Source organism: Rutidosis leptorrhynchoides, chromosome 10 (genome assembly GCF_046630445.1).
Source record: "Rutidosis leptorrhynchoides isolate AG116_Rl617_1_P2 chromosome 10, CSIRO_AGI_Rlap_v1, whole genome shotgun sequence".
NCBI classification, from domain to species: Eukaryota; Viridiplantae; Streptophyta; class Magnoliopsida; order Asterales; family Asteraceae; genus Rutidosis; species Rutidosis leptorrhynchoides.
Genome location: NC_092342.1, coordinates 71,450,094 through 71,522,182, shown reverse-complemented (window position 1 = coordinate 71,522,182; position 72,089 = coordinate 71,450,094). Strand labels below are relative to the sequence as shown.

At 32.8% G+C, this 72,089-nt stretch overlaps 1 protein-coding gene across 1 annotated transcript; it reads left to right on the top strand.

Moving 5' to 3' along the window:
* The first annotated feature begins 27,798 nt into the window (after window positions 1–27,798).
* On the top strand, window positions 27,799–59,434 carry LOC139870366 (uncharacterized). Its single transcript, XM_071858176.1, has 2 exons — window positions 27,799–28,034; window positions 58,492–59,434. Exons 1-2 carry the CDS (start codon window positions 27,799–27,801, stop codon window positions 59,432–59,434), a joined length of 1,179 nt encoding a protein of 392 aa, XP_071714277.1.
* Window positions 59,435–72,089: the final 12,655 nt, after the last annotated feature.

The following is a 72,089-nucleotide window of genomic DNA, read 5'->3' as shown; positions in this document are numbered from 1 at the left end:
TTACACAAAGGGGTAAAAACAAAGAAAAGGTAAATGAACAAGATTTGTTTTACCATATGTGTATTCGAGACCCACAGAGCGCTGTAAGTATACCATATTGTGTGGGTTATTATTTATCAGCTATGGTTCGGGGGATGCGACCACATAGCATAATAGGAGGTGGTATTTTTATTACTTTGATTGGTGAATATCTCGGTGTGGATATAAGTCGGGGGGGATTATTACTAGAAGAGCCGGAACCCCGCGACACTATAGGTTTAAATGTATACCATGGTGCGAAAGTTTTGAAGCGGCGAAATAACGCCGCAGTACGATACCATGGTAGACATCCACAGGTGGAGAGAAACCAGGAACAAGGTAATGTAGGAGGGGGGAATGAGATGCAAGAAATGCATAGGTTTATAGCTTCTCAGGAATACGAAAATGCTAGACAGAGAGCATTTGAAGATTGGCAAGTTCATCAGAACCAGATCATAGCGCATTGCCAACATATAGGTAGAAACTATATTCCTACACCGAAACCCGTCTTCCCTCCTTGGTCGATAGAGATGCAGCCACCATATCCTACGTATGATCCTGCCGAAGCATTCTATAGCACGTATGGTTATGCCTGGAACCCCTATTGGTACCAATATCATCCTTAGTTTACTTATTATTATTTTTTATTATTTTGTAATTTGTAATTATTGATACATTTAATATTTTTGTTAATATTGTAATCATTTTTATAATTATCTAACTTTTATTCTTAGATTTTAATAATTTTTGAATGTGGGGTAATAAACCAAACTTCAAAAATATGTATATATGTTTGCAGTTTATCTTATGTACACAACAGGGTAAAACAACGCATTTTCAAAGACTGGCATTAAGTTCAGCAAAAGCAACTAATTTTGACGACAAGATGCAAAATATATGTGAAATAACAACAAGACGGAATGAACAAATGATGTGCACCATTTATCATTCAGCAAACAAACGCCAATATATTTGGAAACTTTGGTAAAAATTTAATCATTTTCACACAAATCACCCTCAATAATTTAAATTGTTACTGATTTCTTGCAAATGAGGGCATTGCAAGATCTTAAGTGTGGGAAGGGGTTAAATTCTTTCGGATTTTAAAATTTTTTACTTTATACACTTGGTTACCATTAAAAATACTAGTAAAGCAGTAGTTGTATTAGAATCTAGTGCTCTCTGATAAAAAAGAACAGCCCTAGTCTTATATACTGACTACCCAATTCTAGTAAAATTTTTCAATTAAATGAATTCAAATCATGTTTATACATATTTATGAACGATAAAACTAGGTTTTAACACCGAAATTATTGTTACCTCGGAAAGGACATAAATTGAGAAACAAACTAAAATGTTAAAATTCATTTAAAATGGAATAGAGGACGATAAAAAGGAAAATAAAAGCCAAGTGTGGGAAAATTTACCAAGTTATTTTAAACATATGTCACATATATCTGTAACCAATAACTGAAAATACTTTTGCTTTGAACTAAACTAAACTGTTTTACCCAATGAAAGAAAAGAAAAGATGGATCTACACGATGAATCAATTCCATCATTAAAAGGAAGTAAAGTCTTCCGAAAAAGACACGCGCTTCTTGATTTAGGTCATGAAGTTGTCGTCCAGACCAGCTGTAGGTTGACGAAAAATCTAGAAAAGTCATCACTAAAATCAGCAGGAAATCCACGGACCTCAGCATTAAACAGGGTCGCCAAGTGGTCAGATTTATCCTAACCATGAGAAGGATTTATCTCGTACAATGGGGGGGCACCATGCAAATTAGCTGGATAAGACTAATGAATCAGATCCCCAGAAAGGATAATCTCCTTAAAGATTAAAAATCAGCTTTTAAGACTGATATTACTCAATCCTAGAGATTGACCTTAAAGATTGAGAATTCAAACTCATGGAATTCAATGATATCTAAACTCGAGCTTAAACGAGAAAATATTTTGATCAAAACTACAAACCGATTTGTTTTCTGAAAACCCTATTTTCAATGCGTTCATTACCATTGAACGTAAAATCCTAGGAATTCACCTGGAATTCATTAGGTCACCTGAACTAAATCGGGTGTCAACCGTAAGAACGGTGGTTGCATAACATGGTCAAAGACAGGACTTTGTGCCAAACCGACAAATTATAAGGGTGAGCTTTACTATTGAGCCTACCAAGGATAGTAATTGCGTCCGACACGTTATAGACCATAATCAAAAGCATGTCACGGGACATTGCCTTAACAGTTGCTTGTTCAACGCTTTCCTTTACAACCGGACGGTAGTTTGCCGAAAGGTAATACACGGAACAAGTAAACTGGACGTGTTGCTTTCCAAATACAAGGTTAGCAAGTGGGTGACACAAAATCGCAAGTTTTGAGCTAAAATTTTCAAATCTGAAACCCACCAAACCCACAAAAATATTTTTGCAAACACCGGTAAAGGGTTATTCCGGAAAACTTATCTAGGGTAAAAAACTAGATTTAATTTTCAAAAGATCAAATGTTTTCATAAAGATCCAATTTCCTTAATGGATCTAAATTTTTATAGTCATGTGGGACTGTAAACCATATCGTTACTACCATTGTTTATACCGCCGTATAGAAATCACTGATGTACAAAGTGTGAAGAATAAAGAAGTGATTCTAGTATTTCAAGACAATATTGCTTGAGGACAAGCAACGCTCAAGTGTGGGAATATTTGATAATGCTAAAAACGAACATATATTTCATAACATTATTCCTCAAGAAAGACAAGCTTTTAGTTGCAAATGTTCTATTTACAAGTGATATTCGTTTAAATAATAAAAGGTGAAGACAAAAGACAGATTCGACGATTTGAAGACGCAAACGACCAAAAAGCTCAAAAGTACAAAAGACAATCAAAAAGGTTCCAATTATTGATAAGAAACGTCTCGAAATTACAAGAGTACAAGATTCAAAATGCAAAGTACAAAATATAAAATTGTACGCAAGGACGTTCGAAAATCCGGAACCGGGACCAGAGTCAACTCTTAACGCTCGACGCAACGGACTAAAAATTACAAGTTAACTATGTATATAAATATAATATAATATATAATTAATTATATTAATTATATATATATTATATTTATATATATAAAACCGTCGGCAGAGAAACTCCAAGGGTGTGAGCTGTAAATACATCCTCCGCGACTCGCGGAGTTTGAAGGGGTTTTTGCCGCGAGTCGCGGAGCCCCAATTTTCAACTCTGGCTATAAAGCCAACCGAATTCTGATCAAATTTCATCATCTTTTTCTTCCTCTTCATACGTAAAATTTATATTTATATTTATAATTTATATTTTAATTTTAATTATAATTCTAATAATAAGGGTATGTTAGCGAATGTTGTAAGGGTGTAAGTCGAAATTCTGTCCGTGTAACGCTACGCTATTTTTAATCATTGTAAGTTATGTTCAACCTTTTTACATTAATGTCTCGTAGCTAAGTTATTATTATGCTTATTTAAAACGAAGTAATCATGATGTTGGGCTAATTACTAAAATTGGGTAATTGGGCTTTGTACCATAATTGGGTTTGGACAAAAGAACGACATTTTTGGAAATTAGACTATGGGCTATTAATGGGCTTTATATTTGTTTAACTAAATGAAAGTTTGTTAATGTTAATATAAAGATTTACAATTGGGCGTCCCTATAAATTACCATATACACTCGATCGGACACGATGGGCGGGGTATTTATATGTACGAATAATCGTTCATTTAACCGGACACGGGAATGGATTAATAGCCACTAGAATAATTAAAACAGGGGTGAAATTACATTCAAGGGTAATTGGTGTAATGGTTAACAAAGTAGTAAAACCTTGGTTTACACGCAGTCGATAACCTGGTGTATTCATTAAACAAAGTATTAAAACCTTGTTACAATTCGAATCCCCAATTAGTTGGAATATTTATCTTCGGGTATAATAATAATTTGACAAGGACACTTGCAATTTATATTTATGACTGATGGACTGTTATGGACAAAAACCAGACGGACATATTAAATAATCCAGGACAAAGGACAATTAACCCATGGGCATAAAACTAAAATCAACACGTCAAACATCATGATTACGGAAGTTTAAATAAGCATAATTCTTTTATTTCATATTTAATTTCCTTTATTTTATATTTAATTGCACTTCTAATTATCGCACTTTTATTTATTTTATTTTATCGCACTTTTAATTATCGTACTTTTTAATTATCGCAAGTTTATTTTATCGCACTTTTATTATTCGCAATTTCATTATCATTATTTACTTTACGCTTTAATTTAAGTCTTGTATTTATTTTATATTTTACATTAGGTTTTAACTGCGACTAAAGTCTTAAAATCGACAAACCGGTCATTAAACGGTAAAAACCCCCCTTTATAATAATAATATTACTTATATATATATTTGTATTTTTATAAAAGTAAACTAATATAGCGTTGAGCTTTGTTTAAAGATTTCCCTGTGGAACGAACCGGACTTACTAAAAACTACACTACTGTACGATTAGGTACACTGCCTATAAGTGTTGTAGCAAAGTTTAAGTATATCCATTCTATAAATAAATAAATATCTTGTGTAAAATTGTATCGTATTTAATAGTATTTCCTGCAAAAATTTAATAGTATTTTATACCCCTCTGCTTTGACATCAAGTATCGTCAACATCGAACTTTAACCCATACCCCACAATCAAATAAATCATATACATGCATATATAATTATTCCCCTCACCTTGTCACAAGGATGATGATCTAGTACTTCCGAGCTTCAACGCAATGTACCTAAATCATTAAGTGCACATTCAATTCCACAACTAGTGGGATTAACCACAATACTCCCACTTGAGCATTTAATGACCCAAATTGCATTAAATGACTCAACTACTCACAACCACCCATACATGGCCAAGACTCGACTTTAATCACTAAGACTAGTGAATTAAAGTCTATTAACTTCAATTAACACAAAACTTAGGGTAATCCCTACCCATTTCATCCCATTAGGTCAACTAGTACATTTTGACCCATTTTATCTCACTTAAACTCACAATAAAGTCAAACTTACCCAATAACCCTTCTTTCATAAATCTTAAAGTGCATTAGTGACTAACAACACCAATTGACACTTACAACCTCAAATCACAAGGCCAAAACCCTAGATTATGGCTATTAGGGTTTAATTACAACAACATAACCCAACCTCACCCATTTTACCCTCAAATGGGTCATACAAATCTCTAGTAACCCAAACCCTAGCTATTAACCAATTAAAACTCAAACTTAGAGTTAGAACTTACCGAGACTATCAACGCGTAGCTAGAGACACAAGGAACAACTTTAAATCTCTCTCCTAGGTTTGATTCACAAATCTCCAACTTCAAATCTCAAGATCAAGCTAGGTGGGTTTTGTGTTTTGGTAGAGAAATAGGAAAGAAAATGGAAATGAAAATGAAATAAATGGATGTGTGGTGGAGAGTTAATGCTCCCACCAGATTTACATGTCAAATTACCATTTTGTCCCTCAAAGTCATTTAATTTAAGCTAAAACCGGAATCAGAACTGCAGGACTGTCGCGGCGCGACCTTAATCGTCTCGGCGCGACACATAAAGGGAAAATATACCCTTCTTAAGCCAACTTCTGATCCCAATTTGCTTGTTATGCCGTGGCGCAGACCCAATTGTCGCGGCGCGGGCTAAGGCTAGAACTGGACAGCTCGGCCAACTTATACACTTTTCTATTTTATTTATCTTCACAATCCAAACCCGCTTCCTATGTTCACCTAGCCTTCCACAAGAGTCTCACAAGACTTAACGCTAACCAAACCCATGATTAAACTTATACATGCACACATTATCAAGTGCACATATAAGTATATGTATATATATATATATATATATATATATATATATATATATATATTCATACATTTATGCATAAGCTAACGAGTTATAAACGTACAAATGATTAAGTAGGTACCTTTCGATACGTACGGGAAAAACGGGATGTTACACCATATCATTAATAAGAATCTCTGGGATTCTTATAAGCGCGTCTACTAACATCTTCAATTTTATTTGTTCATAGATCACGATTGTTTCTGAATAATTAATATCATATCTATCTTTGAGCTTTTTCCACAATACCCTTGAATTTTTAATCATATATGTATGATTAAGAAGTTTGGTTTGATTATAATAATTTTCTAAAATATACAAGTAGCTTGCTAGCTTGTAATTGTTGATTACTAGTTTATATTTTATATATAAAATAATCGTACGTGGATTGATTAAAGTTAGTACTGGGAGCTAGTGCTTTAATTAGTTTAATACTTTATTTGGGAAATGTCTATATGAAGTTGTTATTCTATAAAATATGTTTTAATCTAGTAGAAATCATTACTAAAAGCTTTTATAAACAAATCAACTTCAAGTAGTACTACTCATTGATATTAAGTGAGGCGTTGAAATTGAAAGTTAAATAGAAAACTCTGCGCAATATGCTTCTTACAAACTCACCTCTTTTACATAAAATGAACATTGTTATTTTCATTCAGGGTTTCTAAAATACTGATTGATTCGAGATGTTTTTCTACATTCATAACCCATGTTAAGTAGTTGTTCCCACTTGATTCTAAAGGAGCAAATTTAAGCTTTTTTAAATTCAACATTTTCTATTATCAAAAAGATGAACAACATAAATCATTATCATAATCAACTTCTATTCATAGACAAATAATAAAATGAAATTAGAATAATTTTAAATTCATAAGTAGCAAACAACAGAATAATGGCATGATTACAAATGATAAAACCACAAGAGCAGGATAGAATATAGGTTCATCCGGTGGTATATTAGCAACAATGATGATAGTTAGTATGACCAATACAATAGGAAAAATCATCCTTGTGTGAATCATCTTTACAAAAAAACTTTTTGAGAGTGGTAATATGAGAAAATGAAGATTGATTTGTAAAAATGTGAAAACGGAGATGTTTATTTTATATTTGAAAAACATAGTCGTTGTAACGTCGTCAGTTGACGTTAACAACCGTTATGTATATATGACTGTTGTAACATCGTTAGTTGACGTTAACGACTGTTATGTACTCGTTGTATTGATAATAATTTTAATAAAAGAATTTTATTAGTACAAATACGATTACTATAAATACATTTAGTATAAATACGTTTAGTATAAATACGAAGATTAAGAGAATAAACATATTATGCATAAATAATAAATTTTAAGAATAAACAATAGTATGCTTGAAATAAATAATGATTAACTACACAAGTAATCATAAATGTTAGATAGCATAAATATAAATGTTAGTGAAGTTAATAAGAGTTAGATTAAAGAAATATAATCCAGGCGGTATAACCGACCATATATAACTTAAATAACATAAAATAAATGTTAGTGAAGTTAATAAAAGTTAGATTACATAAATATAATTCAGGCGATATAACCGACCATATATAACTTAAATAACATAAATATAAATGTTAGTGAAGTTAATAAAAGTTAGATTACATAAATATAATTCAGGCGGTATAACCGACCATATATAACTTAAATAACATAAATATAAATGTTAGTGAAGTTAATAAAAGTTAGATTACAAAAATATAATTTTACTTATGATGATAATAATATTTACCTTACTAATAAATAATAGAAGATATCGTTAAAGAATTTCTTACCATGATTAGTGACTTGTGCTTGCTTAGATAAACCTTGATTATACGGAGCACTTCGTGCTGATAACGTGTTGTAATTTAGTTGTTTATAACAACATTGGTAGCCTAAACTTACTACAAAATTCTAGTAATGAAGGAGTAGAATACTAATGAGAGAAATGATTCTTGTAAGTATAATGGAGGGTGCAAGTTTTTTAGCTTGCATACATGGGTATTTATAGTACAAAAAAATACTATACAAGAGGTATCCAATATTAACTATGATTTGTACAAAATTGACTATCCATTAAAGCCTAATATTATAACACAACTCATCTTTTTTTATAATAAAAAATAAGGTTAATCAATCTGGTGTCCTTGAGGGTAAGCAGCAATGGATTGGACCATTGAAGCAAAAGAAATTTACATTTAATAAAATCATAAATAAATAAATTATATACGCCATAAAAACGCGGATTTGTTTAAAGCACGCTAATAATTCTCCGGAGCCTGGAACCCATGACCAAAATGTAATCATGTGACGAATAATGCATTATTCATTTGTTATGAATAATGCAACGTTGGTCTTCCCAATTCCCATTCACACCTAGGGAGCAAAGACAAACGCCTAAAAATCGGATGTAATGGAATATTTGTGTAAAATTTTGATGGTGGCATTGGTTCTTCTGAACAGATGGAAAAGATGATGGTGGTGGTGACTTGGCATGCTCTGATTGGCTAGCTAAAATAGCCGTTGAAGAAAAATCTGTTGGCTTTTCCTTTATTAATTTTTATTTTTTTCCTATATAAACGCATTACATTATGTATATTTTCACACTTCATTCTCATAAATCATTCTCACAACCTATAACCAAATGGATTTCTTAGCTCAAAAGTTATTTTGTTTGAACTACTTTGTCTGATGAAGAAAACCCGGAGATGGGCGAAATGTCAATATGACATGTGCAACGAAATCCACGACTTCATATTAATAGAGATCGTGAAACTGCGGGTGTTGCATTATGGAACGACTATTTTTCACCAACACCCTGACATATCCACCACACATATTTAAGAGACGATTTCGTATGCGTATTCTGTTATTTCACCGTATCTCACAAGGTATTCTTAATTACTCCAACTCTAGTGATTCTGTTCCAAAACATTTGACTTTTTTCCAACAACGACCGGATGCACTACGCCGTCTTGGGTTTACCACATTTCAAAAGTGTACATCCGCGATGCACAAGTTGGCTTACGGAACAACCGCGTATATGTTTGATTAATATTTAAGAATGGGTGAGAAAATGAGATATGTTTGTTTAAATAATTTTTTTAAGTGTATAATTGACTTATATGGGCGACAATATTTGAGAAAGCCGGCGGTAAATGAAATTGCTCAGTTGTATTCGATGCATGAGGAGAAACACAGTTTTAAAAGAATGTTGGGTAGTATTGACTGTATGCATTGGGAATGAAAAAATTGTCTCGTTGGATGGAAATGTCAATATACTAGAGGAGATCACAGTCACCCGACGATCATGCTTGAAGTGGTTGATTCATACGATATATGGATATGCCCTTTTTTCGGGATGATTGGTTCTAACAAAGATATAAATATGTTGAATCATTCTTTGTTGTTTGATTCACTTATTAAAGATACAGCTCTACCAACACCGTTTGAAGTAAACGAACACCATTATCCTTTTGGTTACTATTTGGCAGATGGTATATATCTTAATTGGACAACATTAATGAATGGATATTCGACTCCTATTCAGAAAGGATGTGGAGCGTACATTTGGTGTTTTACAAGGGATGTTTGTTATTTTAAAAAACTTCAGCACGAGATACGACCGTCAACAAGATAAGAATGATAATGTATTCTTGTATTGTTTTGATCAACATGATACAAGAAGATAATGAGTTTGCATTATTTTCATGAGAAGAAGAATGGCTCAAGCAGGAAGAAAATATGTATCGTCGGAATATTAGGAGAAGAGTCAGGGATCGTCGCTTAAGAGAAAAGGAAATCTGTAACGACCCGGAAATTTCCGATCAAATTTAAACTTAATCTTTATATGATTTCGATACGATAAGCAAAGTCTGTAATCTTGAGTCTTAAAATTTTTGAACTATTTAGATGGATTCATTTGACCTTTGATTACTTCTCGATGATTCACGAACTTTTTGTTTGTAAATAAATATGTAATTAAAAATATATACAAATTATGGATATATAATAATTGAAAATAATAAAATATAATTTAAACATTTGAATTAAAAATGTAAGATAGGTTACAAATTAATTATATTGTAATCTAAAAGGAATCCATATATAAATATGATTTCTATGTGTAAAGATTATTGTTATATATATATTGAATAAATATTCAAATATATATTATATATTTAGTAATTATGAAATAATTGATAAATTATGATATTAAAATATTAAATGTAATTACAAGTTAAAAATATAAGTGTTATATGAATAATATTATTATTATATCAGTATTATTAATATTATTAATTTCAATATATGACATATAGACATGAAGTGTGATAAAGAATAAAGTGTTATAGTTACTAATAGTATTATTACCGTTAATAATATTAGTATTAGTATTAATATCATTATTATTAATATAAATCTTATAGTTATTATTATTAGCAATAATATTATTATTATTACTATTATATTATTATAAATTTGTATTATTATATTATTATAGTTATGAACTTTATTGTTTACGATAAACCTATGAACTCACCAACCTTTTGGTTGACACTTGAAAGCATGTTTATTCTCAGGTATGAAAGAAATCTTCCGATGTGCATTTGCTCATTTTAGAGATATTACTTGGAGTCATTCATGACATATTTCAAAAGATGTTGCATTTGAGTCGTTGAGTTCATCAAGATTATTATTAAATCAATTATAGTTAGATGTATTATGAAATGGTATGCATGCCGTCAACTTTCGATATAAAGAAAGTTTGTCTTTTAAAAACGAATGCAATGTTTGTAAAATGTATTATATAGAGGTCAAGTACCTCGCGATGTAACCAAATGTATTGTATTCGTCCAGATGGATTAGGACGGGTCCTTTCAGTTAGTATCATAGCGGTGGTCTTAGCGAACCAGGTCTGCATTAGTGTGTCTAACTGATAAGTCGTTAGGATGCATTAGTGAGTCTGGACTTCGACCGTGTCTGCATGTCAAAAGTTTTGCTTATCATTTTTGTCGAAAATTGCCTGCTTATCATTCTTAGTCTAGACACATCTTACTGCAATGATTGCATGAATAGTGTATAGACAAAATTCATATCTTAGCGTATCTGTTACTGTAGATTTTATCTGACATGTTTCCTTAATTCCCTCCGTAATCTACGGGATCTTCTGTAGTATGTATAGGCATTCTATATAATTAGAATATCATCCGATATCCGAAAATCATTTCCTATCGAAAAATTCTTTACTCAATCGTACGAAATGGAACTTGTCACTAGTTCAAGTTCTTCGGCACCCGACAACTATTCCAACATGGATGTTCACCTAAGCTCCGAAAGTAGCATCACCAGAATGAATCAGCCTATCAGCCATTCCCAATTCATCTGATGGGTTCATAGTCTACTTAATCAATGGAGACGCGAAGAAGGCGATCCCTTCCACCAACCGAATTCACCTCTTGGTGAAGAAACTGAAGCACTTACCGGCGAACCAGTTCGAAACACCATCTTCACTTTCATTTCCAGAGTATCTCGCCATGACTATATCATATCTACAATTCTAAACCTTATTCATCCACTCGTTTCGACCGACAATCATCCTGGAGTAATAAAGTCAACGAACTTCGTGTCCGAGTTGTAGCCTTGGAAAATATGGTGCAAAACATACCAGCTTCGGCAACATCACCGGCACCAACAGTACCATCTGTAACAGCACCCGTACCATCAACAATCCATGCCTCAACATCTCATTCTGTACCTCGAGTATAATCATCGTTCTACATGATGTTCTACATCATTTATCTTCGTTTGACATGGAGATTATGTAATCTCTAATATTTTAGAGATTATATATTCTTGTTCTAACGGTAAACCAAATGAGATTAATATCATATTAACTCATTAAATCTATATTACATCTGAAGAAAATATATATGTATATATGTTTTCATAAAGATTGTAATTAAAAATTCTTTTGTACAAACTGTTAATAGTGAAAACATTTTAACGGGTAGGTAATACCTGAGAAATATTTAAATTTCACATTAATAAGTTACACAGTACATTCTTCCAATCTGATTCAACAGTCATTTACTATCCTACTTACATCCACAGATATACGTATCCGTTCACCGCAGAATAATCATATTTCATTCAATTTTATATTTGGATTTTGACCTATCAGAATTCAACAAGTGGCATAATGAAGAAAACATTGGACAAAATAAAATTTGTTAGAAATAAACAAATTAACTATGAAAAATTTTGTTAAGAATCCACACTAACGGTTCCTAGCTAACTGTTCCTAGCTAACTGATTACATTTTTATTTATCGCAATTTAATTATCGCAATTTATATTCTCGCAATTTTATTTATCGTCATTTAATTTCTGTTATTTATTTTACGCACTTTAAATATCGGGACACGTATACAAGGTTTTGACATATCATATCGACGCATCTATATATATTATTTGGAATAACCATAGACACTCTATATGTAGTAATGATCGAGTTAGCTATACAAAGTTGAGGTTAATTCTATAATAATATATATACTTTGAGTTGTGATCGAGTCTGAGACATGTACACGGGTCACGATACGTATTAATTAATTCGAATATTATATATTAAGCTATATATGAATTATTGGACTGTTAACTGTGGACTATCAACTGTGGACTACTAACATTGGACAATTAAAATGAATTAAAATATTGATTATAACATATGAAACTAAATATTTCTTCAAGTTTGCCACTTGATTTCATCTTAAACCTCATTTGTATCTTGATGATTACAATCCGCGTTCAAACCTTTCATGATTCTTGAAAACACCTCAACCGAGAGTATGAACCAACCGCACTTCATCTACGGAAGAAAAGATTGATGCATATAGTTATGCACCTGAAAACACTCGGAACTTGAGTAAACGTTTAACCCGTATCTGTGCTAGTTCCTTTGGCGTTGTTATTACCGAAAAATAACTTTGAAAATCCCTTTCAAAGTAGTAAATTTTGTCACAACTCCAGCAAGACAACTTTGACTATTCGTTCGAAGCAACCTTATTATAACCTTGATTTATAAGCATGCTCTTTTATTGTTACCGAAGAAGCGTTTATATCCCACCACATTAGCAGTAAACTTACCAACAACTTCTTTGATTTTTGATTTTCCAAAAAATAATTATATTATCAAAACCCCATAATATACTCATCCGCATCTAGTAATGAGAATTGCCATACCAATTACTGAGAATTAGCAATCAGTCTTTTGAACCTCGCAGCGTTTCTACATCAACAGTTATATGTATACATATAACATTTATCTCTTAGAATTATGATTTTCCATTCTGAAACTCTGAAAAGCACCCAGTTCACGAATCAAAACTCTAAATTTTGAAAATTGCTGATGAAGCAGCAAAAATTGAAAATGACCTTAACCATCAGAAGTTTGATGATAAAGAATAGTATGTTGGAAAAACTCAGAAAAGTTGATACTTGAAAATGAATTGAGCAAACCATGAAGGAAACCATGGACAAATCACAAAGAATAAACCTGCCTTCAAAGAATCCAAATGATTCAGTATCTCTCGAAGTCATTAGCAAATACCTTGCTCTGTAATTGTTCTAAATCATTGTGAATGAATTTCTTCATCACATTTTGATTGTAGAATTATAAGATATTACCGTGTCTTTCATTATAAATATCCTCAATATTTCTGAAGATATCTTCATAAATATTCTCGTCCAATATTAATTATCTCTCCGCGCTCTCTGTGTTATTTCATAAAAGGAAACTGTTTAGTTTCTATATTCTGTAAATCTTCGAATTCAAAATATGAATGTTTTGAAGTAGTGTTGGAAATTGATGCATGAATTAGTATAATATAATGACACTTAATCAACGTGAATATATTACAGTAAGTCATGCTGAGTTTCTAATGGAACGTTATGATTCACAGAATCATAACATCATCATGTACCATTCTACACTACTCTTACATTCTACCTAATCTCCAAACATATCAAGAACATATTTTCTTGATAGTTCTATCCTTTCTCTTGAATATTGGTAATTTAACTGATCAAGATCATGCCATTACAATTTCTCTCTTAGAACATTAGCCATGTTCATTCGAAACTCCATACCTACGAATTCTGGACCATTATTCGCTTGACTTAAAGACGGGAAGAGAAAACCAAAGTATGGATCTCCAAAATTTAAAGAAAATGAAGAGGGTGAATTTATAGTGAAATATCAAACAAAGCAATCAAGACAGATCATCGCATTTAATCAAAGAGGATCCTAATTTCCTTAATTACCGAAGAATCAAATCTTATCACGAAGATTTTCTCCAAATCCCTTGAACTCCGGAAATCAACCATATCTACGCCAAAGGATATGACGAAATATTATTTTCTGATTTCACTCTTTTGTGATAGCTTCACTTATACTCTTCGCGTAAATGAATTGTTTTATCTATATTACTCAATGATGATAAAACTCTAATTTATAGCTCGTATGTGTCATGAAAACATACTTATTGTCAGCCATGACCATCCCAATCAAATTTCGGGACGAAATTTCTTTAACGGGTAGGTACTGTGACGACCCAAAAATTTCTGATCAAATTTAAACATAATCTTTATATGATTTCGATACGATAAGCAAAGTCTGTAATGTTGAGTCTTAAAATTTTTGAACTATTTAGATGGATTCATTTGACCTTTGACTACTTCTCGATGATTCACGAATAATTTGTTTGTAAATAAATATGTAATTAAAAATATATATAAATTATGGATATATAATAATTGGAAATATTAAAATTAATATAATTTAAACATTTGAATTAAAAATGTAAGACATGTTACAAATTAATTATATTGTAATCTAAAAGGAATCCATATATAAATATGATTTCTATGTGTAAAAATTATTGTTATATATATATTAAATAAATATTCAAATATATATTATATATTTAGTAATTATGAAATAATTGATAAATTATGATATTAAAATATTAAATGTAATTACAAGTTAAAAATATAAGTGTTATATGAATAATTTTATTATTATATCAGTATTATTAATATTATTAATTTCAATATATGACATATAGACATGAAGTGTGATAAAGAATAAAGAGTTATACTTACTAATAGTATTATTACCGTTAATAATATTAGTATTATTATTAATATCATTATTATTAATATAAATCTTATAGTTATTATTATTAGCAATAATATTATTATTATTACTATTATATTATTATAACTTTGTATTTTTATTATTATTATTAAGAGTATTGAAATTATAGTTATATTTTTGAGAATTATTATAACCTATGAATAAATATATATGAATATAAAAGATATACAAACATAAATATAAATAGAGATATACAGATATATATATGCCGTTATATACAGATACATGTTAGGAAATCAGTATTAATATTATAAAGATAATTATTGATAGTATTATTATTACTAATATTATTATATATCAATAATACAAATTATTAATATTATTATTAACAATACCATTAAGAACATTATTATAACTATTAGTATTATTATTCTAAAATTATTATTGTTACGATAATTGTTATTAATATTATTATTATGTTATTATTATTAATAATAATCTGTATTTTTATTACTTAATAATAATAGAACTATTTTTATTAAAATTAAGTTTTATAAATAAATTTTTTTTATTTAAACTGGAAATCAAGATCCGATGCAAGTTCCTTTCAATCCATATTTAATTTTTTGTTTTTGTATGATTTTGTCAATAATCAGTAACAGTTAATTGTACGATTCAGTTAGAAGTCCTTATCCAATTTTATTTTCTTTGTCCTTGATAATATTCTGTCGACCTTTTTATTTTATAAAATCAATCCGATTGATTTCTGTTAAGGGGACTTAAACCATTCGATGAATATATCTATTATTATCAATAAATAGCTAAAACTACAAATACTTGAAGAATTTGACAGGAATTTTTAAAAATAACTCTTATAACCTCTGTTCTTGTTCTATTTTTCAAAAAGCTCGAATTCGTTTTGTTTTTCAAAATCTGTAAATGTGGTTTTGTTAGGAATCGTATAGGTAATCTTTCTGCAAAGTCTCGAGTTCCAATTCCTCAAAACCATTTCGAATTTTTGAGTCAAACTTTGTAATTCAAAAGTCAAACAAATTGTTCATTGTAAAATTCGAGTTCCTTGTTATATTTTAAGTTAAATTGAGAATGGAGAAAGTTTTTAGGAGTGAATTGAAACTTGTTTCGTATTGTAACCTTGAGCTATAACGTTCTCGTTTTCAAAATCAATGAATATTTTTTTTAACTCGTCGCTACAGCAACATCAGGCTGTTTAGATTATATATATATATATATATATATATATATATATATATATATATATATATATATATATATATATATATATATATATATATATATATATATATATATATATATATATATATATATATATATATATATATATATATATATATATATTTTTTTTTTCTTTTCAGTTGATACAAACCTTAAACGTTTTTTTTTTAGATTTCAAATACAAGTTTAAATCAAGCAAACAAATTAGTTACTAGGTTGTTTTGATTATATCAAACCTGGGTCGACTGTTTTGATGAGGAAGAAAGGAAAGACAGAAAACGAGTATAAATATATATTGGCTATATATTAAATAGAAAAACAGATTAGGCTGGATGGTTTAGGAGTGTTGTGTGTGAGCGGGAGGTTGCGGGTTCGAGTCCCGCCGTGGGCAGCTATTTTTTTTTAAAACTCTTTGTGAGGTAGTTTCCTTTTTCTTTTATTATTATTATTATTATTATTATTATTATTATTATTATTATTATTATTATTATTATTATTATTATGATTATTATTATTATTATTATTATTATTATTATTATTATTATGAATTATGAATATTAATATTAATGTTATTATTAGAAGTATAATTATTATTATTATTATTATCACTTTCATTATTATTATTATTATTATTATTATTATTATTATTATTATTATTATTATTATTATTATTATTATTATTATTATTGTTATTATTATTATTGTTATTGTTATTATTATTATTCGTAATATTACTAAGTATCAGAATTATAAAAATTATTAGTATTATTATTATTAAGTATTACGAACATTAGTTATTACTATTATTAGTATTACTAATACAAATATTAGTACCCTTTGTTATTATTATCACCATAACCCTAGTTACAATTATGAATATTATTATTATTATTATTATTATTATTATTATTATTATTATTATTATTAATATCCTTATTATTAGTATAAGTATTACAATTATGATTATGATTATTATTAATGTTGTTACTAGTGTTATTATCAATAAAAGTATTATTATTATTAAGTAATATGATTATTAATATTATCATTCTTAATAAGATTGCTATTATTATAAGTATCAGTATTAAAATAAATATCATCCTTAACAATATTATTATTATTATTAGTGTTAATATTATCACTATTATCATTAGTAATAAAATTATTATAGTTATTATTATTATCAGTATTAGTATTATTATTATTACCATTATTACTAAAAGTAACATTATTTTCAAACCTGACATTTTTTTAAAAAAAAACTAATATTATCATTAAAAGTAACATTTTTACTATTATTATTATTATTATTATTATTATTATTATTATTATTATTATTATTATTATTATTATTATTATTATTATTATTATTATTATTACTACTACTACTACTATTAGTAGTATTATCAACATCATTATTAATAATTATTATTAAAAATTATTATGATTATAAAATAAAGGTTTTAAAGATATTGTTAAAGTTATAAGTATAAAAATAAAGATTACATATACAAAAATATATTTAAATTACATAACTTAATTATATTAATATTTCTATATATAAAAATGAAAATATATAAATAAATAATGAAACTTATAAATTATTAAATATAACCAATATATCATTAATAATAATATATAGAATTACTCGATTACAAGAATATGTTTTAATATATAAATGAATGATATAGGTTCGTGAATCCGATGTAAACCCTACATTGTTCAATTGTTCAATGCCGTCATATGTATTTTTACTACAAAATACAGTATGGTGAGTTTCATTTGCTCCCTTTTTAAATGCTTTTGCAATATATATTTTTGGGACTGAGAATACATTCACTGCTTTTATAAATGTTTTACGAAATAGACATAAGTAATCGAAAACTACATTATATGGTTGGATTATTAAATCGAATATCGCCCCTTCAAGTCTAGTAACCTAAGAATTAGGGAAATGGCCCCTAATTGACGCGAATCCTAAAGATAGATCTATCGGGCCCAAAGAGCCCCATCCAGGGTATGGATGATTTAGTACTTCGAGGTATTATTTAGTATATTAGCTGCGCGCTGTATACTGGGGGATATTCTATATGCATCTTGTTAAGGTAGGTTACCAGGTGTTCAATCCATATGAATGATTTTTATCTCTATGCAGTTTGCGAAATGCCTGATACGAGATGTGTATTTATGCGAAATGAAAATCTTGTGGTCTATTAAAATGATGAATTTTATTGTTTACGATAAACCTATGAACTCACCAACATTTTGGTTGACACTTGAAAACATGTTTATTCTCAGGTATGAAAGAAATCTTCCGCTGTGCATTTGCTCATTTTATAGATATTACTTGGAGTCATTCATGACATATTTCAAAAGATGTTGCATTCGAGTCGTTGAGTTCATCAAGATTATTATTAAATCAATTATAGTTGGATGTATTATGAAATGGTATGCATGCCGTCAACTTTCGATGTAAAGAAAGTTTGTCTTTTAAAATCGAATGCAATGTTTGTAAAATGTATCATATAGAGGTCAAGTACCTCGCGATGTAACCAAATGTATTGTATTCGTCCAGATGGATTAGGACGGGTCCTTTCAAAATCCATGATAAAGACGTACATGATCAACTATGTGACGATCTAACAGAGCATATTTGGAGGCTTCCAATAAACTTTCGTACTACAAACTAGCCGTAATCTAATGTTTTTTAATTAATGTAATTTTTTAGTTTTAGGACATTTATGTTATTGTAATTTTTAATTTTTTTTACGCTATCTAAATTGTTGTAATGTTATTATTTATGAATTTTTAATTAAATTTATGTTAAGTTTTAATTATTTATAAACGAATATTTTAACTAAATTTAAGTCTTGTATTTAAAACGAAAAATTAAAATTAAGTGTCACGTCAGTGTTATCCTTTCTTACAAACGCCCTCTTTAGAACATTTGTATCGCTAGACAACCAATGACGTTGGTTCCTACGTGGCTGGTCGGCAACGACTTGCTTCGTCGTATCAAGGTGTTGCTTGACAGTGTTTGGCCGGCGTTTGTTGGATGCAACGGAGAAGGCAACGCAGTTGCTTTTAAATGTATTAATTTTTTATTAATTTAAAAATATTATTTTTATCACTTTTTAATACTTACCCAATTATATTTTAACACATCATCACAATACGCCTAACTCACACTAAAAACCAACACCACCAATACTTTACACCAAAAACCAACAACATCCTAGACAGCAAAAAAGTGCAAAAAGCAACCAACACGAGTAACTAACACGAGTCACCACTACAAGTGGTCTTAAAACTCCCCTCATCCCCATCATTGCCATGTCAGTGTGAAAACTCAAAAAGTACACCTTATCCACTTCACGTCACAGTTACCATTATCCGTGGTATAAACATTGAAAGAAATATGTTTAAAATAAAAAAAATGTTTGGTTCGGATCTGAAGTTGTTTATATATAGTGTTTCCGAACCAATATCAACTAATACGAACTTAAACCTGGTCTCAAGCTAAATCCTTAATTGAATAAATATATAATATATATATATATATATATATATATATATATATATATATATATATATATATATATATATATATATATATATATATATATATATATATATATATATATATGATTTAGCTTAAGACCAGGTTTAAGTTCGTATTAGTTGATATTGGTTCAGATACGCAATTTATAAACAACTCAAGATCCGAACCAAACATTTTTTGTATTTTAAACATATTTCTTTCAATGTTTACACCATGGATAATGGTAACTGTGACGTGGAGTGGATAAGGAGTAGTTTTTGAGTTTTCACACTGACATGACAATGATGGGGATGAGGGGAGTTGTAAGACCACTTGTAGTGGTGGCTCGTATTAGTTACTCATGTTGGTTAATTTTTGCACTTTTTTGCTGACTATGATGTGCTGATTTTTAGTGTGGAGTATTGGTGGTGTTAGTTTTTAGTGTGAGTTAGGAGTATTGTAATGATGTGTTAAAATATAATTAAGTACTAAAAAAGGATAAAAATAATATTTTTTTAAATTAATAAAATCTTTGTTGCCTTCTCCGTTGCGTTCCAACAAACGCCGGCCAAATGCCGCCAAGCAACGCCTTGATTGAGTCAATCTGCACCACAGATTGAGTATGGTCTGTGAGTTTTTTGAGTTCTCTCTGGAGATATATATATATATATATATATATATATATATATATATATATATATATATATATATATATATATATATATATGCCGTGTATTTACACATAACTATACAACAGGATTTATATAAAATACAACAGATAATCTCCAATCTTATCGCTAATAAATCTCTTTTGATTTCGTTTAGTCTTTTACTTACCGTGGTGTCCTACTGTTCATACTAGTATTACTCCTTATACTATTTGCAAAACTGCCTAATGCTCGTAGAGGAGTTACTGTTACCATTGTCCTTTGATGTCTTTTGACATCATTTTCCCCCTTTTTTTACTTCATCAACCAATCAAGATTCATTGTAATTAACTACTCCGTATTATTATCATGACAAAATTACGCTCGTCGTCCCTTAACTTGTATCCAGCCTTCTTAGGTCATCCTTTTTCTTTTCTTTTTTTATGTCGTCGTCCCTATTCTTATAGTTAATATTGTCGACCATCCTTCTGTTTAGCTTCCGTTAACCTCAAGCATGTGAGAATCATATGAGGGTGTTTAAGTCTTTTAACTTCTTCAGGGACGACGAGTGTAACTTGTTCCCATTTAAATAGAACTCAAGTTGTCCCTTTTATCCCTTTTCGTTCAATGAAAACCAAATTGTAAACCCTAATTTCATATTCAGAGCAATGGCGAATAAGATCTACCGAATTCGTGAAGCAGATGTTCGTTACGATATTGATCAGCTTTATGGTAAGTATTACTCCATTATTCGTCTGTTATTTCTTACACAATTTATGTTTTTAACCAAAATTGACACCAAAATTCTATGTTTTGCAGAACATACTAGTACTTTATTTTCTATAAAGCTGCATCATGGTGGGCATTTTATTGACAATCCTGGAAGGAAATACTTGAATGGAAAGGTAACCTACATCGATGCGATTGACATAGATTACTTTTCATATCACGAACTAGGTGAAATTATTCAAGATTTAGGTTACAATGGTCATGGTGTCATAATTTTTCACTTTTTAATTATTCAAGATTTAGGTTACAATGGTCAAGGTGTCATAATTTTTCACTTTTTAAAACCTGGTTATGATTTGGATTCTGGTTTAGAACCTTTTGGTAGTTATGAAGATGTTATGAACTTGAGTAAGTTTATAATGGAAATGAAGGTAATTAGTATCTTCACTGAACATGGTATGGAACTTAAAGTAAACTCATTTAAGAGTCGAAGCTCTAAAGTTTAATTAATTTTAGAAGAAATTGTAGAGGAAGAACATGGGATGGGGACTACAAAGAAAGATGTTGAACAAGTGGACAAAAATAAAGATAGAATCAATGCTTTTCAAGATGTGGTCCAAAAATAAAGATAGGCAAAAAGTAAGTTTATTTATAGTCTAAAACACTAAATTTATATATGTGTTACTAAAATATGTTGATGTTACATTTGTTAAACAGTGACAGGGATTGATTGCTGCAGTTTCACATGTGTTTCCAGTGGCTAAACATCCTTATTGGGTAAGGCACATTCATCAGAACATGAAGAAAACATGGAATGAAAAAGTATACACACAACATTTATGGAAATGTGCTATGGAAACTACTGTGCCAGAGTTTGAAAAGGAAATGAAGTCCCTAAAAGACTTCAATGTTGACTGCCATAAATACTTAGCAGATATCCCACCTAGACATTGGGCTAGAAGCCATTTCTCAGGTTTGTAATTTTGTTATTCCACTAAGATTGTTAAATAATTCAAGTATATGATATTGATACTATAAAACTGTTAAATTCCATGTTGTTAAGTAGAGCAGTTTCAGATGTTTTGTTAAACAACATGTGTGAGGTGTTAAACCGATGGTTGGTTGATGCAAGGGATAAACCCATCATTTATGCATTAGAATATGTTAGAGAGTATTTGATGAAGCGGATTGTTAATGTGATGGTTAGTGCAAACCATAAGGATGCAAGTAATCAGATTTTAACCCCCAATGGAACCAAACTATTTGAAGCAAACAAGAAAGAAGCAATTAAGTTCACAGTGTTGTGGAGTGGTAGTCAGAAATACCAAGTTAATGGGCTTAAAGATGAACATCTTGTAGTGGATTTAGGTACTAAAGAGTGTGCATGTAGGAGGTGGGAAAAAACAGGTATGCCCTGCAAGCATGCCATTGCTGCACTTTACAACACAACTGCTAATGATGATGAAGTTAATCCACCAGAACAGTGGGTTCACCCAGTTTATATAATGAAAACATGGCGAAACACTTATGCATTTACTATCAATCCTGTAAATTGGAGAGCTTTGTGGCATAAGTCTGCTATTCCTTTTACCTTAAACCTACCAAAGATAATAGAAACTGCAGGTAGGCAAAAGAAAAATAGAAGGAAAGGTTTAGAAGAGAAAGACAACATTTACCAAGGATGGCAAGTTGTCTAAGAAGGGTAAAAGCATTCAATGTTCAAAATGCAAAGAATTTGGTCATAATATAAGAGGATTCAAGACTGAAGGAGCAAGTTATAAAAGGAAATATGATGCCTCAGGAAGTGGAACTAAGAAGAAGAAATCAAGAAGTGGAACAAGTTAAAGAAGTTTGTGCAACTATGTTGTCTTTTGTTTGTGCTAGTATCTTGTCTTTTGTTTAACTATGTTATTCATCTTTTGTGGTTTGTAGTGCATTTTGAAACAGAAACTTGTGGCTTGTATGTTACACTTGATGTTTGGTTTGTAATGTATTTACAGCTTGTGGCTTGTAATTTGACCTTGCAGTTTGTAATGCATTTTGAAACAGAAAATTATGGCTTGTAATTTGAACTTGCAGTTTGTATCTTGTCTTTTGTTACACTCTTTTGTTAGACTTGATGTAAGATACATTGAATACAACAAAACATAAACCAAATTACCCATTCATTAATTGCATTGATTACAGCAGGTGTACAAACTTAAATGAAATATAACAAAATAGCAGGTCTACAATATCAAAAGAAAGATTACAAAATGAAATTACTTAAACCAAAAAATAAAAAAACATTAAGCAAATTAACCAGCTACAAATTATCCACATCTTCAACCTTCTTGATATTCTTTGTTCAGCATTCAAAAGCTCTTCAACTAATTCATTCGCTCTCACTTCAGCAGTTGGTGGATCCATCCAAACGAAAAACCTGCAATTAGAGTACTACACAAGAAATCATGGAAATTATGTCAACAATATAACATTAATTCGTGTATTTAAACTATAAAATTGGGGTTTTTTGTTTACCTTAGTTGGACATGAATAGTATCGTCTATTTGGATTCTTCAACGTCGATGAAATACGAATAACAGCTGGCCGGCCACAATTGCAAATCACCATTATTATAATTGAAAATTAGGGTTAGGGTTACAAGTTATGAAAGGGGGAAAAGTGAGACAAAAGGGACGACTTGAGGTGAAAAAAAATGGGAACAAGCTACACTCGTTGTCCCTGAAGAAGTTAAAAGACTTAAACACCCTCACATGACTCGCACATGTATGAGGTTAAAAGAAGATGTTGATGAAAGGTAAATAGAAGGACGACCGGCAATATTAACTATAAGAATAGGGACAACGACAGGAAAAAAAAAAGAACAACCTGAGAAGGCTGGATACAAGTTAAGGGACGACAAGCGTAATTGTGTCTATTATCATCTCTATCACCCATTACTTCTACAAGTACTATTGTTATCGTTGTTCAGATAATCAATTTTGATAAGAATAGTTTACATTTATAAATAACTTGACTAGTCATATTATATTACAAATATTTATAAGAGAATTAATAAGGTCTACCATGTGATAATGTACCCAATATCTTGAATAAATTCCATAAGGTATAAAACATTTACCCGAAGGTAATTTACAACGAAGACATCCTAGGTACCAGCACCAAAGGGCTGTCATTACATCACATGACTACATAGAACAAAGAGATATGGAAAATATTCTCTACAAACAGTATTCGGCGCCACCAAGGTAAAAGAGGAAGGCATCTATAAGACTTTCCTTGAGCACTGTAGTGCTGTCACCCATTTATAGTAAGTTCACCAACATATCCAAAGTCACCTTGGAGACCGGCCAAGACTTCGAAATAAGGGACCAGCTCCCCAATGACACTATAAAATGAGATGTTAATCCCAGCATAAGGGCACCTCATCAACAATTCATGCATCTAAACTCATAAACTCAATACTATGGTAGAAAATACCTTCAAGGCGTAAAGTGAGATGTTAATCCCACTACATTCGGGAAAATGCCACTAAATAACCAAACACCACCCTCACCCTTAATCATAGCTAAGTCACACCTTAATTCACCATTAACCTGTAAGTCAACCAAATCCTAATCGACATTAGGATTACGCCAAAAAAGTGTACAAACAATTGGCGCCATCCGTGGGACCCAACGTCTTTTACAAACTCAAAACTTTGTTTAAACACTAAACCATCATGGTTGACCCAGAATCTCCCCCAGGGTTCTGTTTACCCCAATCCAACGTGCAAGTTGAGGAGGGTGCTAGAACCCCCATTACTCTAGTAATGCCCATAACCACGGACCAAGATAACTCAGGTCCACCGCCCTTGTTAGATAAAATGTTTATCCTCAAAAATTATGACAGCATCAAAGAAGTTATCAAGAAGCTTCGCGTTGAAGGCCGCCTCAAGAGCAAAAGAGTTCTCACGTATGATAGTGACGAATACGATGAAGAATTCGAAATGGAACCTCCACCTAAGCGAAACTCTTTGCCCATTGATCCAGACGATTATATCAACGTATTCGAAGGGGCCGCAGAATGGCTAAGTGGGACATGGCAGTGGCCTGTCATGCCTTCTCGTATATGCTCAAAAGTGACGCCAGAATATGGTTCGAGTCTTTAGCTAGAGACTCGATATCAAGCTTCGATGAGCTAAAGCGACAATTCAAATCCAAGTTCAGTCAGCAGAAGCATCATAAGAAAAACCATGCTGCCGCACATAGTATTCGATAGAAGGAGCATGAAGCAACTCGAGCTTTCCTCAGTCGATACACCGATGAAACTCAACAAATAGATGGCCTACCGGAGACACAAAGAATCTCGGGCCTAATGTATGGCTGCAGGACCCGATCCCTGGTAGAACACCTTACTCGGGACCTCCCAGACAGTTACGAGAAACTTCTCGACAGAGCCTATGTTTGGATAGATGCGAAAGAAACCGATGGAACTTTCACATACGAAGATCAAACCAATTCGAAGCGGAAGGAAAAGTCCAGCAGTCGAGAAGAAAGGCATGGGAAAAGAGAGGATAAGGGACGCTATGCCCCCTACAAAAGGGAAAATAACACCAGAATCTTAGGAACTCTCATAAAAACTCCGAAAGAAATCCTTTCCACAGAAAAGGCAGCACAAGCCTTCAAAGTACCACCAAAGTTGGTCATGAAACAGACGAATGCATTCAGCTAAAGCTTGTAATCGAAGACGCGGTGAGATCAAGGATACTTTCACATTTAGTGAAAGGCATCCAAAAAACAACGAAGGTTTTCGAGCCTGTTGCTGAAGACAAAAAGCCTAACGTGGGTAAAGCGATCCTAGCCATAGAAAGTTGTTTCGCAGTCGAATCCTGAAGGCATTTCAAAAGAAGCAGGTCACCCTAAGTCATCGATTGGGAGGAAATCTCCTTCCCTGCGCTATATACAATTACTCCCTCTGATCAGCCAGTCACTATCAGCGGCATGATATTCGATAGGAATGTCCACTGAATCTACCTCGACAGCGGTAGCTCATGCGATGTGATGTACGAACACTGCTTCCAGCAGCTCAGCCTAGCAATTAAGGCACGATTGATGCCACCACGAGTACCCCTGGTTGGTTTCTCAGGGGAAAGGTGCTGTCCAATAGGTGAAATAGACCTTGATTTCACCATCGCAGAGCCACCTATGACACGAACGGAGACATTAGATTTCGTCATTGTTCGAGCGAATTCACAACACAACATCCTGCTAGGAAGGATGGCAATGATGAGAATGGGAATCGTGGTATCCACTGTGCACCAGTTAGTCAAGTTTCACACAAACCATGGGATAGCAACCCTCCCATCAAGCTATGACCAAGCCAAGGTAATCAAGGCTATCAAGGAAACTGCGGCGAATCCTGGAAAAACCATCCTAGAAACCAAGGAAGAAAATTCACATGAAGAAAAGGTATCCATCAACCCTTTCTTCCCAGAGCAGCAAGTTACCATCGAAAGGCAATTGCCTTCGGATTTGAAGATGGGACTCCGCAAGTTACCTCAGTCCAATATGGATATCTTTGCCTAGGAATACAGAGATATGACGGGGATCCATCGAACTCTAAATATACAAGGCAAAGAAATGATAACGGAACACAGGCTTAACGAATACATGCATTTAGAGCTTGTCCACCGGAAGAAGAGGAATTTAGCCTCGGAAAGGGACAAAGCTGCATGTGAGGAAGTAGAAGAGTTACTTAAGGCAGGAATCATACGTGAGGCAAAATATCCTACTTGGGTAGCCAACCCTGTAATGGTCAAAAAATCAGACGGAGGTTGGAGAATGTGCATCGATTTCACTAATATTAATAAAGCTTGCCCGAAAGATTGCTACCCCCTGCCCGAAATAGATTGGAAGGTGGATTCACTCAAAGGATACAAATTCAAATGTTTCCTAGATGCCTACAAAGGGTACCACCAAATTCAGATGGCTAGGGAAGACGAAGAAAAGACTTCTTTCTATACCAGCAAAGGCATATTCTGCTACCAGAAAATGCCATTCGGGTTAAAGAATGTCAGAGCCACCAATCAGAGGTTAGTAGACAAAGCTTTTCATAAGCAGCTAGGCAGAAACTTGGAGGCTTATGTCGACGACATGGTGAATAGAAGCATCGGGGAAGCTAACCTTTTGACCGATATAGAAGAAATGTTTCAAACCCTAAGGTCGATTAACATGAAGTTAAACCCGAAGAAATGCTCTTTCGGGGTTGAAGAAGGAAGGTTCCTTGGTTACTACATAACAAAGAAAGGAATTGAAGCCAATCCAGATAAAGTCGACCGAATCAAAGATCTCAAAGTCCCGAGTGCCCTGAAGGAAATCCAAAGCCTGAACGGAATGTTGCTTCGCTCAGTCGTTTTCTATCAAGAGGAGCTGAGAAACAGCTACCTTTTTTCAAAATCCTCAAAGATTGCTTGGGCAAAAAGAAGATTACTTGGACCACCGAGGCAGACCAAGCTTTCAAGGAAATGAAGGCATACATCTCGAATCTACCAGTGTTGACCTCTCCAGACAAAGGGGAAACCCTGTATGTCTACTTAGCAGCATCCAAGGAAAGTATCAGTGCTGTACTCACTGCAGAAAGGGCACGAAGCCAAATCCCAATATACTTCGTCAGCAGAACACTCCAAGGGGCAGAAGTCAATTACCTCGAGCTAGAAAAGTTGACACTGGCACTAGTACATACTGCACGAAAGTTACCAAGGTATTTCGAAGCTCACCCAATCGTTGTCCTAACCAACAAACCAATCCAACAAGTGCTCATGAAACCCGAGAAATCTGGAAGGATGGCCAAATGGGCCATCGAATTAGGCGAACATGACATAGAGTTCTGAAAATGCTAAAAACGAACATATATTTCATAGCATTATCCCTCAAGAAAGACAAGCTTTTAGTTGCAATTGTTCGATTTACAAGTGATATTCGTTTAAATAATAAAAGGTGAAGACAAAAGACAGATTCAACGAATTGAAGACGTAAATGACTAAAACGTTAAAAAGTACAAAGTACAATCCAAGAGGTTCAAATTATTGATGAGAAACGTCTAAAAATTACAAGAATACAAGCCGTGAAATGCAAAGTACAAGATATTAAATCGTACGAAAGGACGTTCGGAACCGGGACATGAACCGAGCATCAACGCACGAGTCAACGGAGCTAAAATTACAAGTCAACGGAGCACAAGAATATATTATAATATATATATAATTATATAAAATTATATATATTATATTATATAATATTTAAATATCGAGCAGCCCACGTTTTGGATTCATATGTGACCAGGAATAGGCGGCCATGCGATCGCATGGCCAGCATGAGTAAAACTCATGCGATCGCATGAGCCCAACAGTGTGGCCAGGTTCTATAAATAGCGACGAGTTTCAGCGAATTATGTACACCTTTTTCTTTTCCTTTCTATAATTCTCAATCTATATATATATATATATTTATATTTATATTTATAATTTTAATTTTAATTAAAGATTAATAACAATAATGTTATGTTAGCGAATATTTTAAGTTTGTAAGTCGAAACTCTGTCCGTGTAACGCTACGCTATTAATACTCATTGTAAGTTATGTTCAACCTTTTTAAATTAATGTCTCGTAGCTAAATTATTATTATGCTTATTTAAGCCGAAGTAATCGTGATGTTGGGCTAAATATTAAAGACGAGGTTATTGGACTTTGTACCATAATTGGGGTTTGAATAAAAGACCGACACTTGTGAACATTGGTCTATGAGCTATTAATGGGCTTTATATTTTTTTATCTGAATGATAGTTCGTTAATTTAATATAGAGATTTACAATTTGACGTATCTATAAATAACCATATACACTCGGTCAGACACGATGGGCGAGATATTTATAAATACTAATAATCGTTAATTTAACCGGACACGGGAATGGATTAATAGTCAATGGACTCATTAAAACAGGGTGGATTACGTACAAGGACACTTGGCGTAATTGTTAACAAAGTATTAAAACCTTGGGTTACACGCAGTCGATATCCTGGTGTAATTATTAAAAAAAGTATTAAGACCTTGTTACAGTTTAAGTCCCAAATTAGTTGGAATATTTGACTTTGGGTATAAGGATAATTTGACAAGGACACTCGCACTTTATATTTATGACTGATGGACTGTTATGAACAAAAACCAGATGGACATATCGAATAATCCAAGACAAAGGACAATTAATCCATGGTAATAAATTAAAATCAACACGTCAAACATCATGATTACGGAAGTTTAAATAAGTATAATTCCTTTATTTTATATCTCATCGCACTTTTATTTATTGTCATTTTATTTATTGCACTTTTAATTATCGTACTTTTAATTATCGCACTTTTATTTATCGTCATTTACTTTACGCTTTAAATTAAGTTGTATTTATATTTAATATTTTACATTAGGTTTTAATTGTGACTTAAGACATAAAATCGACAAACCGATCATTAAACGTTAAAAACCCCCTTTTATAATAATAATAATACTACTTATATATATATATATTTATACAAATATAGTTTAAAATATATATAGCATTAAATTTAGTTGTATCCCTGTGGAACGAACCGGACTTACTAAAAATTACACTACTCTACGATTAAGTACACTGCCTATAAGTGTTGTAGCAAGGTTTAGGTATATCCCATTCTATAAATAAAAAAATAACTTGCGTAAAATTGTAGCATATTTAATAGTATTTTGCAATAAAAATATAACTATTTCGTATACACCTCGCATAACATCAAGTATTTTTGGCGCCGCTGCCGGGGAACTCAACAACGCCGAAGAGAAACGCTATATAAAAAAAAGATTTTTATTAAAGTCTTAATTTGCTTTTGTAAAAATACGTTTTAAATATTAAAAATACAAAAACACAAAAAGAAAATAATAATATATATCTATTTAAGTGTTTAAAAAAAATATATATATCTTTTATAAAAAGTATAAAAGTATATTTTTTTATTTAGTTCTTAAAAATATAATTTATATAATTATTTTGTAAAATTAAAAATAAAATTATAAATTAAAAACATAAAAAAAAATTATAAAAGTAATCGGGCCGACACTGTAGCAGCCCAAACATTTGAACTGGATACGCAGGTCATACGACCGCATGACAATATAACAAACACTCAATGTGATCTCATGGATTGGAAAGACTGGTCTGAAACCTTTGACCATCGAATTAGGGTTACAGAGTATTATTAATTATTATTATTAATTAGCCCTAATTAGGTTTAAATTAATTAATTAATTTTTAATATTAGTTTTAGTTTTATTTTTTAATTTGTAATATTAAGTTTTATTTAGTTTTATTAACTTATAAAATTAATACTTTTATAAAATAATAATATAAAAATAATATATTTATAAAAATTGTATTTTTATAACTTTAAGTTTTATTTTTAACTTTTGTATCTTTTTATTAGTTTAATTGGTAATTTGTATTTTTATCGTTCATAATTAGTTCGTAACTTAGTATTTTGTCGTAGTTATTTTATATCTTTAGATTCTTAAGATTTGCCGTAAAATCCCTTAAGTGCTTTTTCTTTAGACTAAGACTTAGACGCTTTAGAATTTTACAACGTCGTTTATCGCTTTAGTTTTAAATAAGTTGTAGTGTCCTTTTAATTTATTGCCGTTTTAGATATAGAATTCCTTTAAGCTTTAATATCTTTAGACGCAAGTTTTAATATTTAAATTTTTAGACTTTTAAGTTTCGACGCGCTACTTTCTTACTATTATTTTTCGACCTTTTATTTTTCGACGTTTTTCGACGCACTCTTTTTCTTTCTTATTTTTCGACGCTCTAGTTTTTAGAACATAGAATTTTCTTTATTTTCTTTAAATTTCGACGAAAAATTATTTTAAGTGGTTAAATTGATAGATATCTAAAATTTTCTGGTTCGTAGTAATAGTTGGATTTGTTAGTGGCGAGTTATGGGCTTCCGATTTAAAGGGTCCTGGCTACCTGCTGCATCTATTGGCTATTCGAAACGTGGGCAAAATCAGAAAAGTCTATTAATTTGATAACTTATATAATTTTTATCTTTTATAACTAATAGGATATTCAGTGAATGCACCGAGCAAAACGTTCACCACCTTTCATACATTCACCACCTGTAACTCGATCAAGACATCTAGCCAACATTGTCGCCGTTGATTTTTCTTTAGAATCGTCATCTAGTCAACCAAGTACTCCAATTCAAATTTCCAATAATCCATTTTTTGAACCCGACCTCACAATTGAGAATCCGGAGGATATTCAGGGACAATTCAGAGATCCTGAAACACTAATCATTCCTCCTGAACCACAAATCACTCATCCAGAGATTGTCGAGGAAGAAATTATTAAATCAGAATCCTCTAGTGATTCAGATTCAACAATTTCAATCATGGAAAATCTGGAACCTCTAAGTATGGAAGACCGAATGAGGGCTAAACGCACTGGCCAAGGTCACGCAATTACTCAACTAGACATTAACGCACCAGATTATGAAATCAAAGGACAAATCCTACACATGGTAACTGATCAATGCCAATTTGGTGGTGCGCCGAAGGAAGATCCAAACAAACATCTTCGAACCTTTAATAGGATCTGTACTCTATTTAAAATTCGAGAAGTGGAGGATGAACAGATATATCTCATGTTATTTCCCTGGACTTTAAAGGGAGAAGCCAAAGATTGGTTAGAATCGTTACCTGAAGGGGCGATTGATACATGGGATGTCTTAGTTGAAAATTTTCTTAAACAATTCTTTCCGGCATCTAAAGCCGTGAGACTTCAAGGAGAAATTGTTACGTTCACACAAAAGCTAAATGAAACTCTATATGAGGCGTGGACAAGATTTGGAAAGTTATTGAGAGGGTGTCCTCAACATGGTTTAGACACTTATCAAATAGTACAAATATTCTACCAAGGATGCGACATTACTACACGAAAAGACATCGACATAGCAGCTGGTGGTTCCATTATGAAGAAAACCGCAACTGAAGCTTACAAAATTATTGATAACACAGCTTCCCACTCACATGAGTGGCATCAAGAAAAGGATATCATTAGATCATCTAAAGCGGCTAGAGCCAATTCTAGTCATGACTTTGATTCCATTTCCACAAAGTTAGATGCTTTCGAGAGACGAATCGAAAAGATGATTAAAGATATTCACGCAATACGAATTAGTTGTGAGCAGTGTGGAGGACCACATTTGACAAAAGATTATCTCAGTATTGAACAAACAATGGAACAAAGAGAGAATGTTTCATACATGAACCAAAGGCCTGGAAATAATTATCAGAATAATTATCAATTGCCAAGACCAATCTACAATCAAAATTAGAATTATAACCGAAATGTTCCATACAGTAACCAACAAGGTCCTAGCAATCAACAAGTATCTAATAATACTTACAACCATCAAAGACCTATTTTTCCAAATAAACCACCACAAACCGATGATAAAAAGCCAAATTTAGAAGACACGATGTCGAAGCTAGTTGAATCTCAAACGCAGTTTTTCACATCTCAGAAACAAACTAATGAACAAAATGCTCAAGCATTTAGAAATCAACAAGCTTCTATTCAAAATCTGGAACAAGAAGTAAGTAACCTAGCAACGTTGATAGGTGAAAGAAAACCAGGAAGTCTACCCAGCGATACAAATGCTAACCCCCGGAATGAAACAGCTAAAGCCATTACCACGAGAAGTGGTATTACACTTAAACCACCTGAAATACCTGTAATTTCTGATGACTCTACTCCTATTACACATGCACCACAGCCTGAGCAAGATAAGGAAACAGAACCGGTAGTTGAAATGGTTAATGAAGATAACAAAGTTAAGGCTAAGCCTTATGTTAAACCATACCAACCACCGCTTCCTTACCCAAGTAAAATGAGAAAAGAAAGACTTGAAGCCGAGCAATCCAAATTCTTGAATATGTTTAAACAAATAAATGTAAAGCTTCATTTCATTGATGTGATTTCAGGAATGCCAAGATATGCTAAATTCCTGAAAGATCTAATCACAAATAGAAAGAAAATGGAAGAACTCTCAGCTGTTACAATGAATGCTAATTGTTCTGCAGTACTGTTGAATAAGATACCAGAAAAACTCTCAGATCCAGGAAGTTTCACAATTCCATGTTTTCTGGGTAGTCTTAGTTCAATAGAAGCATTGGAAGACTTAGGTGCTAGTATAAATTTAATGCCATATTCATTATACACTAAACTAGACCTTGGAGAATTGAAACCAACACGAATAAGCATACAACTAGCCGATCGATCAGTAAAATATCCTAGAGGGATAATGGAGAACATGCTAGTTAAAGTTAGTACTTTAGTATTTACAGTAGATTTTGTTATTCCGGACATGGAAGAAGATTCTCGAGTTCCTCTCATATTAGGAAGACCATTCTTAAACACGGCTAAAGCAATAATAGACGTGTTCGTTAAGAAACTGACCCTAAGTATAGAGGACGAGAGTGTTACCTTTCCTGTTGATAGAGCCATGCAATAACCGCAATCTGCAGATGATACATGTTATTATATTCAAACTATAGATTCACATACAGAATTGTTAGAAGAATTTCCAGAATTACAAGGAACAGGAGAATGTTCTTTAGGAGAAGGAACTGAACCAATTGATGAAGCTGAAATGTTAGCTACACTTATGGCTAATGAATATGAACCAATAACAGAAGAACTTCAAATGCTAAAAGAGGAAGACAGATATCGATACAAATCATCGATAGAAGAACCACCGACATTAGAGTTAAAGCCACTTCCAAACAATTTGGAATACGCTTATTTACATGGTGAATCTGAATTACCTGTAATAATATCATCTTCTCTTACAGAAAATGAAAAATCTCAACTCATTTCTGTGCTAAAAGCTCATAAACCAGCTATTGCATGGAAGATTCATGACATTAAAGGAATAAGTCCTTCGTATTGCACACATAAAATCCTTATGGAAGAAGGTCATAAAACATATGTGCAACGCCAACGAAGACTAAATCCTAATATGAAAGATGTTGTTAAGAAAGAAATTATTAAACTGCTAGATGCAGGTTTAATTTATCCAATCTCTGATAGTCCATGGGTAAGCCCAGTTCAATGTGTACCTAAGAAGGGTGGCATGACTGTAATCACAAATGAAAAAAATGAGCTTATTCCTACTAGGACTGTAACGGGATGGCGTGTTTGTATTGATTATAGAAAATTAAATGACGCCACCAGAAAAGATCACTTTTCCTTACCTTTCATTGATCAAATGTTGGAAAGGTTAGCTGGGAACAGTTACTATTGTTTTCTTGACGGTTTCTCCGAATATTTTCAAATTCCAATAGCACCCGAGGACCAAGAGAAAACCACGTTCACATGCCCTTATGGTACTTTTGCTTACAAACGCATGCCATTTGGACTATGCAACGCCCCTGCAACCTTTTAAAGGTGCATGATGGTGATTTTTCATGACATGATAGAAGAATGCATGGAAGTTTTCATGGATGACTTTTCAGTCTTCGGTGATACTTTTGAAACATGTCTAGTTAATCTTGAACGAATGCTTATTAGATGCGAACAATTAAATCTAGTACTTAATTGGGAGAAATGCCATTTCATGGTTAAAGAAGGCATCGTTCTTGGTTATAAAATTTTAAAGGAAGGAATTGAAGTGGATAGAGCTAAAGTAGAGGTAATTGCTAAACTTCCACATCCCACCAATGTTAAAAGAGTTAGGAGTTTTCTAGGGCATGCCGATTTTTACCGACGTTTCATAAAAGATTTTTCTAAAATTGCCACTCCTATGAATAAACTCCTAGAAAAGGATGCTCCATTCATCTTTTCAGATGAATGCATCAAATCTTTTAATATTCTTAAAGAAAAACTCACTAATGCGCTGATCATGATAACTCCAAATTGGAATCTACCATTTGAACTCATGTGCGATGCAAGTGATTTTGCAATGGGAGCCGTTTTAGGACAAAGGATTGAAAAACGATTTCAACCTATCTATTACGCTAGTAAGACGTTACAAGGAGCACAAACGAATTACACAACTACTGAAAAAGAACTCCTTGCTATTGCCTTTGCTTTTGACAAATTTTGTTCATATCTCGTTCTCACAAAAACGGTGGTTTATACCAATCATTCTGCTCTTAGATACCTATTTTCGAAACAAGATGCCAAACCACGATTAATCTGTTGGATCTTACTCTTACAAGAGTTCGATATTGAAATCCGAGACAAAAAGGGAGCAAAAAATCTCGCCGCTGATCATCTTTCTCGTCTTGAAAATCCCGAATTAGAAGTTCTAAATGAATCGGCTATACAAGATAACTTTCCTGATGAATATCTTTTGAAAATCGATTATAATGAAATTCTATGTTTTGTAGACTATGCAAACTACTTAGTATGTGGATTTCTTGAAAAAGGGTTGTCGTACCAAAAACGAAAGAAATTCTTTAGTGATATAAAACACTATTTTTGGGAAGATCCACATTTGTTTAAAAGTTGTCCCGATGGAATAATACGCCGATGTGTATTCGGAGATGAAGCTAGTCAAATCTTAAACCATTGTCACACAGGACCAACAGGAGGGCATTATGGGTCCAACTTACAGCAAGAAAAGTCTACGATGCTGGATTTTATTGGCCTACAATTTTCAAAGACGCACACCTTCTTTGTAAATCCTGTGATGCTTGTCAAAGGGCCGGAAAAATAAGTCAACGCGATGAAATGCCACAAAATGTCATTCAAGTATGTGAAGTATTTGACGTTTGAGGTATTGATTTTATGGGTCCATTTCCAAAATCTCATAATAATCTCTACATTCTTGTTACCATTGATTATGTATCTAAATGGGCGGAAGCACAAGCTCTCCCAACTAACGATGCACGAGTTGTAGTCAACTTCTTAAAACGTCTTTTTGCTAGGTTCGGAACACCGAAAGCTTTAATAAGTGATTGGGGTACTCATTTTTGTAACAATCAACTTCAGAAAGTTCTCAAAAGATATGGAGTAACTCATAAAATCTCAACCGCTTATCATCCACAAACAAGTGGACAAGTTGAAAATACCAATCGAGCTATAAAACATATTCTAGAGAAAACTGTAGGATCAAATCTGAAGGAATGGTCCATGAAATTGGAGGATGCACTCTGGGCTTTTAGAATAGCCTACAAAACTCCAATTGGCACCACACCTTTTAGACTTGTTTACGAAAAAGCATGTCACCTTCCAGTAGAAATTGAGCACAAAGCATTTTGGGCTTTGAAGACATGTAATCTTGATTTGCATGAAGCCGGACTTCTACGGTTAAGTCAAATAAATGAATTAGAAGAATTGAGACATGAAGCATACAAAAATTCATTAATCTATAAGGAAAGAACGAAGAAATGGCATGATAAAAGAATCAGAAGTTCAAAAGAATTTAAATAAGGAGACAGAGTTCTTCTTTTCAATTCACGATTCAAGCTATTTCCTGGAAAATTAAAATCAAGATGGTCTGGACCATTCATAGTTAAAAGAGTTTTCCCGTACGGAACAGTAGAATTAATAAATTCAAATGGGGTTGAATTTAAAGTTAATGGTCACAGAGTTAAACATTACATAGATAACCAATGGAAGTTGAAGATAAAGTTAATCACAATTTCGACACCACAGCTAACTAAGTGTGGGAAGATTCAAATCTTTTAAGGATAATATGTATTTCTGTTAGAGTTAGATTTTCTGTTTTCGTGTAGTTCTCGAAAATGGAATCCGAATGGTCTTTCTCTAGCAGACCCTAAAGAACTAGTCTTCTCCCTCCATTCTGAATTTTTATTTTTTTAGGTTTTACGAGATGAAGAATTCATTTGATCTGAACCATGGCCTACTACTACATGCTTTGATTACTAAACGTAATAATAACATCTTCCCGAGTGAAGTGGTATCCTTCATAAGAGGCAAAATGTACGAAGTAAGGAGAGAACTCAGGAACAATCATAATAAGATACATTTTGGTAAAGGAAAATCAAAATCCGCAACAAAAAGAAGAGCACGACACCTTGAAAGATGTCATAAATGCGGAAAATGGTCACACGAAGGTAAATGTTCGAACAATCAAACATATTCAAATACCGAATGTGTTACTCTATGCAGAGAAGGACCATTCATATGTTTAGAAGAAAAGTTATTGAAGAATTGAGGTTACGCTTATGTAGCTATGGAAAACCAAATCACACGACTCTCCTATGAGTCGGCTAAAGCAGGTCATTGAGAATTCTTTCTCACAGGTAAGTATGTACAGTTTTATTTTATTTTTTATTCTTTTAACCTTTTGATAATAAACACTGAATCATTCGCTATAAAGTATTTAATTGATATTCAATAAAATTAGGTATGCGAAACCGAAATTATTGATATCATACAAAAATTTATTACATCACTGCGAAATTTACCGTTTATTCATAAGGTATAAATATCTTTAATCAATCAATCCAAAATATTACAAAAATTCGTCAGGAGTAAAACTAGGTAAAATAGCCGAAATTACTTTACCCAAAAGAGAGGCGTATATTTGTGATAATATTTGATTGATTAAAGTGGGATAAAAGACCAAAAATATTTTTATTTTTACCTTGTTTTTAAAATTAATATATAAATATTAAATTATTATTGTAAATTTTTAAAACTATTATATAAATATAATATTTTAAATGAAAGTTTGTAAAATTAATGTATATAAATATTAATAATATTTATATGAAATTTTATGCATTTTAAATTTAAGTTTGGTGTGAATTTAAAAACAAAAATGTACTTTATTTCATCAAGTTAAAATTTTGATATCTAAAATTCGTCGTAAGTTGAAGACTAGGTTATGGAACCGAAATTGCTTTACCCGAGGGCGGGACGAGAAATTTTATTATCATTATTTTTAATTTTATTGATCTAAACTACGCCAAAAACATAAAAAAATCCAAAAATCTTAGCTTTTAAAACAACGCTTAAAAATGATAAATTTATAAAATTTTGTCGAGAGACGAACTAGGACAACGATCCGAAACGCCCTCATTCTAAAAGAAATTTTTTTTTAAATTAATTATTTGTTTTATAAGTAAATGGTTTTATAAAAAAAAAAATATTATACCCCATGCGAGCATAGCCATGCGATCGCATGGCAATGAAAAGCTGGGCAGAAACATAAGGCCAGTCGACTGCTCTGTATCCACACAAAAAACACACACATAAACACGAACACACACACAAACACTCTCAAAATTTCCCAATTTTTCACCAAATTCAACCAAATTTCTTGCTATAATCCGCTCTAATCATGCGTTTTTTTAGAAGTTTTTCAAAGAAGGTAACGATTTCACCCCTAAAACTCTTTAAATTCGATTTTTAGTGTTCTTGAGCTAAAGTTTACCTAATTTAATTTTAATAATTTATAGTGTAATTAGAGTTAAATTGTTAGTATATTATGCTTTTATAACCTAGATTGATGCTATTTGTCATGATATGAAGCCTTAAATTTCAAAAATTTTAGAAATCTAGGGTTTGTGTTCTTGAGCAATTTGGGACTTTTTGATATAAACAGGTTATGGCCAATTTTTGTCATGAATTATTGCTAAATTAAGTAGTGTAATATGTTTAGGTTGCTAAATGATCCAAACTTTGATCCTAAACATGATTTTTGAGAATTAAAGTAGACTTTTTAAGTCTAAAATTCATGAACTTGATTAATTTGATATAAATGCCATTTGAAACTTGTTTAATTGCTAGTAATGATTATTTTAACATGTTATTTGAGATAAAAGCTTATGAACTTTGTAAACATTTTCATATATGATTATTTGAAAATGTGTAGAATTGATAAAAATATAAAAATGAGTATAAGTTTAATATAGATTAAACATGTTATTGTAATTATTTTAATTTGTTATTTTGCTTACACTAATGCATATTTGGATGCACAAATTTTGTGTTTAATGTGTTTTGCAGAGAAATACAGATATGGACGGTGCATCATCGTCTAGGCAACCTGATCCAGAACCAAAACCAGAGATGCAATATCACGAACTGGAACAACAACCTGAACAACATTATGATCAACACGTGCCATACTATGAACTCGAACCACAATTTTTTATTGCCTACATAGTATTTCCCGTTCACCATATAATATAACACCCAACAATTCATGAAGAACTGTTGCATCCCAATTTAAGATTTGATAGAAGTTGGAGAGATTACCCGACCTTCCAAAGTAACAAATTTAAGCTTTGGACCAAAAATGTAGAAGTGCCAAGGGTAATAGATTGGGAGCCTTTGGAAAGGGTCCACCTAGCTAACCCAGTTAGGCAGCATCTAATCCAAAGGTATGGCAGCTCTTCTTTTTCCGATTGGGAACGTTTATTTACTACTCGTAGGCCTGTATATAAGGAGTGGTGTGTTGAACTAATGAGTACTATAGCTTTTAATAAGGATATAGGTAGGTTAGACGATAAGAGTTTTCTTAGATTTTTACTTGGCCGTAGGATGTACAGGATGTCCATGCTGGACATGGCCAGGGCTTTACAGATTTACACTCCCACTGAATTACTATCATCTGATTGTACAAATTTGATTTATCATGGTGAGAGGGTAGATAGAAATTTTGACGCTAACACCATCTGAAGGCGTATGTCAAATTTTAATGTGTTTACGCGGGGAGGAAGACACTCCTATTTAGATATTAATAAAGCCGAGCTTCGTATAATACATAGATTGTTAGCAAACTCGATTACACAAAGAGGTAACAACAAGGAGAAAATGACCTTACACGATTTATTTTACCTTAAGTGCATTCGAGACACTAGAGGCTTTGTTAATATCCCCTACTGTGTTGGTTTTTATCTGTCCAAAATGGTGGAAGGTATACAGGACGGGGGAATAATAGGAGGAGGTATTTTTGTTACTCTCATTGGAGAGTATTTAGGTGTAGATAGGGAATAAGGGGGTCCAATGATGGTGGTTAGGGAACAAGACAAGACTTTAGGTTTGCAAGTCTATCAAGGTGCAAAGGTATTGACTAGGAGACACAATCAGGCAATACTGTGAAGACCCGTCCTAATCCAACCGGACAAAGTCCATATCGATTACAAACGATTCACAATAGTTGGTTACATCGCGAGGTACTTGACCTCTATATGATACATTTTACAAACATTGCATTCGTTTTTAAAAGACAAACTTGCTTTATATCGAAAATTGATGACATGCAAATCATTTCATAATATATTCAACTATAATTGACTAAATAATAATCTTGATGAACCCGAAGACTCGAATGCAACGTCTTTTGAAATATGTCATGAATGACTCCAGGTAATATCTTTTAAATGAGCAATTGCACAGCGGAAGACTTCTTTCTTACCTGAGAATAAACATGCTTTCAAGTGTCAACCAAAAGGTTGGTGAGTTCAATAGTTTAACATAAATAATTATTTCATAATTTTAATAGACCACAAGATTTCATATTTCCATTTCTCATAAACATACGTCCCATGCATAGAGATAAAAACATCATTCATATGGATTAAACACCTAGTAACCGACATTCACAATATACATTTAAGAATATCCCCATCATTCCGGGATCCTCCATCGAACATGATATAAATTTCGAAGTACTAAAGCATCCGGTACTTTGGATGGGGCTTGTTGGGCCCGATAGATCTATCTTTAGGATTCGCGTCAATTAGGGTGTCTGTTCCCTAATTCTTAGATTACCAGACTAAAAAGGGGCATATTTGATTTCGATCATTCAACCATATAATGTAATTTCGATTACTTGTGTCTATTTCGTAAAACAGTTATAAAAACAGCGCATGTATTCTCAGTCCCAAAAATGTAATGAGTAAAAGGGAGCAAATGAAACTCACCTATTGTATTTTGTAGTAAAAATATATATAACGATACTGAACAATGCAGGGTTGACCTCGGATTCATGAACCTATATCATTTGTATATTTATTAATATTCATAGTTGTAATTGATCACATATATATATAAATGTATTAGTTATATCATTTTTAGGTTAATAATATATATATGTTTTATATGTTCATTTTGTATATAAAGTGTTAAATTTTGTTATGTTATGTGTGTAAAATATATATATATATATATATATATATATATATATATATATATATATATATATATATATATATATATATATATATATATATATGTATGTACTTCATTTGTTTATCGAAACAGTAGTTCTAATTATAATAATTTAATATTAGTAAAAATAATGATAATAACATTAATAATACACTTATGTTAATAAAAATTCCAATTTTTGGTAATAACAATGATATTAATAATAATACTTGTAAAAATTAATTTTACTGTATATGATGGTTATGATAATGATTTTAGTAACTACCTAATAATATTGATAACAATAAAAATAATAGTTTTAGTGATATCTAAATAATAATTTTAGCAAAAATGTTAATAATGATAGTAGTAATTTTAATAATAACAATACTAATAATTGGGATCATATTAACAATATTGTTAGTATTTATAATTATACCTAGTTAATAATAATAATAATAATAATTCTTATATTTATATAATGATACTAATACTAATATTTAATGTCAAGTGTTAATTCTAATACTAACAATAATGATACTTAATAATAATAATGATAATACTTATAATACTTATGCTTATGATAATAATAATAATAATAATGTTTATAGCATTAATAATAATAATAACACTAATAATAATAATAATAATAATAATAATAATAATAATAATAATAATAATAATAATAATAATAATAATAATAATAATAATAGTAATAATAATAATAATAACAATACTCTTAACTATAATCATAATGGTAATAATGATAACTAATGTTTAAATGTCAAAATTTATAATAATAATAATAAATACATTAATTATGTTAATAATAATAACAATGATTATTTTCTTATGTTTATGTTTGTAATACCAATTATGATATTAATAATAATTATAACAGTAGTAATAATAATAATAATAATAATAATAATAATAATAATAATAATAATAATAATAATAATAATAATAATAATAATAATAATAATAATAATAATAATGATGATGATGTTTAAAACATGAATACTACCTTAAAAAGCTTTCTTAAAAAAATAGCTGACTTGAACGAGGCTCGAACCCGAGACCTATCGGTTAACCGAAACATACTCGAACCATCCCTTTGCTACTACTTATCTGTTTTATTTATTTCAATATATATATTTAACCCATCTGTCTAAACTGTTTTTCTCTTCTTCTTCTTCTATAATCTTTCGATCGATCAGAGTAACCTCAATACAGAGAATTAAGAATTGAATTTGATCACATGTATTTCCAATAGCAGCGATGAAGTTTATATGCTCAAATTCATTAACAGATACATCAGAATTTTTATAATAGCTGAAGAACAGCTTCGATACGAGGATGAACTGAAAAAATTTCAAAATGGAAATCAATCAACCTCAGGTCATGAATCCTACATGAAACATGTTCTATATTATCTAACAAACACTCGTTGATCAGTGTTTGATCCTGAAATTTACAGAATCTCTTCAATTGATTCGTTGACCAACGAAGAACGATTTTTACTTTTCGAATTCAGATTCAATTCTTTGAATCAGGAGTTGTAAACATGCAGATAGCTCCACGACATCATTTGAAATATGTTTGTATTATTGTAGAATTATAAATAGTTCCGGAGATCAAAATAATTTGAAGTTTTGAACCATGAAGAACATGATTTGAATTTCCTTGGAACTGATGATGTGAATCGAATCTGAAAAGGTTTAAGTGTTCTGTTTAGGATAATCATCATGAATTCGATGTCAATTTGGGTTTAAATTCATGAATCGATGATTTCAGTAATTGAGAAGGATGATGCTAGTGGTTGTAATTTTATTATTTTGATTTTTGACTATATGATAGTGATCGATGGGGTTAATAACTAATTGAGGTTCTGTGTTTTGAATGATTTTACAGGAATAAATTTGGAATGATCTCCTATATAATTGATTCATGAGTTGGTGGTGAGGAAAAGGAGCAGACAAGGATTCACGAGCATCCTAAAAAAATAGAATACAGATATAGACATTCAACTAATTGCATCTTTATTTGATTTTTATATTTATATAATAATTATTATTAATAATTAATAATTAATGATATATAATAATAATACTGATAATATTAATAATACTAATATTAATAATAATAGATAATGATACTTATGATAATAATTATAGAAATGATAATGATAATAATAATACTAACCGTAGTAATAACTAAAGTTATAATTTTTACTACTAATTATAATGATAATGACATTAATGTTGATAATAATAATGGAGTAATAATAACATTAGTATAACAATTATAATTTTAGACTTGTACTTAATTTGATGTAATATTTAATAAGTATGTAATATATATTCCATAATATCTTTTATCAAATATTGAATATTAATAAATTATTTACATATTACTATACATATACCATTACTTATATATAGGTCTTCTAATATATATATTCATAGTAATTTAATTATTCTGTTCATTAGTTTACATTTTATCTCAATTGATTAAATTGTATTTTATTATTTCAAACTATTATATATATATTTTTTTATATTTATATATATACTTATATATATATACATTTATTTATGTATCTATCTTTTAATTCCGTCGATAACTATATTGAACAAATATCGAAACAAACACGTTTATGTAAGGTACTATGCATCTAATACTTTGTTAAGGTTTTCACTTAATAAGTATATATATTATATACACACATCTATATATACGTTAAAGGTTCGTGAATCGTCGGGGTTAGTCAAAGGGCAACTGAATTCATATTAATAGTTCAAAGATCGAATGGATGCATGAACACAGTTCAAAGTTTATGAGACTTTAACATTACAACTTTTGCCTATCATGTCGGAAACTTATTAAGATTAAGTTTAAATTTGGTCGGAAATTCCCGGGTCATCACAAATACCATATCAGGAACGCCATCCACAGGTAGAGAGGGGTTCGGATGAGGAGATGGAGGAAGCGGATGACATTAGGGATGTCATTAGGGATAGTGCTACTGACGTTTTCCAGCGTATAGATGAAGTAGAAATGACTAATGAGGATAGGCATCGTCGGTATGAGCAGTGGCAAGCCGCAAATGAGTATGAACTTCCAGGCGACGCCAACACGATAGCAGGCAAGTTCATCAGCACCAAATCATGAGCCAGCTATCATATCAGGTACCAAATAACTATATCCCGACTCGACCTGCTTACTATCCACCACATCAGCCCGACATGCGACGACCCTATGACCTGTACGACCCCAATAAAGCCTACCAGAACACCTATCACCAACCATGGAACCCGAACGATGATATGAACTGGAATCCCTATCCAAATCAATAGTGTTCCATTGGTGATTTCTTATCTTTTATTATTTTTATGTAGTTATGCTAAACATTTAACATTTTAATACTTTAATGTAGTGTTTAATATTTTTATTATTTTGTACTAATATTTCATTTTTGTAATTTGAAAGTGGGATATTAAGTCCCATTTCAAATTACCTTGCATGTTTATATTTGTATTGTATGTATTTTATCTCATGTACACAACAGGGTAAAACAGCGCATTTTCAAAGACTGGCATTAAGTTCAGCAAAAGCTATTAAATTTGACGATAAAACGAAAAACAAGTGTGATGTAACAACAGACAGAATGAACAAATGAAGTGCACCATTTATCATTCAAAACAAACGCCAATATGTTTGAAAAATTTGGTAAAATTTAATCATTTTTCTACGCTAATCACCCTCAATAATTTAAATTGCTATTGATTTCTTTCAAATGAGGGCATTGCAAGATATTAAATGTGGGAAGGGGTTAAATTCTTTCGGGTTTTAAAATTTTAATTTAAACACTTGGTTACCATTAAAAATACTAGTAACGCAGTAATTGTATTAAAATCTAGTGCTCTCTGATAATAAAGAACAGCCCTAGTCTTATATATTGACTACCCAATTCTAGTAAAAAATTTTAAAAATTTTTCAAATAAATGATTTCAAAATCATGTTTATACATATTTATGAATGATAAAACTAGGTGTTAACACCGAAATTATTGTTACCTCGGAAAGGACATAAATTGAGAAACAACCCAAAATGCTTGAATTCATTTAAAATGGAATATAGGAGAATAAAAAGGTAAAGAAAGGAAAATAAAAGCCAAGTGGGGGAAAAATTTACCAAGTTATTTAGAACATATATCACATATTTTTGTACAAATAATTGAAGATACTTTTTTGGACGATATTAATCAGTTTTACCCAGTTTATTGTAATATAAATGGAATTTAAAAGGAAGTAAAGTCTTCCGAGAAAAAAACACGCGCTTCTTGATTTAGGTCAGGAAGTTGTCGTCTAGACCAGTTGTAGAGTCTACGAAAAACCTTGAAAAGTTTTCTCGAAAATCAGCTGGAAATCCACGGACCTCAGCATCTAACAGGGTCGCCAAGTGGTCAGACTTATCCTAACCATGAGAGGATCTGTCTCTTATAATGGGGGGCACCGTGTAAATTAGCTTATAAGACTAATGAATCAGATCCCCAGAAAGGATAATCTCCTTAAAGATCAAAAATCAGCTTTTAAGCCTGATATTACTCAATCCTTGGGATTGACCTTAAAGATTGAAAATTATAAACTCATGAAATTCGATGATATCTAAACTCGAGCTTGAACGAGAAAATATTTTGATCAAATTACAAAACGATTTGTTTTCTGAAAACCCTATTTTCAATGCGTTCATTACCATTGAACGTAAAATCCTAAGAATTCATCGGAATTCATTAGGTCACCTGAACCAAATCGAGTGTCAACCATAAGAACGGTGGTTGCATAGCATGGTCAAAGACAGGACCTTGTGCCAGATTGAAAAACTATAGGGTGATCTTTACTATTGCTCCTACAAAGGATAGTAATTGAATCTAATACGATATAGACCATAATCAAAAGCATATCATTAGACATTGCCTTAACAGTTGCTTGTTCAACGCTTTCCTTTACAACTGGACGGTATTTACCAAAAGGTAATATACGGAGCAAGTAAACTGGACGTGTTGCTTTCCTAATACAAGGTTAGCAAGTGGGTGACACAAAACCATAAGTTTTGAGCTAAAATTTTCAAATCTGAAACCCACAAAACCCACAAAAACAATTTACAAACACCGATAAAGGGTTATTCCGGAAAACTTATCTAGGGTAAAAGCTAGATTGAATTTTCAAAAGATCAAAAGTTTTCATAGAGATCCAATTTCCTTAAAGGATCTAAATTTTCATAGTCATGTGGGACTGTAAACCACAACGTTACTATCATTGTTCATACCGCCGTATAGAAATCACTGATGTACAAAGTGTGAATAATATGTAACATCCCGCCTTTTTCCATTTACTTTTTCGTTATACTAATTTAAACTCCGTTATATATTTATAACATCTCCCGTTAATACGCGTTTTAAATTATCTCGTTTAGGTAATTCACGCACCCGATTCAAATTAGAGGGACTAAACTTGCCAAGAGGCCAAAGATTTGACTATGTCAACTAGTCAAACCTTCAACCTCCTCCTCTCATTTCAACATCTCCATCTTTCTTCTACTCCCTTTTTCTCTCAAGAACACCAACAAGAATTCATCATCTAAATTCGGATTAGGGAGCTAGCAACAAAACAAATTACAAATTCGTGATCCTTGCACCTTCCTCTTCGATTCCATACCGATTTCATCAAGTTTGGGTAACTTTCTAAAATCACTAGATTTTGTGTTCTTGATGTTTTTAACTTATAAAAGTGTTAATTAGTGTCTATGGCTCAAGTCTAACGTGAATATATGAATTGTATGCTCGATCTTGTTGTTTTGAAGTGACTAGCATGAACTATGATTTTGGTGTGTTGTTCTTGAGTTTTGGATGATCATATGTTGTTAGATGTTAAAAGTTCATGTTCTAATTGTGTTCCTAGTATCACTAGCTTCAATTTGATGTGTAGGTTGCTTTAGAAAAGTTCATGAACTTGATTTATGATTTTGGTGAATTTGGGTTAGGGTTTGATGAACTTGAAATGGACTTTTGATGCATTGAATGCCATGGATTATTATTGGTAAGTGTTTAGTGGGATTGTATGCTTGATTACCTTCGAAACGGCATATCATTCATGTAAATTGGTTGCCCGAATCATTGAATTGCATTTATGAACTTGTATGCGGTTAATGTTAAGCATTAGATGCGTTTTTGGTTATTGTAATAGGTAGATTGATTGATGAAAGGTGTTTAGTTGTTTTCCTCGTCAAATTACCTTCCCAACGGTATAAGATACTTGTCTTGATTGTTTGCGGATCATAAATGGTGATTGGTTGAAGTTAGGTTCGTGCATAAAACATAAAAACTGCCAGAATTCTCTGCACAGGTAATGGCGCGGCGCGCCATATAGCCGCGCGGCGCGCCAAAGTGGTCTGTCCAATTTTGTCGATTTTTGAATAATGTTTGCTATGCTACGCACCCCCGATTAACATGAAACTTGGCCAACATGCTCATATATGATTTCTAAGCTCAGGAAAATAGTTCGGGACCCGACCCGACCCCGTTGACTTTTTCGTTGACTTTGACCAAGTTTGACTTTTAGTCAAACATAACAAAACACTTATGCAATCATTCTAATCTTATTTTATACTTGATTCTTGCGTGAAACTTGACAACGTGATTCACATGCTATATATTCAAGTCGTAACGAGCCATAGGACTAATTAAACACTTTAACCTAGCGTGTTTACCAATATTGATATAAACCTACTTGTTTAGGTCAAGACTAGCATTCGTTCTTGCACACGTTTACTTGTTGAAGTACTTTTACATACGTGCACTCAAGGTGAGATCATAGTCCCACTTTTACTCTTTTGCACTTACATTTGGGATGAGAAAAACATAAACGTTTCTGTTTACTAAGTGAACACAAGTACAGGAAAACAAACATTCTACATACGAGTTTGAACAAAAATCCTCAATTCGATTATCATTAGTTACACTTGCCGGGTGTAAGCGAGAACTTATGTTATATGGCCATATGGGTTTGACAAACCCTCATTCAAACGGTTCGCTACCGTTTACGAATGAAATGTATTTTCGAGAAACAGTGTATGTTCGAACACTATTGTGATGGGGTTCTATGGAAGGAATGTTAAGCATTGATAATTGGGTGCTCGTGAAACAAACTTTTGGAATGTATTACTATTATCTCATTGTTGCAAATCTTGTGGTTCACTTGTACTTACTTACTCAAACCTATGATTTCACCAACGTTTTCGTTGACAGATTTCTATGTTTTTCTCAGGTCCTTGAACGATACATGATACATGCTTCCGCTCTTTTTTTGATACTTTTATTGGATGTCGAGTATATATGCATACATGGAGCGTCTTTTGGCTACTTTTAAATTGTGTCGCATAAGTTTCATTTGTACTTCAAACTTTGTATCGTAACTTGTGGTGGAACTATTCTTGTAAACTTTGAACAATCTTTACATTTGAAATGAATGCGACATATCTTTTGGTCAAACGTTGTTTTAAAGACTTATGACCACGTAACGGGACCTAAGTAGACAGCGCCGTCAATGACGATTTTGTCGGGTCGCTACAGATGGTATCAGAGCGTTGGTTGTAGGGATTTAGAGTTCATTGGTGTCAACCTCGAGTCATAGGGTACATTGGTGAGTCTAGACTACAACCGGCATATAGACTTGAAGTAGGAATTACTTGACTACTTATGCATTTATACTCGAACGCTTCTACTCATATCTACTCTTAGTTCATCTTAATCTCACGTTGTTTAATTTGATTGACATGCCACCTTGACTATATGAAATGATGTCAAATGCACATATGAATTAGGGTAATATAATTTCCGGGATTATATTACGGTGACTCATATGAACGTTCCGACATTGTGGCATAAAGAATTTAAGGCGAGTCAAGGAAAAATTTTCTCTCTATCTTTATTCCATATCACGGTTAGTATTATTTAGAATACTAACCAACGGTATCCTTTTGTTTTGAAGGAACAATGGCTCCACGTCATGTACGCCGCAATGAAACTCCCGAACAAGCTCTCGAACGGATGATAGCCACCGCCGTAGATGCGGCCATGGCCGGTCACTCATCCAACAACAATAATAATAACAACCACAACAACAACAACAACAACAACAACAACAACAATGGAGCCGGAAACTCAAACGAGGGATGCTCCTATAAAGCTTTCATGGGGTGCAAACCTCACACTTTTGATGGAACCAGGGGACCGGGCGTGCTCACCCGATGGTTTGAGCAAACGGAAGCCGTCTTTAGCATAAGCGGTTGTCGGGACCAAGACAAGGTCAAATACTCCACTCACACCTTCGCCGGTGTCACTCTTACATGGTGGAATACTTATGTACAATCGGTGGGTACCGATGAAGCTCACGCCCTCTCTTGAGCCGACTTGAGGGAAAAGATGATTGTCGAATATTTCCCTCGTGAAGAAACCCGAAGGCTCGAACAAGAGCTAAGAACTTTAAAGGCGATCGGAAATGATCTCAAGGCTTATAATCAATGATTTTCCGAACTAGCCTTGATGTGCCCAAATCTTGTGAACCCCGAAGCTTTAAGGGTTGAACTTTACATGGATGGTCTTCCAAAGAGCATCAAACACGGAGTAATGTCATCCAAACCCCCTAATCATCAAGAAGCTTTGAACATGGCCCGCAAATTGATAGAGACGGTGGACGAAATCGTAGTACCGGCACCTAAAGCCGAGGACAAGTCGAGTAACAACAAAAGAAAATGGGAAGCTCCCCAATCAAGCAACAACAACTTTGCCAAGAAATCTTTCACCTCCGACGGCAAGAAGGGTTATGCCGGAAATCTACCTCTTTGCAAAAAATGCAACAAACATCACTTTGGCGAATGTAGTAAGCTAATTTGCCATCGGTGCCAAGGAATTGGTCATAAGGCTAACGATTGTAAAAGTGCCACTCCCGTCGCTCGAAAGTGGCCCAATGCACCAAAGACGGGCACTTGTTACGAATGTGGCCAAACGGGTCATTATAGAAATGCATGCCCAAAGAAGAAAGATAACCCCAACACGCGCGGCCGAGCTTTCAACATCAACACCGAGGAAGCCCGGGATGACACTGAACTAGTCACGAGTACGTTTCTTCTCAACAACACTTATGCTACTTGTTTATTCGATTCGGGTGCCGATAAGAGTTTTGTATCCAAGACCTTGACTCATTCTTTTAATACTCCACCACGTCCACTAGATACCACTTATACCATTGAAGTGGCCAACGGAAAACTATTAAGTGCCGACACATATTACCGGGGGTGTACGTTAAACATTTTGGGTAAGGAATTTGAAATTGACTTGATACCCATGGAACTAGGAAGCTTTGATGTAATAATCGGTATGAATTGGTTAGTCAAAATGAAATCTCACATCCTTTGTGATCTTAACGCAATCCGAATTCCTATCGAGAATGGTGAACCTTTGATTGTTTATGGCGATAAGAGTTGCACCAGACTCAACCTCGTTTCGTGCCTTAAGGTTAGAAACTACTCTGTAAGGGTTGTTTTGCGATCCTTGCCCACGTTAAGAAAGTCGAGTCCGATGAGAAGCATATCGATGATGTGCCAATTGTTAGTGACTTTTCCGATGAATTTCCCGACGAATTACCGGGTCTTCCGCCTCATCGACCGGTAGAATTCCAAATCGATCTTATTCCGGGAGCCGCACCAGTAGCACGTGCACCGTATAGACTTGCTCCATCCGAAATGCAAGAATTGCAAAGTCAAATTCAAGAACTACTTGACCGTGGTTTTATCCAACCTAGCCATTCACCATGGGGCGCTCCGATTTTGTTTGTTAAAAAGAAAGACGGATCCCTACGAATGTACATTGATTATCGTGAACTAAATAAATTGACGGTTAAGAACCGATATCCTCTTCCTCGCATCGATGACCTCTTTGATCAACTACAAGGGTCTTGTGTATATTCGAAAATCGATCTCCGCTCGGGTTATCATCAATTAAGGGTTAAGGGGGAAGATGTCTCCAAAACCGCTTTCCGGACTCGTTATGGTAGTTATGAATTCCTTGTCTTGCCATTTGGTCTCACTAACGCACCGGCGGTGTTCATGGATCTTATGAACCGCGTGTGCAAACCGTATCTCGATAAATTCATTATTGTGTTCATCGATGACATATTGATCTATTCTAAAAATGAAGAAGAGCACGAACAACATCTCTGACTTGTGCTTGAACTCTTGAGACAAGAACGAATTTATGCCAAATTCTCCAAGTGTGAATTTTGGTTAAAGGAAGTTCAATTTCTTGGTCATGTTGTAAGTGATCAAGGTATTAAAGTCGATCCCACAAAAATCGAAGCCATTAGTAAATGGGAGACTCCTACTACTCCTACTCACATTCGTCAATTCTTGGGTCTCGCCGGGTACTATCGTAGATTCATCGAAAACTTCTCTTTGATTGCACGTCCTCTAACCGCATTGACTCACAAGGGAAAGAAATTCATTTGGGCGACCGAACATGAATCCGCATTCCAAATCTTGAAAACGAAGCTAACCACCGCTCCTATCTTGTCACTTCCCGAAGGCAATGATGACTTTGTTGTATATTGTGATGCCTCGAAACATGGTTTTGGGTGTGTATTGATGCAACGAACGAAAGTCATTGCTTATGCTTCTCGACAACTCAAAATTCATGAACGAAACTATACGACACATGATCTCGAACTCGGAGCCGTTGTCTTTGCACTTAAAATGTGGAGACACTATCTTTATGGAACCAAGAGTACTATCTTCACCGATCACAAAAGCCTTCAACACATCTTTGATCAAAAGCAACTAAACATGAGACAACGACGGTGGATTGAAACTTTGAACGATTACGATTGCGAGCTTCGTTACCATCCCGGGAAGGCAAACGTAGTAGCCGATGCCTTAAGTCGAAAAGAAAGAGCGGTGCCTCTTCGTGTCCGAGCTTTAAACATCACCATTCACACCAACCTTAATAGCCAAATTCGGGTAGCCCAAGATGAGGCTCTCAAGGATGAAAACCTTTCACACGAGCTCTTGAACATTCCCGTCTCTCGATTCGAAATTAGGGAGACCGGACTCTGATATTACGCCGGAAGGATTTGGGTGCCTAGTTATGGGGACCTACGAAGCCTTATTTTAGATGAAGCCCATAAGTCACGATACTCGATTCACCCCGGTGCCAATAAGATGTACCACGACCTTAAACAACTATATTGGTGGCCGAACATCAAAAGGGACGTAGCTACTTATGTTTCCAAGTGTTTGACATGTTCCAAAGTCAAAGCCGAACACCAAAGACCGTCCGGACTACTTCAACAACCCGAGATCCCGCAATGGAAGTGGGAAAGGATAACGATGGATTTTATCACCAAGCTACCAAAAACGACGGGCGGTTATGATACCATTTGGGTTATTGTTGACCGTCTCACCAAATCCGCACACTTCCTTGCCATGAAAGAAACGGACAAAATGGAGAAACTTGCACAACTTTAGTTTAAGGAGATCGTAGCCCGACACGGTGTACCTTTATCGATTATCTCCGACCGAGATGGCCGTTTCTTTTCTAGATTTTGGCGTACATTGCAAGAAGCGTTGGGAATGCGTTTAGACATGAGCACCGCATATCATCCACAAACCGACGGACAATGCGAACGCACAATTCAAACTTTGGAAGACATGCTACGAGCTTGTGTTGTAGACTTTGGAAAAGCTTGGGATAAGCACTTGCCTCTCGCTGAATTCTCCTACAACAATAGCTATCACGCAAGTATTAACGCCGCACCGTTCGAAGCTTTATATGGCCGAAAATGTCGTTCACCTCTTTGTTGGGCCGAAGTAGGCGACACATAAATTACCGGACCTGAACTCATTCATGAAACAACCGAGAAGATCGTTCAAATTCGAGATAGACTTAGGACGGCCCGAAGTCGTCAAAAGAGCTATACAGACAAACGACGCAACGACCTTGAATTTCAAGTCAGTGATCGCGTAATGTTAAAAGTCGCACCTTGGAAAGGTGTAATCCGTTTTAGGAAATGCGGGAAGCTAAATCCACGGTATATTGGTCCTTTCGAAATCTTGGAGCGTATTGGAACCGTTGCTTATCGTTTAGATCTTCCGCCTCAATTGAACTCCGTTCATCCTACTTTCCATGTATCCAACTTGAAAAAGTGTCTTGCCGAACCCGATATCGTCATTCCTCTCGAGGAGCTTACCATTGATGACAAACTTCATTTCGTGGAGGAACCGGTTGAAATTGTGGACACCTCCGTCAAAACGTTAAAACAAAGTCGAATTCCAATTGTCAAGGTCCATTGGAACGCCAAAAGGGGACCCGAGTTTACTTGGGAAAGACAAGATCAAATGCAAAGGAAGTATCCTCATCTATTCGTGATTTCGGAAACACAAAATCTCGAGGAAGAAACAACGACTACTACGCCTACTTAAATTTCGGGACGAAATTTCTTTTAAGGAGTAGGTAATGTAACATCCCGCCTTTTTCCATTTACTTTTTGGTTATACTAATTTAAACTCCGTTATATATTTATAACATCTCCCGTTAATACGCGTTTTAAATTATCTCGTTTAGGTAATTCACGCACCCGATTCAAATTAGAGGGACTAAACTTGCCAAGAGGCCAAAGATTTGACTAGGTCAACTAGTCAAACCTTCAACCTCCTCCTCTCATTTCAACATCTCCATCTTTCTTCTACTCCCTTTTTCTCTCAAGAACACCAACAAGAATTCATCATCTAAATTCGGATTAGGGAGCTAGCAACAAAACAAATTACAAATTCGTGATCCTTGCACCTTCCTCTTCGATTCCATACCGATTTCATCAAGTTTGGGTAACTTTCTAAAATCACTAGATTTTGTGTTCTTGATGTTTTTAACTTATAAAAGTGTTAATTAGTGTCTATGGCTCAAGTCTAACATGAATATATGAATTGTATGCTCGATCTTGTTGTTTTGAAGTGAGTAGCATGAACTATGATTTTGGTGTGTTGTTCTTGAGTTTTGGATGATCATATGTTGTTAGATGTTAAAAGTTCATGTTCTAATTGTGTTCCTAGTATCACTAGCTTCAATTTGATGTGTAGGTTGCTTTAGAAAAGTTCATGAACTTGATTTATGATTTTGGTGAATTTGGGTTAGGGTTTGATGAACTTGAAATGGACTTTTGATGCATTGAATGCCATGGATTATTATTGGTAAGTGTTTAGTGGGATTGTATGCTTGATTACCTTCGAAACAGCATATCATTCATGTAAATTGGTTGCCCGAATCATTGAATTGCATTTATGAACTTGTATGCGGTTAATGTTAAGCATTAGATGCGGTTTTGGTTGTTGTAATAGGTAGATTGATTGATGAAAGGTGTTTAGTTGTTTTCCTCGTCAAATTACCTTCCCAACGGTATAAGATACTTGTCTTGATTGTTTGCGGATCATAAATGGTGATTGGTTGAAGTTAGGTTCGTGCATAAAACATAAAAACTGCCAGAATTCTCTGTACAGGTAATGGCACGGCGCGCCATATAGCCGCGCGGCGCGCCAAAGTGGTCTGTCTAATTTTGTCGATTTTTGAATAATGTTTGCTATGCTACGCACCCCCAATCAACATGAAACTTGGCCAGCATGCTCATATATGATTTCTAAGCTCAGGAAAATAGTTCGGGACCCGACCCGACCCCGTTGACTTTGACCAAGTTTGACTTTTAGTCAAACATAACAAAACACTTATGCAATCATTCTAATCTTATTTTATACTTGATTCTTGCGTGAAACTTGACAACGTGATTCACATGCTATATATTCGAGTCGTAACGAGCCATAGGACTAATTAAACACTTTAACCTAGCGTGTTTACCAATATTGATATAAACCTACTTGTTTAGGTCAATACTAGCATTCGTTCTTGCACACGTTTACTTGTTGAAGTACTTTTACATACGTGCACTCAAGGTGAGATCATAGTCCCACTTTTACTCTTTTGCACTTACATTTGGGATGAGAAAAACATAAACGTTTCTTTTTACTAAGTGAACACAAGTACAGGAAAACAAACATTCTACATACGAGTTTGAACAAAAATCCTCAATTCGATTATCATTAGTTACACTTGCCGGGTGTAAGCGAGAACTTATGTTATATGGCCATATGGGTTTGACAAACCCTCATTCAAACGGTTCGCTACCATTTACGAATGAAATGTATTTTCGAGAAACAGTGTATGTTCTAACACTATTGTGATGGGGTTCTATGGAAGGAATGTTAAGCATTGATAATTGGGTGCTCGTGAAACAAACTTTTGGAATGTATTACTATTATCTCATTGTTGCAAATCTTGTGGTTCACTTGTACTTACTTACTCAAACCTATGATTTCACCAACGTTTTCGTTGACAGATTTCTATGTTTTTCTCAGGTCCTTGAACGATACATGATACATGCTTCCGCTCTTTATTTTGATACTTGCATTGGATGTCGAGTATATATGCATACATGGAGCGTCTTTTGGCTACTTTTAAATTGTGTCGCATAAGTTTCATTTGTACTTAAAACTTTGTATCGTAACTTGTGGTGGAACTATTCTTGTAAACTTTGAACAATCTTTACATTTGAAATGAATGCGACATATCTTTTGGTCAAACGTTGTTTTAAAGACTTATGACCACGTAACGGGACCTAAGTAGATGGCGCCGTCAATGACGATTTTGTCGGGTCGCTACATAATAAAGAAGTGATTCAAGTATGTTTTTATCCAAAGTTTTATATTGCTTGAGGACAAGCAACGCTCAAGTGTGGGAATATTTTATAATGCTAAAAACGAACATATATTTCATAGCATTATCTCTCAAGAAAGACAAGCTTTTAGTTGCAATTGTTCTATTTACAAGTGATATTCGTTTAAATAATAAAAGGTGAAGACAAAAGATAGATTCGACGAATTGAAGACGCAAATGACCAAAACGTTAAAAAGTACAAAGTACAATCCAAGAGGTTCAAATTATTGATGAGAAACGTCTAAAAATTACAAGAATACAAGCCGTGAAACGCAAAGTACAAGATATTAAATTGTACAAAAGGACGTTCAAAAATCTGGAACCGGGACATGAACCGAGCATCAACGCGCGAGTCAACGGAGCTAAAATTACAAGTCAACAAAGCACAAGAATATAATATAATATATATATAATTATATAAAATTATATATATTATATTATATAATATTTAAATATCGAACAACCCACGTTTTGGATTCATATGTGACAAGGAATAGGAGGTCATGTGATCGCATGGCCTGCATGAGTAAAACTCATGCGATTGCATGAGCCCAATAGTGTGGCCAGGTTCTATAAATAGCGACGAGTTTCAGCGAATTATGTACAACCTTTTCTTTTCCTTTCTCTAATTATCAATCTATATATATATATATATATATATATATATATTTATATTTATAATTTTAATTTTAATTTAAGATTAATAATAATAAGGTTATGTTAGCGAATATTTTAAGTTTGTAAGTCGAAACTCTATCCATGTAACGCTACGCTATTAATACTCATTGTAAGTTATGTTCAACCTTTTTAAATTAATGTCTCGTAGCTAAATTATTATTATGCTTATTTAAGCCGAAGTAATCGTGATGTTGGGCTAAATATTAAATACGGGGTTATTGGGCTTTGTACCATAATTGGGGTTTGGACAAAAGACCGACACTTGTGAAAATTAGACTATGGGCTATTAATGGGCTTTATATTTGTTTAACTGAATGATAGTTCGTTAATTTAATATAGAGATTTACAATTTGACGTATCTATAAATAACCATATACACTCGATCAGACACGATGGGCGGGATATTTATAAGTACTAATAATCGTTCATTTAACCGGACACGAGAATGGATTAATAGTCAATGGACTCATTAAAACAGGGTGGATTACGTACAAGGACACTTGGCGTAATTGTTAACAAAGTATTAAAACCTTGGGTTACACGCAGTTGATATCCTGGTGTAATTATTAAACAAAGTATTATGACCTTGTTACAGTTTAAGTCCCCAATTAGTTGGAATATTTGACTTCGGGTATAAGGATAATTTGACGAGGACACTCGCACTTTATAATTATGACTGATGGACTGTTATGGACAAAAACCAGATGGACATATCGAATAATCCAGGACAAAGGACAATTAACCCATGGTAATAAATTAAAATCAACACGTCAAACATCATGATTACGGAAGTTTAAATAAGCATAATTCCTTTATTTTATATCTCATCGCACTTTTATTTATTGTCATTTTATTTATTGCACTTTTAATTATCGTACTTTTAATTATCACACTTTTATTTATCGTCATTTACGCTTTAAATTAAGTTGTATTTATATTTAATATTTTACATTAGGTTTTAATTGTGACTTAAGACATAAAATCGAGAAACCGGTAATTAAACGGTAAAAACCCCCTTTTATAATAATAATAATAATAATAATAATAATACTACTTACATATATATATATATATATATATATATATATATATATATATATATATATATATATATATATATATATATATATATATATATATATATATATATATATATATATATTTATACAAATATAGTTTAAAATAAATATAGCGTTAAATTTAGTTGTATCCCTGTAGAACGAACCGGACTTACTAAAAACTACACTACTCTACGATTAGGTACACTGCCTATAAGTGTTGTAGCAAGGTTTAGGTATATCCCATTCTATAAATAAAAAAATAACTTGTGTAAAATTGTAGCATATTTAATAGTATTTTGCAATAAAAATATAACTATTTCGTATACACCTCGCATAACATCAAGTTCCAGGTAAGAAACTCAATTAAAGGACAAGTCTTGGCTGACTTTAGAGCTGAAACAACCGAAGAAGAAGAGATTCCTTCAACACAAATCATCGTCCCGCCAATCGAGCACGGAGAATGGAAGTTATTCACGGACAGGGCCTCAAGCTTTGATGGCTCCAGAGCAGGGCTCATGCTAGATAGCCCCGAGGGAAAGGAATTCACTTATGCATTACGCTTTGAGTTCAGCACGACGAATAACGAGGCAGAATACGAAGCCTTACTTGCTGAACTAAGGCTGGCAATGGATCTTAACATACAATATCTCAAGGTATTCGTTGATTCTCAACTTGTTGCGAACCAAGTAGCAGGGACCTTCGAAGCAAGAAGCCCCACCATCCAGCAATACTTGACAAAATTGAAGGAACTCAAAGTGCAGTTTAAAGGCTTCGAGATAGAACACGTGAAAAGAAGCCAAAACAAGAAAGCCGATGCCTTGAGCAAACTTGCCTCCATCACCTTTACCCACTTAGCGAAAGAAGTCTTGGTTGAAACCCTAGAACACGGATCTATAGAAGCCGAGGAGATCTGTGACCTCTATCCGGATGAAGAAGACACGTGGATGAAACCAATTAAAGACTATCTGGCATACGAACTACTGCCGGAAGACAAAGGAGATGCAAGAAAGATCAGAATCAAGGCACCTTCGTATAAGCTTCAAGATGGCAAATTGTACCGAAAGTCTTTTCTTACCCCATGGCTAAGATGTGTGGGACCCTCACAGGCGACCATCATCATCCAAGAAATGCACGAAGGAGTATGTGGTTTTCATGCAGGACCAAGGTCCATTGTGGCTAAAATTATGAGGCTCGGATATTACTGGCTAACCATGCACCAAGATACGGTCACCACATTACAAACCTGCGAATCATGTCAGATCCATGCAAAAGTTCAAAAGCAGCCAAAGCAAGAACTTATATTTGTACTCTCAGCATGGCCATTCGCCAAATGAGGGATTGATATAGTGGGACCATTAATGGAAGCTCCAGGAGAAATATTGTTCTTAGTAGTGGCAGTTGAAAGGACCCGTTCATATATATTATAAACGATTCACAATAGTTGATTACATCGCGAGGTATTTGACCTCTATATGATACATTTTACAAACATTGCATTCGTTTTTAAAAGACAAACTTTCTTTACAACGAAAGTTGACGGCATGCACACCATTTGATAATACATCCAACTATAATTGACATAATAATAATCTTGATGAACTCAATGACTCGAATGCAACGTCTTTCAAAATATGCCATGAATGACTCCAAGTAATATCCTTAAAATGAGCTAATGCACAGCGGAAGATTTCTTTAATACCTGAGAATAAACATGCTTTAAAGTGTCAACCAAAAGGTTGGTGAGTTCATAGGTTTATCATAACAATCATTTCAATATATTAATATACCACAAGATTTTCGTTTATGAATATATGTACACTCGCAAGTGTATAAAAGTATTCTATAAGTTGTAGGCACCCGGTAACAAGCCTTAACGTTCATGTTTTACCCTCTAAAGTACACCAGATCAGGTGTGTTTAAAATAACCTCGAAGTACTAAAGCATCCCATAGTCAGGATGGGGTTTGTCAGGCCCAATAGATCTATCTTTAGGATTCGCGCCTACCGTACATAGACAAGTAGTTTAATGTTACCAAGCTAAGGGTATATTTCTGGTTTAAACCCACGTAGAATTAGTTTTAGTACTTGTGCCTATTTCGTAAAACATTTATAAAACAGCGCATGTATTCTCAGCCCAAAAATATATTGCAAAAGCAAATAAAAAGGGAGCTATGAAAACTCACCATACTGTATTTCGTAGTAAAAATACATATAACGTCATTTAACAAGTGAAAGGTTGGCCTCGGATTCACGAACCTATATTAATTATATATATTTATATGTTGGTCAATATTTGTCTAACAATTTTTGGTCAAGTCATAGTGTACCACAATCCTAATGCTCGAGACTAATATGCAAAACTCAACAAAAGTCAACTTGACCCAAAATGACTTCTAAAATTTATACATGTTTATTATATAACTTAACTATAGTCGTTTTATATATTTAAATATATTTATTAGATTTTATAATAATAAAAGTCATTTATTAATAAAAATTTATATTAACGTTTATATATAATAAAATATACTTTTATATATCTTAAGTAGTAAAATTTATAAAGTTCACTTAATATCGTAAAACTATAGTGGTAAGTATTATTAATGTAATTATATTACGCGTGGTGAAAAATATCTTTGTATCCCCTATTTATTTGATAAAATAATATTGATCATAATAATAATAAGTAAAAGTTGTATTATTTTGTAATAATAATTATTATTATTCTATAACAATATTTATATTTACTAAAAATGGTATTATGATAAAATGATAATACTAACATAATAGTAATAATGATATTTTATAATAACAATGATATTTCTATTAAAATAATAACGACGATAGTAATAATAATCATTTTAACAATATTACTAAAATTCAGTTGACTATAACTTCTAATCCGTTCATCGAAACCATTCGATATCTAAATGAAAAGTTCTTAATTTTTCGCTAGCTTTCCAATGACATGCATATCATATACCCTATCTCAGTAGCATATGTATCTAATTCAGGATTCAACAAACCTATCTAAGGACAATATCAAATGTACAAGCATGCATAATCCTATATACTCGAGCACTAGTCAGGGATACACTATTGATATATAAAAGTTAAGTTATGAGTGCTCACGTATCAATATTGAGATTCAATATTGCAGGAAAGTACGTAGACGCAACGGAGATGATAAACACTAGATTGACCTCACGAGCATACCCATGAACCATACCCATCACCTCCATAGCTATAACCCATAATTTCCTTAGCTTCGACTCATTCAAAAAACTATTTTGAAATCACGCGGACATCACTCCGTCGTAATATTTTATGTATACTAATAATATCTTGAAATAATACAGAGCAAATATATATATATATATATACATATATATATATATATATATATATATATATATATATATATATATATATATATATATATATATATATATATATATATATATATATATATATATATATATATATATATAAATCGATTAAGAGAGTTTAGAGAAATATATTTTCAAGTTTCTATGAAATAATGAAACCTATTGAATTCTATTTATAATAGATTTTTGAATTATTAAAGTAAATTATTAAAGTATGAATTATTAAAGTGAATTATTAAAGTATGAATTATTAAAGTGAATTATTAAAGTATGAATTATTAAAGTGAATTATTAAAGTATGAATTATTAAAGTGAATTATTAAAGTATGAATTATTAAAGTGAATTATTAAAGTATAAATTATTAAAGTGAATTATTAAAGTTAAAGTAAAAGTAAAAGTAAAGGTAAAGTTAAAGTATAGTAAAAGTATAAAAACTATGTATGTATAATACGCGTATAAATATATATAATATTAATTTAAATCATTATATATATTTAATGAAATAAAATATAAATATCGTTATATTTATTATACTGGTTAAGTAATGAGTTGTCAAAAGTGATTCTAGATATTTATAAAAGTTATATACGTTTTAATAATAAAGTTCTTTTTAAACTGAAAATGTTTTTGTACGTTTGAAAATAGATTAATAGAATATTATGGAAACCAATTTTCCACTAGCTTTTGTCTAACTTTCGTAAATGACACTTTTTATTTTTATTTATAAATAGCTTTACAAATTATTCCGAATATCGTTAAGAGGAATAGATTTTCTCAAATCATAGTGGACCTCTCAACAGAGACTTGTAATCATAATTCAATGTTTCTGATAATTCAATCATTTAATATTTTTTTTTTTATTTCTTCGATAATCATATTGAAACAAATGCGTTCATATAAAGCATTATACGTTTAAATACTTTGTTGACATTTTCAATTTATAACATATACACATATACATACATATTCATATATGTTCATTTAATGGTTCGTGAATCATTGGAATTTGGTTGAGGTTTAAATGAATGTATAAACATAGTTTAAAATCCTTGAGGTTTAACTTAACAAACATTGCTTATCGTGTCAGAATAATATAAAGATAAAGTTTAAATTTAGTTGGAAATTTCCGGGTCGTCACAGTACCTACCCGTTAAAGAAATTTCGTCCCCGAAATTTGATAGAGGTCGTTATGGCTAACAATGAGATTGTTATTATGACGTAACGATTATGAAGTTTTATCATGTCTAAGAAGTATGGATAAAATAATTCGATTACTCGAAGCGTATGAGGGAAGTTATCGTAAATGAAGGAAATAAGATTATAGTGATTCGTCATATCTTTTGACATCATCACAATTGATCTCCGAATTTAAAGAAAATCTTTGTAATCTATGTTGGATTTGATGCTTCGGTGATTAAGGAGATTATGATTCTCTTCGAATTAATACGATAATCCATCTTGATTTCTCTGTAGAGTATTTCATTATAAATCCACCTCCTTCGTTTTCTTACAACTCACACCTTCTATTCTCTCTCCCTCAACTCATATTTTAAAGTATTTACCAATATGCTTCATCCAGTACTGATTCTCGATATACTCCTCACTTTCATATCTGTCGTTCTTATTTTTCATCTGCCTCCGGAAGAATCTATTTACTTCTACTATACTCTCGGTTTTATAATGTTTTTAGTTCTTCCGTGTCTTTATATTGTTATATGCATCGATATATACGGTTTATAATTTTTGGGTGGTTGTTGAGTTTTATATCTTCCCTTATATTTCAAAGCCCCTGCTTTTGTCTTCTATAATCATTGACATTCACAGTTAATGCTCCCTTCTATTTGCTACGATTTATACTCCAATTTCTATTTTGGAGTTTTGTCCTTTCATTTCTTCTTCTTGCGATTAAGCAACGTTTTTAATGGTCCAGTATTCGCAGATATGAATTTCAGAATGAACATAGTTAATGTTCTAAGAAGGAAATGGTAATGGCACGATCTTGATTATAAATTTACCAGAATACCCTGAAAAGACCGAATCATCAAGAAAATATATTCTTGATATTTTTAGAGATTAAATAGAATACAAGAGTCGTGTAACATGGAACATGATGACGGCATGGTCAGTGAATCGTCATGTCCCATTAGAAACTCAGCATGACTTACTGTAATATAATCACGTTGATCAAGTGTCATTATATTATACTAACTCATGCTTCAGTTCCCAACACTACTTCAAAACATTCATAATTTAAACTCAAAAGTTTATAAAATATAGAAACTAATAGTTTCTTATATGATGTAACACTGATAGTGCAAAGAGATAAATGACTTCAGATAAGATTAGTTGTGAAAATATCTTCAGAAATATCGTGGATATTTATAATGAAAGATATGATAATATCTTAGAATTTTTAATATTGATGGATGATGATGAAGATTTTTCTGTAAAGGTTTAGAATAAAGAGTAAGGTATTCGTTAATGACTTTAGCAGGCACCGAATCATTTGGATTCTTTGAAGGCATATTTAGTCTTTGTGATTTGTCCACAGCCTCCTTCATAGTCTGTTTAATCCGTTTTCCAGTTCCAAACCTTCTCTTTCTCTCAGCTTTACCACCTTACTATTCTTTGTCATCAAACTTTTTTACTGTTAAGATCGTTTACAGTCTTTGATGCTTCGTCAGCATTTCAAGAACTAGTTTGCAGTTCAAAATATTTTTCAGAACTTCACATTCAAAGTATGTAAGTCCAGGAGATAGACGTTTTACGTACACATATAACTGTTAGCGTAGACATGCTGCGAGATTTCAAAATACTGGTTACTGTTTTCCGATGATTCGTATGACAATTCTCGTTACAAGATGCGAATGAGTAAATGATGTGATTTCAATAAATATAATGATTTTTCGAAAAGTCAAAGATAATTGAAGTTGTTGGTAAGTTTATTGCTAAGGTGGCGAGATATGAAAGGTCCCCAGTAACGATGACGAAAGGGCAACGTATCTATCGAGGTTATAATAAGAATAGTCCGACTGAAAAGTCGCAGTTGACTTGCTGGAGCTGTGACAAAACTGTCTACTTTGAAAAGGAATTGAAAAGTCATTTTAGCTAATAAATGCCAAAGGGTCTGACACGGATACGCGTCGAACTATGAATTTGGCTTCGAGAGCTTTTTAGGTACATAAATGTGGGTAATATGTGGTTGGATCATCATCTCGATTGTTCATTGTTTGAAGTGTCTTCGAAAACTTCGGAGAGTTTGAACACAGTTTGTAATCGTTAATATACATATGATGTTCTAACACAGCTTTGAAGCCAAAGTATAGCTTTGAAAGATGTAGGAATCTAAGAGTGATGTCTTCTGTTAAATCATGACTTGGATTTTGATTTGTCAAAATCAGAATGCGTAATCAAATTTGGGTGAGAATGGTTGTTTTGATTACTCTACAAGAATGTATATTGTTGTGAGATTTTGGGAGTATAGTTGATGATTTGCTTAATCAGATTCGAAAAATGTAACATATTAATTTTGAATTTATATATCTCTCGGGTATTACCTACCCGTAAAAAAAAATTTCACAATTAATATTTTGTACAACAGAATATTATTACAGTCTTTATGAAAATATATATGTGCATATTTTCTTCAGATGTAACATAGATTTAATGAGTTAATATTAAATTAAACTCATTTGATTTACGGTTGAAATTAGAACTGAATAATCCCTAAAGACTTTAGAAATTACATAACTTTTACGGAGTATTTATTCAATAAAATTGAAATTATGAATTAATACTTCGTTATTTGTTGGTGTTTGTAACCCTTGCACCATATTCTCTAAAGCCACTACTCGAGCGCGAAGCTCGTTGACTTCTTCTATTACACCGGGGTGATTGTCGGTTCGGACGAGCGGATAAATAAAATCTAGAATTTAATGTAGTATATAATCGTGACGAGATACTCTGGAAATGAGAGAGAAAATGGTGTTTCGGACCGGTTCGCCGGTAAGTGCTTCAGGTTCATCGCCAAGAGGGCAATGTGGTGGATGGAAGGGATCACCTTCTTCTTGTCTCCAATTATTGAGGAGGCTACGAACCTATCCCCAATTCATCTAGAATAGATGATGGCTAATTGGTTGATCCATTCCGGTCACACTGCTTTCGGAGCTTGAGTGGGATTCCATATCGGAATTCGAGGGACTTGAACTAATGACGAATTCTATTTCGTTCGATTGAATAAAGGATTTTTCGATATGAAATGATTTTTCGGCTATCGGGTGGTATTCTAATTACATAGAATATCTATATATATAGCGCAAAAGATTTCGTAGATTACGGAGGAATTTACGTGATATGTCAGGCAAAGTTTGCAGTAACAGATACGCTAAGATATGGATTAGCAGATACGCTAAGATATGAATTTTGTCTATACACTATTTATGCAATCAATGCAGTAAGACGTGTCTAGACTTAAGAATGATAAGCAGGCAATTTTGACAAAAATGATAAGCAAAACTTTTGACATGCAGACACGGTCGAAGTCCAGGCTCACTAATGCATCCTAACGACTATCAGTTAGACACACTAATGCAGACCTGGTTCGCTAAGACCACCGCTCTGATACCAACTGAAAGGACCCATTCATATATATTATAAACGATTCACAATAGTTGATTACATCGCGAGGTATTTGACCTCTATATGATACATTTTACAAACATTGCATTCGTTTTTAAAAGACAAACTTTCTTTACAACGAAAGTTGACGGCATGCACACCATTTGATAATACATCCAACTATAATTGACATAATAATAATCTTGATGAACTCAATGACTCGAATGCAACGTCTTTCAAAATATGCCATCAATGACTCCAAGTAATATCCTTAAAATGAGCTAATGCACAGCGGAAGATTTCTTTAATACCTGAGAATAAACATGCTTTAAAGTGTCAACCAAAAGGTTGGTGAGTTCATAGGTTTATCATAACAATCATTTCAATATATTAATATACCACAAGATTTTCGTTTATGAATATATGTACACTCGCAAGTGTATAAAAGTATTCTATAAGTTGTAGGCACCCGGTAACAAGCCTTAACGTTCATGTTTTACCCTCTAAAGTACACCAGATCAGGTGTGTTTAAAATAACCTCGAAGTACTAAAGCATCCCATAGTCAGGATGGGGTTTGTCAGGCCCAATAGATCTATCTTTAGGATTCGCGCCTACCGTACATAGACAAGTAGTTTAATGTTACCAAGCTAAGGGTATATTTCTGGTTTAAACCCACGTAGAATTAGTTTTAGTACTTGTGCCTATTTCGTAAAACATTTATAAAACAGCGCATGTATTCTCAGCCCAAAAATATATTGCAAAAGCAAATAAAAAGGGAGCTATGAAAACTCACCATACTGTATTTCGTAGTAAAAATACATATAACGTCATTTAACAAGTGAAAGGTTGGCCTCGGATTCACGAACCTATATTAATTATATATATTTATATGTTGGTCAATATTTGTCTAACAATTTTTGGTCAAGTCATAGTGTACCACAATCCTAATGCTCGAGACTAATATGCAAAAGTCAACAAAAGTCAACTTGACCCAAAATGACTTCTAAAATTTATACATGTTTATTATATAACTTAACTATAGTCGTTTTATATATTTAAATATATTTATTAGATTTTATAATAATAAAAGTCATTTATTAATAAAAATTTATATTAACGTTTATATATAATAAAATATACTTTTATATATCTTAAGTAGTAAAATTTATAAAGTTCACTTAATATCGTAAAACTATAGTGGTAAGTATTATTAATGTAATTATATTACGCGTGGTGAAAAATATCTTTGTATCCCCTATTTATTTGATAAAATAATATTGATCATAATAATAATAAGTAAAAGTTGTATTATTTTGTAATAATAATTATTATTATTCTATAACAATATTTATATTTACTAAAAATGGTATTATGATAAAATGATAATACTAACATAATAGTAATAATGATATTTTATAATAACAATGATATTTCTATTAAAATAATAACGACGATAGTAATAATAATCATTTTAACAATATTACTAAAATTCAGTTGACTATAACTTCTAATCCGTTCATCGAAACCATTCGATATTTAAATGAAAAGTTCTTAATTTTTCGCTAGCTTTCCAATGACATGCATATCATATACCCTATCTCAGTAGCATATGTATCTAATTCAGGATTCAACAAACCTATCTAAGGACAATATCAAATGTACAAGCATGCATAATCCTATATACTCGAGCACTAGTCAGGGATACACTATTGATATATAAAAGTTAAGTTATGAGTGCTCACGTATCAATATTGAGATTCAATATTGCAGGAAAGTACGTAGACGCAACGGAGATGATAAATACTAGATTGACCTCACGAGCATACCCATGAACCATACCCATCACCTCCATAGCTATAACCCATAATTTCCTTAGCTTCGACTCATTCAAAAAACTATTTTGAAATCACTCGGACATCACTCCGTCGTAATATTTTATGTATACTAATAATATCTTGAAATAATACAGAGCAAATATATATATATATATATATATATATATATATATATATATATATATATATATATATATATATATATATATATATATATATATATAATCGATTGAGAGAGTTTAGAGAAATATATTTTCAAGTTTCTATGAAATAATGAAACCTATTGAATTCTATTTATAATAGATTTTTGAATTATTAAAGTGAATTATTAAAGTATGAATTATTAAAGTGAATTATTAAAGTATGAATTATTAAAGTGAATTATTAAAGTATGAATTATTAAAGTGAATTATTAAAGTGAATTATTAAAGTATAAATTATTAAAGTGAATTATTAAAGTTAAAGTAAAAGTAAAAGTAAAGTAAAGGTAAAGTTAAAGTATAGTAAAAGTATAAAAACTATGTATGTATAATACGCGTATAAATATATATAATATTAATTTAAATCATTATATATATTTAATGAAATAAAATATAAATATCGTTATATTTATTATACTGGTTAAGTAATGAGTTGTCAAAAGTGATTCTAGATATTTATAAAAGTTATATACGTTTTAATAATAAAGTTCTTTTTAAACAAAATGTTTTTGTACGTTTGAAAATAGATTAATAGAATATTATAGAAACCAATTTTCCACTAGCTTTTGTCTAACTTTCGTAAATGACACTTTTTATTTTTATTTATAAATAGCTTTACAAATTATTCCGAATATCGTTAAGAGGAATAGATTTTCTCAAATCATAGTGGACCTCTCAACAGAGACTTGTAATCATAATTCAATGTTTCTGATAATTCAATCATTTAATATTTTTTTTTTATTTCTTCGATAATCATATTGAAACAAATACGTTCATATAAAGCATTATACGTTTAAATACTTTGTTGACATTTTCAATTTATAACATATACACATATACATACATATTCATATATGTTCATTTAATGGTTCGTGAATCATTGGAATTTGGTCGAGGTTTAAATGAATGTATAAACATAGTTTAAAATCCTTGAGGTTTAACTTAACAAACATTGCTTATCGTGTCAGAATAATATAAAGATAAAGTTTAAATTTAGTTGGAAATTTCCGAGTCGTCACAGCAGTTGACTATTTCACCAAATGGGCCGAAGCCAAGCTACTAAAGAAAACAATAGTAAAGCACATTGAAAAGTTTGTATGGGAACACATTGTGTGCAGATTCGGCATTCCTCAAGAAATCGTTTCAGACAACGGTAAGCAATTTGCTGAAGGGATATTCCCCAAATTTTGCGAAAGGCTGCAGATCAAGCAAACCTTCACCTCTGTATACCACCCCCAAGGGAATGGACAGGTGGAAGTTACCAACAAAGATTTCATCAAAGGAATCGAAAAAAGGCTGGGCAAATGTCATCAGGGAAAGTTACGAGGATCCCATCCCTTTGATGGTTAATAAAATTTCCTCGTTAGTATTTGGTTAAGCCAAAAGTAACTAGTAATCATTTTAGCATCACACCTGATAGTGTACCCTACCTCCGGCCCATTTATCAGCTTCAAAGTTTGCTTCGGAGGATACGACTACAATATATGGAACGAAGGAAACTTCAGCTACGGTGAACGAGGTCATGGAATCAGAGAAACAACAGTGAGCTTAGAGCCCATAAAACCTCGGTCAATTACAAAGCCAAGACTAGCGAAACTATTCCTAGCTCGGTGCACGCCTGTACCACAAAGGAAAGGGGACAAACTTACTTTCCTCTGCAGGTTTACCAAAAGGGAAAGTCAACTAGTGATCCAAAATCATTGGGAACTAGCGAACTGGTATGGAAAGCCGTTCCATCCCACTTATAAATGGTATAGAATGCAGGAAACATTCCATATTCAATCCATACACACATAATAACACAATTATGTTATACCATTTGCTTCGGTGGCGCAAAATAGTCTCCTGACTGTTACCTTCGGGGAATCGCCAGCGAATATATCCAAAACCACAATCACTCAATCTCAATCTCTGTGACTTGTATATCCCCATATCAATACTAATCGCCGGTTATTGTACAAAAAATTGGCGCCATCCGTGGGACTCACATCTTATTCATCTTGTTGAGCAAGAACCGACACAATGGCGGACTCCAGTCACATACCTCCAGGCTTCACGCCACCCAGAATCACACAAGCCTCAGATTCAACACAACTAAGGTTCTCAACTGTGGGAACCTTAACCAGGTCATCCACCACTCCGGCTATACTCGTCTCGACGAACCCCTATGGGCCTCATTTCGCAGAACCACCACCGTTGATAGATAAAAACTTTGTCTTGAATAATTATGATCATATCAGATCAGTGATAAAGAACTTAAAGGACATAGGGGTCTTGCAGAGTAGAAGGATGCTAACGTACGAAAGCGAGGAGTACGACGAGGAGATAGAAATGGAACCTCCGAATCAAAATTCGCAACCTAGAATCCCGCCAGCAAACTCGTCGGCAGAAACTGTGACTCGTGATGGGGAAACTTCCAATACCTCTCAGGTAACCCTAACTATACCTAGTGTACCCCTCTACACTTGTAACACGACAGCTCCAACTTTGTCCCTAACATCCCAAGCACCAAATATACATGTACCACCTCCTCAACCGAGCTGGGGTAGCTTCGGGTAACCCAACCAATATATATGGGGCCAAGGAAACCCCCATGTCACCCCCAACATATCCTATATGGAGATAACCCCTGTAGGAAACCAACCAAATGCTTCAGTACCACCAGTGACCAACCACGCCTATTTCCAAAATTGGAACCACCCACCACAACAAATGACCACCACCAGGATATATCCTCCTAACCCAGGGGGGATGTGCTACACCCAAGGTCACCAAATACTACCCCATAACGTAGCCAACATCAACTTCTGGATAAACCAAAAAACCCCATTCATGCCCTACATCCAAAACTGTGCATTCCCCGATGGAATGAAAATACCCTCGCACCTAATTTACTACGAGGGAAAAGACGACCCGGATGATTTCCTTAGTATATTCGGGGGAGAGCACGAATGGCCAAATGGGACATACCCGTAGCATGTCATGCATTCTCTTACATGTTAAAAGGAGATGCTAGGGTTTGGTTTGATTCCCTACCAAGAGACTCCGTAGCTAGCTTCGACGACCTAAAACGGCAATTTAGGTCTAAGTTTAGTTAGCAAAAGCGACACAAGAAGAATCATGTGGTCGCTCATGTGATAAAGCAAAAGGATAGTGAAGGTTCTAGAGCCTTTCTCGCTAGGTATACCAACAAAACACAGCAAATTCCCAACCTACCAGAATCCCAAAGAATATCTGGGTTAATCTACGGATCTAGGGTCATGCCTCTCATTGAACATCTTAGCTGAGACCTACCAAGCACTTACGAAGCTTTGTTAGAAAAGGCATATATATGGTTAGATGCTAAGGAAACAGCCGGTAACTTCGTCCTAGATGACACCCCCATAAATAGGCGAAAAGAGAAGTCAGAAAGAAGGGACGATAAACATGGTAGAAAAGAGGATGGGGGAGGTTCCACCCTTACCGAAGGGAAATCGGAGCTGGGATCTTGGGGGCATTAATAAAAACTCCCAAGGATATCCTAGCAACTGAGAAAGCCGCCAACAAGTTCAAAACCCAGGGAAAGATGTCCAACAGAGGAAGAAATAGGGATATGACCAAGTTTTGTGACTTTCACAACGATTTTGGGCACGATACGGATGAATGTTTCAACCTCAAAACAGCGATTGAGGAGGCTGTTAAGTCGGGAAAACTGTCCCATCTCATAAAGGGAATTCGGGAACCAAAGAAAGAGAGGGTACAGGAAAAGAAAATGGAGGATACGAGGCAAGAAGCAGAAAATGCAATCCTGGCAATAGATTCACACTAGCCTTATAAGAAAAGAGAAAGATGTCGCGTCATCAGAGAATGGAGTGAAGTGCCGTTCCCGGCCCTTGATACCATATGTCCTTCGGACCTACCGGTCACCATAAATGGAAAGATTTTCAACAGAGAGGTACGAAGGATAT

Excerpts from the sequence above, each read along its gene's own strand:
- LOC139870366 (XM_071858176.1), top strand. The coding sequence starts at position 27,799 with ATGAAGGCATACATCTCGAATCTACCAGTGTTGACCTCTCCAGACAAA. Across the intron at positions 28,035-58,491 it reads ACTGCACGAAAGTTACCAAG|AGCTGAAACAACCGAAGAAG; the intron begins GTATTTCGAAGC and ends GGCTGACTTTAG.